Below are 72,089 nucleotides of genomic sequence, written 5' to 3'. Positions count from 1 at the left end.
AAAATAGACATATTTAGTATTGCCGCGTCCGTAAAAACCAGCTCTATAAAAATATCACATGACCTAACCCCTCGGATGAACACCGTAAAAAATAAATAAAAAAAACTGTGTCAAAACAAGCAATTTTTGTCACCTTGCATCACAAAAGGTGCAACACCAAGTGATCAAAAACGCGTATGTCCCACAAAATGGTACCAATAAAACCGTCACCTCATCCCGCAAAAAATGAGCCCCTACATAAGAAAATCTCTCAAAAAATAAAAAAACTATAGCTCTTAGAACATGGAGACACTAAAACATAATTTTTTTGGTTTCAAAAATGCTATTATTGTGTTAAAGTGAAACAAATAAAAAAAAGTATACATATTAGGTATTGCCGCGTCCGTAAAAACCAGCTCTATAAAAATATCACATGACCTAACCCCTCGGGTGAACACCGTAAAAAAAAAAAAAAAAAAAACTGTGTCAAAACAAGCAATTTTTGTCACCTTGCATCACAAAAGGTGCAACACCAAGTGATCAAAAACGCGTATGTCCCACAAAATGGTACCAATAAAACCGTCACCTCATCCCGCAAAAAATGAGCCCCTACATAAGAAAATCTCTCAAAAAATAAAAAAACTATAGCTCTCAGAACATGGACACATTAAAACATAATTTTTTGGTTTCAAAAATGCTATTATTGTGTAAAACTTTAATAAATGAGAAAAAGTATACATATTAGGTATCGCTACGTCCGTAACAATCTGCTCTATAAAAATGTCACTTGACTGAACCCCTAAGGTGAACGCTGTAAAAATAAATAAATAGAAACTGTGCTAAAACAACCAATTTTTTGGTCACCTTGCCCCATAAAGTGTTATATTGAATGATCAAAAAATCATATGTACCCAAAAATAGTACTAATAAAACTGGCACCTTATCCCCTAGTTTCCAAAATGGGGTCACTTCTTGGGAGTTTCTACTGTAAGGGTGCATCAGGGGGCTTCAAATGGGACATGGCATCTAAAAACCATGTGGAGTTCCTTTCCTTCTGCGCCCTGCCGTGTGCCCATACAGCAGTTTACGACCACATGTGGGGTGTTTCTGTAAACCGCAGAATCTGGGTAATAAATATTGAGTTTTGTTTGGCTGTTAACCATCGATGTGTTAGAGAAAAAAATTGATTAAAATGGAAAATCTGCCAAAAAAGTGAAATTTAAAAATTTGATCTCCATTTTCCTTTAATTCTTGTGGAACGCCTAAAGGGTTAACAAAGTTTGTAAAATCGGTTTTGAATACCTTGAGGGGTGTAGTTTCTACAATGGGGTCATTTATGGGGGTATCCACTATGTAGGCCCCACAAAGTGACTTCAGACCTGAACTGGTCCTTATAAAGTGGGTTTTGGCAATTTTCTTAAAATTTGAAGAATTGCTTCTAAACTTCTAAGCCTTCTAACGTCCTAAAAAAATAAAATGACATTTCCAAAATGATGCCAACATAAAGTAGACATATGGGGAATGTTAAATAATAAATATTTTATGAGGTATCACTTTCTGTTTTAAAAGCAGAGAAATTGAAATTTAGAAAATTGCGATTTTTTTTACATTTTTGGGTAAATTTGGGATTTTTTCATAAATAAAGCTGAAATATTTTGACTCAAATTTATGACTATCATGAAGTACAATGTGTCACGAGAAAACAATCTCTGAATGACTTGGATAAATAAAGGCGTTCCAAAGTTATTACCACATAAAGTGAGATATGTCCGTTTTGCAAAATTTGGCCTGGTCAGGAAGGGGGCAAAGGGCCCAGATGGGAAGTGGTTAAAGCAGGCCCAGCATGCATGTGGAACCTACACTCCCTGAATTGTATGGTAGCCGTCATGGCACATAACAGGTAGAATTTAGTGTTAGGAACCCGTCTTACAGAGATCGCCTTGCCAAGCATCTCTAATTTATAAGTATAGCACTAGCAATTATTATGCATTTTTGTACTGTATTTGGTTTGCAGAGAGCTGTTGTATTGCATGTTTTGTTTTACAGTGTTGTTCTCAGCCATAGCAATGTGCCCCTGCGCATTGGGATGTGCTGACTGACCCCCTTTTTCTTTGCATATTTAACAAACACAATGGACTTAATTACTCACAGGCATAAAATACACATTTTTCCCAACCACAGAACACCCCACAACACCACATATCCCCATAAAAGTTACATCCCCTGATAGCCTCGATCTGGGTGAACAACCTATCCAAAAATAACCCAGATTGGTTCAGGGGTTCAGGAATTTCCGGGAAGTCTTATTTGCCCCACCGTGCACATGGTCATATGCCGCAAATAGTTCCAGTAAAAAGTCCACGGGGCAGAAACAGAGCCTTTGAAATCCAATATGCCCAAACAGTGTCCTAGGGGCCATAGTCACAGGGCAAGAGGCTGGCAAGCAGGCCTCTCCAACTCCCAGTGATGAAGGGGCTTTCATAACAGAAGGTATATGGCACCCCTCAATCAGTATTTGGGGGAAACAGGTATATAGCACCCCTCAATCAGTATTTGGTGGAAGAAGGTATATAGCAATAGCACCCTTCAATCAGTATTCAGTGGAAGAAGGTATATGGCACCCCTCAATCAGTATTTGGCGGAAACAGGAATATGGCAACCCTCAATCAGTATTTTGTGGAAGTAGGTGTATTGCACCCCTCAATCAGTATTTGGTGGAAGAAAATAAATATCAATAGCACCCCTCAAACAGTATTTAGTGGAAGAAGGTATATGACCCCCCTCAATCTGTATTTGGCGGAAAATGGTGTATAGCACCCCTCAATCAGTATTTGGCGGAAACTGGTAAATAGCACCCCACAATCAGTATTTGGCGGAAACAGGTATATAGCACCCCTCAATCAGGATTTTGTGGAAGAAGGTATATCACAGCCCTTAACCAGTTTTTGGGGGGCAACAGGTATATCACACCAGTTGCAATTAGTTACTCCAATAGCATTTGTCCCTCTATCTAGCTGCGGTATCGCAGCAGAACCACACACAACTGCTGCACAATACAAATGCACTATAATATACTTTCTATGTTAGAAAGTATATTATAAGTATATCACACCCCTCAGTATATCACACCCCTCTATATCACACCTATCGATAGCACACCTATACCAGTCCTTCAAAGGACTTTTGTGGCCCTATTAGCTAGCGTTCAGTGTCCCTAACAGTCTGTCCCTGCTCCGCACAGCAACCTCTCCCTACACTGGCAAAAAACAGAATGTTAAATGGCTGCAAGGGTTTATTCATAAGGTAGGGGGTATGTCCATGTACTGAAACGTCTCAATTTGCTGTCCTGTCCCACCGGATGGATGTGTTATGGGTGAAAGTTTGGCACTATGCAAAGAAATATGGCGCGTGCGAATATTGCCATATGTTCGCATGTTCGGCGAATCGCGAACGAGCAAAGTTCACCGCGAAACGACCGCCGGGCGAACCGGAAGGCCATCTCTATAAATTGCAAAGGTCCAAGACAAGTGTTTTGTTCAGCAGATTCAAGATGCTCTTTAGACATTTTGCATATAACTTGCCGACTTTTACACCTTTATTACTTATTTCTGTTCTGTAATATCCTCCTTTTTTTAACTTTTTTTGGAAGCTGGGTTTACTATATTCTTCTTCGTTGGATTTCTGCTATGTTCCAGGCAATACCCCTGCCTCCAATGTATATGCAGGTGAGCTCGGCTACTATTTTAATTTTTTCACTCTATTATGTAATATCTTCCTTGTCCCACAACAAATGATGTAAAGCTAGTTGAACACATATGTCAAAGAAGTCTGGCAGTCTGGCAGTTCTCTGGATCCAGCATAGCCAGATGCCGCATGCATGCCTGAGCTGAGCCCATTCACTATAATGGGATGAGGAGGTGATCTAGCCTCAACCCAGCAGGGATTTGGCCTTACAAAAACCATTGCATGCAGCAATTTATGTCCAGCCAAATCCCGGCTCACAGTTTTTTTTGTGGACCCCTCAGAAATGAATGGGCCCGTGTGAAATCCGCAAAAAATGAGGATTGGACTCGGATACAAAATACGGTCATGTGCATGAGGCCTAAGCGAGTATACGATAATCATTGACTGTTCAGACACGTCTACTCATCGTGCCTACCAGCAAAAGGTCACACGATGCACATTTACATTACCACATTTCATTAATAACAAAAGATAGTTTACTTGTTCGCATCAACGATTTCTTGACCATTGAATGAGCATTTTTAGTAAAATCATTTAGTCGCTACATACATTCACATTACACGATTATCGTCCACCATGAATCGCTATCGTTCGAATTGTAACGATTATCTACTCGTCTAAATGAGCCTTATTTTCTCAGCAATTTCACTTAAGGACTTTTTTTAGTTTTTCTGTAATTTTTACACAAAAATTCTAAAATATCTGATCACAAAGTAAAGGCAACTATCTGTCTTGTAATTGTTGCCTTGGCGCTTCTCTGGTTCCCTTTCACAGATTCTTCAGCAGTATACAGGTTATAGACTCCATTATAGTCAATTCGTACAAAGCCCCGCCTATTTTCACTGAACGTCCGGTTTTGTGATGTCATTCTGGTGCACACAGTTGATCTCCAGCCAATCATGAAGACAGGGAGACGAGGGCTGGTCTCTGCTTGCAAGATTTCAGCAAAACTTCTGGCTGTCACAGGACGCCAGCGACGCGCATCCTTCCCCTTGCGCCACCGGCGTCCTGTTCCTCTCCGGCAGCTGCAGGAGGTGCCCTCCCCGCGGAGTGGGGAGCCGCTCGGCATCTCCGCTGCCATGGCAATGGAGGGCTGAGCGCTCCCAGCCGCACGCTCCTTCTATGTGCGGCCGGCGTCCTCTCTTGCCAGGATACCTGTATGGGCTGAGCGCCGAGCTGGACACTTGGCACTCAGCTATCAGTCCTGGGACAGGTCATGTTGCACTGGCCACGTCACATGACCTTAGCCCTTCAGTATATAAACAGGCAACCTGCTGGCGGGGACAGGGGCGTGGGTGGCAGACTAGGACTCTCTCCTTCCGGGGCGGCGTGACACTGGCCGGCTGTTGCAGCTTGCTGAAAATCTTACAGGCGTATCTAAGAGGGGGCAGTTTTATACATGTATTTAATTTTTTTAAATGTGTTTAGAGGTTTAGTGTCCCTTTAATTACACTCGACACAACCTGACAATATACACAAGCAATATAAAAACATGATTTTTGCCACATTTATTAGCCTGTTCCAGACATTCCATATTTCTACAAGCCATCTGACAAGAGGGTGTGGCTTAGCTAAAAGGGCATGGTTTGGCGAGGAAAGAGTCATGGCTTTAATGCGCCCAGATTTTGGTGCAAACTACTGACATGTAGTAAGCCAACTAATAGTTGGTATAAAGTTAGAATAAACAGTCTATAGGTATTTATCATCCAGCATCAGCCACTGTGATAAATCTGGCACGGTTTGAGACACTGTCTTACTTTTGGACAGCAATTAGTAAATGTGGGCCAGTGCGTATGTCAATAATTATTTAATTGTTAACCATTCTAAAGTGATGACAGCTAACATTCAAATGTTAATAAAACCAATACAACTATACTGAGTGAAGAACTATAGGTGCCCATATACCTTCAATAGCTGTCTGACTCATACACATGGGCTTGGGTCGCCTGTATGTGTATTCGGTGGGGAGAGAGTAGAAAGCTGTCATCAAGCACCTCTGGTAGCAACTTATCTACCGGCAGAAAAAAAGGATCAGGTGTTGAAATTCAATAAGTGCACTCCTGACATCATCTGATGTGTATGGGTATCTTATGTCAGGCCAGGACTGACAGTAGGGCAAATATTGGAGTTCTTGTGTATAGCCTTCCTCTGTCATTTTCTTAAATCTTTAAATATAATTGTTTTCTAATCGATCGCTCTATACAATTTAAAAGATATTGGGAGCGCAGGACTTTATAATATCTTGTTAGTATATTTATTCTACAATCCTTCATGGCTTAAGGTTGCTTTTATGGCTCAATACCAACTTCAAATGAATCATACTTTGAATGGCTGCCAGTGTTTTTAAGATTGGATCCAAGAGCTGTTCCTAACCACACAAAGGGAAACTGTATAAACAGCCATCTCTAGTTATGAGAAGTTCATTTCAGGACAGCTCAGGATGTCACGAGGCAAGACTTAGAAGTCAAAGAAGTGGTTGTTTATGCAACGGACGCCTTCCCCAGGGCCCTATATAAAACGCGACCCAGGTGTAGGAATGCCAAGTGGTATAGTGAGGCCTAAAATGTCTCTTTATGTGTGTCACGTTGCTCCTACATGGATACGGCTGGACCCCAGGCTTTGGCTCCGAAGCAATAAATAGAAGCAATAATTGAGGGATAAAAGAATAACTGGGGTCCAGACCTTGAGATGAAGTTCAATGGCAGCTTTACTTTGCATAAACATTCTCCAAAACGGTTTACAGGCTTTGTCTTGGTTCCAGCAGGCTTTAGCATGAAACTGGCAGGCAAACTTCACTCTGCTATATCTGTTTCTCTCTGACTCTGCTGTACTGACAGGCTTTCTGTATAACTTAACTTCTTCTGTATACTGCACTTCACTTTGTAGTCTGACTCTAGGTTATGCCAGGGAACTTTCCTCCTGGCTCCTGAGGCTTCAAGCTTTGGTCTCCATGGCCAGCAGAGCTTAGGGTGCTCTGGCTGGCATGGGCACGTCCAGCAGAGATGTGCCCCTGCACACCCTTCCCCTAGCTGGGGGTAAACTAGACTAACTAGAACTTCTGCCCCACCCTTCCTGCAGAAAGTAGGACTCGCCCACTTCTCTCCAGAGGGGGGGGGGGGGAGGGGGTAAAATGGAATGGAAGGTTCCATTATATATAAATATAGTTCTGCCGTGTTTGCTGCCACCTGCTGGTGAACCAGGCACATTACATGAACAGTTACATAACATTAGAAATGCATAGTGTGGAGGACCTGGAATAAATGCATAAATTGACATGAGGTTAGACCAATAAAGACAGTAGCAAGGTGCAGAAGTGGTAACACCACTCTGGGGTGTTACCTTTGCATAATGCAAAATACGTTACTCTGTAACCTTATAACAAAACAAATTTGTTTATTTTCAATTACTTTGGCTTATCTTTTTTTGCAAATATATTTCACATTGTTTGCATACTTGTCATACTAAACTACCAGCATTTTAAAATATGTGGCAACCTTTTTATGAATAATTTGTCATAATCCCACTCCTACTGCACTAGGCTAATGCACACAGAGGTATTTACGGACCACATCCCGATACAGTGGTAAAACATTTGAGCAGGGGAATGAAGACCGTGACTGCATAAATAAGCACCATACTCCATCAGACAACATTATTCCCTAGAAGTACTGTTTCCAGTCTTTCTAAGAGGGTTTATGGTGCACTATGGAAGGCATAGTGAGGGAGGGCAAGTAGGCGCAGAGGGTTTAGGGGGTGCTGGGGCAGTTGATTTGTGATGGTGAAGAAGAGAGCAGTCTACTTCCTGCTTCACCACTCAGCTCAGGTGCTGCCACTCCCCAGCAGGCCACACATCATGATGCCGTGTTGTGTAGGAGGAGCATGCAGGCCCGGGAATTCTCCTACACAGCTCAGCAGGCGCAATGTGTGACCACATCTTGGCTGCTGGGGAGCACAGGAAGTGCCCCACAGGTGAGTTGTCACGGACGTTCCCGTGGCAAGTACCAGGAGATTGGAGAGACTGCCAACTTGTGGGTTAAATTCACACGTTCACTGTGGATCTTATTGTGTCTGTGTTTTGGTGAATGGCACACCCCTTGCTTCAGGTGTTGCTTGTTGGTAAATTACCTTTCCTATAAGTAGCCGCTTCTCATTCTTGGAAGTGCGGTTTATAGATTTTCTTCCTGCCTTCTAACTAGCTTGTTTGTTGTACTCTGTGGTGCTTCTGGAGTTGCCAGTTTTCCACTTTCAGATAGTCTTGTCTTTTCTTATTGTTTTGTGTTTGTTATATTCCCTGTTGTTTATATCTGGGCCTGAGACAGAGACTTCCATTCGTCCATCTGGGGAGGAATGGGTTGTCTCTGGTCCTTACCTCATTCCAAGGCCTTATAGGGATAAAAGGGCCTAGGCATCCAGCATATGAATATTCCTACCTTCAAGGTCTATTCATATTGATAGGTAGTTAGGGCCCGAATTAGGGTTGTTTAGGAGTTGACCTGTTTCTTCCCTAGTTTCGAGGCCCAGTTACTGTTCCCCTTCCCTCCTGTGTTTAGTGTGGAGTTTTTCCCCCACACTGATCGTGACATTATAAACGCAGAATAACCGTCATTTTGTTGTCTGTATCAGTTCAGCTATGGATGTTATCGCTGCACTAACCGGACAGCTACAGGGGCTGTCTCTGAAGGTGGGTGACCTCCGCACGACCGTATCACAGATGCAGAGACCACTGTTGGCTGATCCTAGTAGTGGTTACCTGACCTGTCCTGAACCTAAAGTTGCTCTCCTGGATAGATTCTCGGGAAGGGGGGGGGAGTGATAATTTTATTTGGTTCAGGGAAGCGTGCGAATGGTACTTTAAGTTGTGTCAACACTCATCTGGGGACGAGAGCCAGAGAGTGGGTGTGATTATTTTGTTGCTTAAAGGGGACGCCCAGTCTTGGGCTTTTTCTCTGCCGACCGGATCACAGTCTCTCCGATCAGTAGATGCATTTTTTGGAGCTTTAGGTCTCATCTATGATGACCCGGACCGAACCTCCCTGGCCAAGACTAAATTACGCGGCCTGCGTCAGGGAGAGAGAGATCTATTGTTCCGAATTTAGGAGGTGGGCTACGGATACTGATTGGAACGATCCAGCTCTCCATAGCCAGTTTTGTCAGGGATTATCTGAGAGGCTGAAGGACGCTTTGGCCTTTCATGAGAATCCCGAGTCTTTGGAAGCCGCTATGTCTTTTGCTATATGTATTGATAGACGCCTGAGAGAGAGATCTAAGGACCCACTCTCTCAGGACGTTCTATTACATAACGTACCGTATTCCTTTGACTCTTTGGGTGAAGAGACTCCTGAGCTTATACCTGGGGATGAACCCATGCAATTAGGGGGAGTGACTCCGGGATCTGCTTGCAAAAGTAGGAGTCGCAAGCAGGGAATATGTTTTTTCTGCAGTCAAAGGGGACATTTTGTCAATATATGTCCAAGCATTCAGCGGCAAAAAGAGAAACAAAAAGGGGCATCTAAATCCCATCTGACTATCGGAGGTGTGAGTGGGGAGTCAAAGAATGTGCATTTGTCCTTTGCTGGTAGTACCCGATTTCTCCTGACTGGTGAGGTGGTGCTAGAGTCAAAAACTGCGGGAATTTAAGTATTTATCGACAGTGGGGCTGGGAAGAACCTGATTGATGCTCAGTTTGTCTGCATGCACGGGTTATCACCAAGTACATAAAAAAAAAATAAGACTATCTTAAAGTAGAAAACTGGCAACTCCAGAAGCACCACAGAGTACAACCGACCAGCTAGTTAGAAGGTAGGAAAAAAATATATATAAACCGCACCTCTAAGAGTGAGAAGCGGCTACTTATGGGAAAGGTAATTTACTAACAAACAACACCTGAAGCAAGGGGTATGCCATTCACCAAAAAACAGACACAATAAGATCCACAGTGAACTTGTCAATTTAACCCACGAGTTGGCAGTCTCTCCAATCTCCTGGTACTTGCCACAGGAATGTCCGTGACATGAGTATTCAGTGATTTTTTCTTTTACTTTATTATGGAGGGGGCACTACTGAAAGGTGCAAAAAGTACAGCTAACTACTGTGAGGGGCCACAACGAGGGCATAACTACTGTGTGAGCTGACTACAGTTAAAAGGGCAAAATGTAGACATAACTACAGTGAGGGGGCACAATGCGATCATTACTACTGTGATGGGGCACAATGTGAACATAACTACTGTGAGGGGGCACAATACGATCATTACTACTGTGACGGGGCACAATGTGGGCTAACTCCAGTGAAAGGGGCAAACTATGGACATACCCACTGTGAGGGGTGACAATGTGGGAATTACTATTGTGACGGGCCACAATGTGGACACTACTACTGTGAAGGGCACAATGTGGACATTACTACTGTGCCAAGGCACTATGTTGGCATTAGTACTGTGAGGGGGCACAATGTGGACATAATTACTGTGAGGGAGCACAGTGTGGACATAACTACTGTGTGGTGGCACTAAGGGGAAAGATTGCCTTGTTATACCACTGGGGTGGGTAGGCCTTACAGGGCCAGCACAGCGCCACCTGCTGGGGATTTAACAGGGACAGTTACCATCCCCTTTTTATGTGTTTTTTTTTTTTACTCTATCACCACAGTGATTTTGTTTCTGTTCCAGCAGATATCACGCACCTTGGATGTGGTAGTTGGTTCTTTCATTTAGCGCAAGGTCCATTGATACGGCCGTGTACCCTATGATAGATTTTATCAGGTGTACATATTAGGGGTCATTTACAAAGACCAGGTATTTATGCAGATCTTTGTTCCCCTTCTGCACTGCCGGTGGAATTAGCAGTCCGTGCACCTGGAGTAAAAACTATTTAGACCCCTGACTGGTATGTTTACTCCACTTTTACGCCTGTTTTCAGGGGTAAAAGACAGTAAATGTGTAAATGACCGGAGTCCAGGCTCCTATAATGCCCTTACTTCTAAAACAGGTATAAAAATATCTATAAGGTTGCATTTTAAGCTATTTACCCATAGCCCTAAGGGGACTGGGTAGGGTTGGGTGAGTATAGTTATGCACTGGGCGGAGTTAGAGGTTTGGCTTAGTATAAAAACATTTGCTGATATTATCCCTTCTAAAGTTAAGAGGTATGCATGGAGGGTCACCCTACTGAATCTTTGCCCCAGGTTCAGGAAAGCCTAGCTACGCCTTTTAAGTGATATACTCAGACTGCAATAACCCTGAAATGTACAAGGCTTTGAATTGCCAGTGTTGTCAAGTCTGTATTTGGGGATATCTTAGTACTCTTGTACATTGTACATTTGTAATAGCCCCTGTACTGTCAGCTAAACCTGCTATTTTTGGCAGGGCTGGGCAATATTCTAGTGTGTATGGGAGACTCCTGATTCTCCCTTATTAGCTGATGTTTAGGGAGAGAATAATTGGGTGTGTTAACCTTCAAAACCCAATCCTTTTTGTTCTCCTGACAGACAAGACACCGCCAGAGGTAGAAGCAGCTTTCTCCTCTCACCCCATTGAAAACACACACACCCAGGCCAGCCGAGCGTGTATGTGTATGGGGCAGTCAGGAGAACTAACTGTTGGATACGTGAGAGTTCGGCTGATAGCTATTGAAGGTGTTTGGGCACTTGAAGGCTGTGTTAACATTGTGATATCAGGTTCCACCTCTCCTTGTAGTGATATTCTTACCATCACAACGATGGAACTAATATTGCTGACCACAGACACAACCCTTACACTGGCACTGCTGTTTATACAGAGTAGACTGAAAGTCCCACACGGACTGAATAGAACTCACTGCATTAAAGTAGAACTCCCACAAAAAAAATTATTCTCTGACCTGTTAGAAAGGTGCATGATATAATCTTCTCATTAGTGACTGTATTTGTGAATTATAACCTCTCTTCTAAGTGTAGCTGTGTCATGTGACCAACTCTCTGATTTCCAACTGACACGGGACAGGAAGTCAGTTACTTCTCTATTCATTCCTATGAGACTGACATTGAGGCTCCCATAGGAATACACAGGGAAACTGACTTCCTGTCCACATATAAGATTCTGTGTCAGTTGGTCTGATTGCTGGTCACATGACCCAGGTGAGAAACATAGAAACATAGAAACATAGAATGTGTCGGCAGATAAGAACCATTTGGCCCATCTAGTCTGCCCAATATACTGAATACTATGAATAGCCCCTGACCCTATCTTATATGAAGGATGGCCTTATGCCTATCCCATGCATGCTTAAACTCCTTCACTGGAGGACGTATAGTTCACAAATACAGACACTGGTAAGAAAATGCCATTCACTACAGCTTACATCATGTACCTTTCTAGCAGGTCAGAGAAGAATTATTTGTCCACCATAAAGTATCCAGGAGACACTCTCCATTCAGTGGTTCACTTGATTTATTCAAATAAACCACATGGGGTAAGAACAAGGCAGCCATTTCATGTGTTCCTACACTTTCTCAAAACCTTAAAGGGGTATTCTCATGACGCCGTTTAATACTTACCTGCTCCCGGCGCGCTGTCCACTTCCTGGTTTTGGCACTCGGCAGGGGGCGGGCGGGCTCCATCTTGATTGATGTCTTCTAACCGGCCGAGCCGCGCGCTGTACTGAACGCGCACGACGAGACCGCGCATGCGCCCTGGTGACTTCTTCCTGGCAAGTATACTATACTGGCCAGGAAGAAATCACCATAGCGCATGCGTGGTCTCGGCGTGCGCATTCAGTACAGCGCGCGGCCGGCCAGGAGAAGATAAGAAGTCGTCTGCGCACCCGCGGCCACTGCGATTCCTGAGAAGAGCGGTGGCCGTAACCAGGGGAGACGGAAGACAACAGTCAGGTAAGTATAGGTTTATTTTCTTCTAAGGGGTGGGAATTTGTTAATTAAATATATTTAGAAAAATGATCACTGTTAAATCATTAACAGCACAGTGATCATTAAGATGATAATACCCCTTTAATAAAGAGTAGGAACACGCAGAATGGCCATTGGCCACCTTGTCTTTGTCCCATGACGGATAGATAGATAGATAGATAGATAGATAAGTGTTCCCCTATCTGTGGTTCTGGAGCTTCCCAGACCTCTCCTCAGGTGTTGGCAGGTACAGATCTTATTTTATATTAGTGACATCAGGGAAGCCACATCTGAAAGTTGGGGATCTCTGGATTATTTAAATTCATGTTAAATAATATACATTTTTAACAACAACCAAAAAAAACTGATACCTGAAGCAGTTTATTGATAATAGTGTAAGCTTAATGTTACAATATAGTAATATCTCATGAACATACATGTTAAATTACAGGTATCACCACACTATGTCATGAACTGTACAGTACGGTAAGCTGTTTTCTGCTGTGAGTTTGTTTTAATTGCACAGTTGCATGATTTATTGGTTAGACTTCAGAAGGTAAAATAGCTATAAAAATAACTTGCTATCCAAATCAAGTCAGCAGCACCTTAATTTGTGAAACCAGGTGACATGCTGAAACTAGGCAATAAGTGTAGAGTTCAGGAGATGGCACTGGGCTTCCATAATGCTAAATTGTGTTTTATGTTTAAGCCATTAAAACATGGATATAGTTTTAATTTCAATATGATATATTGAAATTCTAGTCACACATATAATGCAGTTAGTAGTAAAGCCAGCCTCTTCACCATTATCCAACCGTGTAGTGGCATTTCCTTGCATGTTTGGAAGAGTTGAAAATCAATAAGGAATCTTGCATCTAGTTTATGTTCTTATTTTTTTGTTGCTTACGGCATGGTTTTCTGAGTGAAATCCATGTTCTTGGGTTCTGCAGACATTGCCATGTGAATTGCTAGTGCTCTGGTGTTCGTGGATGTTGTACTGTAAAGACAAATACTTTATGTAGATGACATCTCAGAAGGTGACATCACTAAAATGAGCAAATTATCATATATGTACCGTATTTTTCGCTGTATAAGACGCACTCCCCCTTCCCCCACAAGTGGGGGGGGAATGGCCGTGTGTCTTATAAAGCGAATACTAGTAGTGAGCACTTCCAAGAGGAGCTGCGGCGCAGGATAGGTAAGAGGAGGTTTTTATTTTAATCTGATCTGAGGTCTGATGGGGTCTAACATTGAGGGCTGATCTGAGGTCTGATGGGCATCGGACATGTGGGCTGATCTGAGGTCTGATGGGGTCTAACATTGAAGGCTAATCTGAGGTCTGATGGGGTCTAACATTGAAGGCTAATCTGAGGTCTGATGGGGTCTAACATTGAGGGCTGATCTGAGGTCTGATGGGGATCTGACATGTGGGCTGATCTGAGGTCTGATGGGGTCTAACATTGAAGGCTAATCTGAGGTCTGATGGGGTCTAACATTGAAGGCTAATCTGAGGTCTGATGGGGGTCTGACAATGTGGGCTGATATAAGGTCTGATGGGGGTCTAACAATGTGGGATGATCTGAGGTCTGATGGGGGTCTGACATGGAGGGCTGATGTGATGGCCTGATCAGATGTCCTGATATGGGGGCATGATCTGATGTCCTTATATTTATGGGGGTCTGATCTGATGTCCTTATATTTATGGGGGTCTGATCTGATGTCCTGATATTTATGGGGGTCTGATCTGATGTCCTGATAGTTATGGGGGTCTGATCTGAGATGCGGTCTGATGAAAAAATTTTTTTTCTTATTCCTCCTCTTAAAACTGGGGTGCGTCTTATCATCAGGTGCGTCTTATAAAGCGAAAAATACGGTACCTCATATAGTACATGACAATTTATTTCTAACATAGCTATAAACAGCCCTGTACCTCACATGGATCCAGAGATTTCTAGTTGCCCTGCTAGTTTATTTTTGAGCTGGCACCTTTGGGTATGTTTTTTCTCAGGGGGCATATCCTATCTCAGGGGGGGCCAGCATTTTCTGCTGCAGCTCTCTCCCTAAAACTGTCATAGCTTGTAACAGAAGATATGGCTGATGGCAGTTGATGGATGGAACTGAGCATGTATGACGATCTTATTAAGTGGTCATGGACATTGCTATACAGATGAAACACCAGGGGGTGCCATTATAATGCAGTTGTTGGTGGCACAACTCCTGAAATAGATTGACAGTTGTGTCACAAGGGGAGCAGGCCACTGCTGCAGCTGATGTTCATCTCAACACAGCAAAGAGTGGAAGAGTCGGCCTGGGAGTGTTAGACACTGAACTCAGCCACGGGGACCAGGTAATGATCTCTGTCTTAGTCTTGGATAACCCCTTTAATGGATTTTTATGACTCTGACCATAAGACTGTCCATAGACCTCTGGCACTGCTTATATCTAGAGAAACAATGGTTAGGAAAGGTTAAAATACTGTCTCTCCTATCCTTCTTTCCCACCATTCCACTCAATAGGTATTTATTGGGCAAGAATCATAAGCATAAGACCGTCCATGTGTCCCACCAAAAACGATATCCCCTAATAAAATTAGGCTACTTTCTCACTAGCGTTTTTTGTGGATCCGTCATGGATCTGCAAAAACACTTCCGTTACAATAATACAACTGCATGCATCCATCATGAACGGATCCGGTTGTATTATGTCTTCTATAGCCATGATGGATACGCCTTGAACACCATTGAAAGTCAATGGGGGACGGATTCGTTTTCTATTGTGCCAGATTGTGTCAGAAAAAACGGATCCGTCCCCATTGACTTACATTGTGTGCCAGGATGGATCCGTTTGGCTCCGCTTCGTCAGGCGGACAGCAAATCGCTGCAGGCAGCCTTTTGGTGTCCGCCTCCAGAGCGGAATGGTGACTGATCAGAGGCAAACTGATGCATTCTGAGCGGATCCATTTCCATTCAGAATGCATTAGGGCAAAACTGATCCGTTTTGGACCGCTTTTGAGAGCCCTGAACGGATCTCACAAACGGAAAGCCAAAACGCTAGTGTGAAAGTAGCCTTACATGTCTATGGAAATATGGTAATGGATAATAACAAATATATAATTGACAAATAACATAATATATATTTAGACATCTATGTCTTATAGCGTAAGTGTGGTAAGCAATTTACTTTTCTTTTGTTTGTTGACTGTCCATTCGCAACGGCTAGCCTTGTTCCATTTGCTTCCTCGAAAGCTGAAGATAAACAAGTAAACCGATGCTTTTGTCAATGTTTGAAATAGTACACAAGGTCATATAATTATAATTATAGTGAGCGATAAAGTATTATCTGTTGCAACAGTGGTTCATAAATATTAGAGCTTGAAGCAAATTCTACAAGACAGGAACTTTCTTTGAACTTTCTATTTAGTTACTTATATGTAACTTTTAGATGTTGTAATTGGAGGCTTTGGTAGACTGTCGAATAAAGCTGTGTTTCCCAGTGAAGGCTCCCTAGAATTCTGTTTGATCTTCAGCCCATTGGAAAAACACATGACATGTAGACAGGGGCATACACAGGATTTTGTGAAAGGGGAGGTTTGTAGACGTGGTTATGTAGGAGTTATTTGGATAATAAAGTTCAAAAGTTCACAAAAAGTCACAAAAAGTCAAAAGAAGGACACAAAAAGTCAGTACATCACATAAAGTCTGGCAAACAGTATAGCAAACCCATACATGGTACATCTAAGAGTGCTGCTCTATTGTACAACTAAACAGTTGTACCCTACTGAATAAATAAAAGCATTTTCCATATAGTAACCTACAAAGTTCTTATACTGTGCTAATATCAACAAACATTTCTGATGTTTTTTAATGTTTTATTTAAACATACAATTCACACACTGGAGACATGCCGCACATACACATATGCTCACACAGTGGACACATCCTGTGGCACACAACTCAAACAGTGGACACATGCACACAGCTCACACTGTGGACACATGCTGCACACATACACACACAACAGGCCCTGAATAAATTCAGACCTCAGACCAAAATGTATCCAAAGCCCAACCAGATCTCTAAATAAAACCAGTTAAACCAAAATTAGACCAGACTCTTGAATTAATCAGATCCTAAACCAGACTCTTAAAGGGATTGTTCCATGAAACATATTCTACATTTTTCAAACCACCACCTCTATCTAAATACTTTTGTAATTGCAAATAATTAAAAATGTTGTACTATTAAAGTAGTAAAAACTACTAGTAGCTATGGTTATTCATAAAATCTGTCTGTATAGCTTTACTGCTGTTCGTTCTTTTCCTCATCTCTCTGTCCACTTCACTAAGGTGGTTGCACATACTCAGTTTAAATCTTTAACAGAACCAGAATATGCCCCCTGAGCTGCCAGCTTGAAATAAATCTAGCAGAGCAATTGGAGCAATAAATTGGGGGAGCTCTGGATCCATGTGTGGTACAGGGCTGGTTCTAGGTTTGATAGAAAGAGATTTTTATGTAGTATATGAAATCTGAGTTATTTTTTTTCCCATTAATCATGGGATAACCCCTTTAAGGTAATCAGGCCCCAGACCAGACCCAAACTTTAGACCAGAGAAATGAAATTCAGACTCTAGACCTCTTTTCGCCTCCTAATCCTCTTCAGCTTCAGACACTACTGCACACTACTGTCACGGTGGGGAGTGGGGGGAAACTCCACACCGTACAATGTCTATATAGACCATGCCTCTAGGCCTGGAAGCCAGGATAAGGGAGCAGGTCAATTCCTATGCATCCCTAAATACAATCCCTGATCTCCTGACTGTATGAACCAACCCTGATGGTGGCAGGGCTCATACCCGGAACCTAGTACCCTAATAACCCTAGAGATCCCTGGTAATAATGTCAGGGCTAGGAAACGACCTGTTCATCTACGACACGGATGAACCGGAGTCTCCAGCAGGCCTAGCAACAAGGAAAGGGACAGAGAGCAAGCATAAACACAAAACGGCAGGTAAGAGCCCAGCGCAAACGACATGCACTGGAACAACCACCACTTACCTAGCAAAACGACTGGGTGGAACAACTACAGTTTGCTGACTTGGAACCCACTTCCGCAGGCACAGACAGAAGGGGAAATGTCATACAACCATGCTGGACTACAAACACCAAATAGACCAGACATGGAACACCAAATGACATGACAAAGACCCTGTACATAAACCCACACCAAACATCATAAACAGGTGAGGAAGGGTAAGGGGACACGGTGAAACATCGGGATGACATTGCCAAAGACCTTGATGTTCCACAAGGAGGCCCTCACGGACAAAGCTCCTACTCATACAAAGGCAGACATACAACTCACCTCAAGCTCACAACTCCAGTATAAAAAGAGCCATGAGGCCACACCCATCTTCACCTTGCACACACCTTTAACCCTAAACAAACCAAAATGGGAAGGAACACCAGCCTTAAAGAGGAAGTGTAAAATCATGCTAACACGTTGCCACCGGCAACAAGCATGCACGGCAAAAGTGTCACAGTCCACTACCACCAGACCATGACAGCCATGACAACTACATCCTGATGCTGGTAAGTGTCAGGATCCAATGCTGTGGTGCCTGGAGTTCAAGAGAACCAGGCCTCATATGCCAAGGTGTGGTTTTGCTGGTGGTTTAACTGTGTAACAGTCCCTTGCGTACACTCCTTCACAGACAGACAAAACCTCAAGACAGTCTTCACCACCCAAGTGTCTTCAAACAGACTAGGATAAATGATTTGTCCCAATGTTATATGTTTTATCAATATGATCAGGTGTTCCATGTTGGATTGTTTTCCTTGCAATGGAAAGAATTCTTTGTCTTGAACTTTAAATACTAAAAGTGTGTAACCATTAGTCCTCTTTCACACGAACGTAAGGGCTCCGTGCCTGTGCTGCGGACCGCAAATTCACTTCAATGTTCTCCTCCATCCATCCGTTCCGCAAAAAGATAGAGCAAGTTCTATCTTTTTGAGGAATGGAAGCACGGAACCGAACACCACAGAAGCACTCCATAGTGCTTCTGTGGGGTTCCATGCTTCCGTTCCGTTCAGCACCGCATCTCCGGATTTGCGGACCCATTCAAATGATGCGGAATGCACACGGCTGGTGACCCATGTATTGCGGAACCGCTGCATGCGGCACAGAGCCCTTACGTTCGTGTGAATAAGCCCTTAGGCAGTTGTGGATTATGTTTGTACTCAGAACTATTATCAAATTAACGTTTGTAGGCTTGAAGGAACAATAGCAGGAAAACAAAATTGAATAATAGGTTGTTATACAGAATCAAAAAGTACGTAATGGTTTTGATATTTTTGAAAGATCTTATTAAAAACACGATACATTAAATTAATGTATTCTACTAAACTAACCACATTTTTTACCCTATAAGACTCAGTTTTCACCCCAAAACTGCATCTTATAGGGTAAATACTGATCAGTGCTTCCATTATTGTACAGTAGGACTGGGGAGCAGTGAATACAGCACTCCTTGTGCTGGCAGTACTCAGTGCTCCATGGTATTCTTCTGCTAGCACAGCACACTGTGCTGTGACCTGCACACAGCATGAGGACGTAGGCACGCTCTGTGACCTCACGCTGTGCGACTTCGGGTCAAAGCACAGCAAGAAGAATGCTAGATCTCAGGGAGTAATGACCGAAACAGGAGAGGTGAGTTGATTATTATTTTTTTGTCTGATCTGAGATCTGATTTGGGATCTGATCTGAGGTCTGATTGGGTGTTTGAGTTGCTGTCTAATTAACATTAGGGGTTTGATCTGATGTCTGATTGGGTGTCTGAGATGGTGTCTAATTAACATTGGTGGTCTGATTGGCGGTCTGAGCTGGGGTCTTATTAACATTGGAGGTCTGATCTGAGGTCTAATTGGGGATCTGATAACATTGTTGTCTGATCTGAGGTATAATTAGGCGTCTGAGCTGAGATCCAATTTACCTTGGGAGTCTAATCTGAGGTCTGATTGGGAATCTGGGCTGAGGTCTAATTAACAATGGGGGTCTGAGGTGAGGTCTGATTAACATTGGGGGTCTGATTGTAGGTCTGATCTGAGGTCAGATGAAAAATATTTTTTTCGTATTTTCCTCCTCTAAAACCTAGGTGTGTCATTTTGGCAAGTGTACCTTATAGGGTGAAGAATACGGTATATGTGATTGCTTTTTGGCTGATTGCTCATATGCATTTTTAATTATAAGCAATCTACTGAAAAATTATTGAAAATCTCTAACACAGAAAATGCAAAGGCAATCTGTTTAACCTTGCTAATTGCTTATTACTGCACGTACAATATCACTTGTTTTCAAGGCAATATACTTTATCTGTACTGACAAGCATATTAAGAGTGTAGCGATATGAAGAAATCTTACTCTTCATACATTTATAAAGTAGGGAGCTTTAACCATCTAAACATTGTACGTGCATACGTGCATATTGCTTGTCTTGCTGTATCACATGGATAATATGTTTATCGTCTCCATTCTTGACCTATATTTTTGTCTACCTGCGATCTTTTAGTCTTTGTAAAATCTACAAAGTATTCACTGTGTACATAGCATTTACAGTAACTGGTTTATTACAAGGTAGTTTCCTACCAAGCTGCTCTCTGCCTGAACTATCATTTAGTTTGCACATACTATTTCTATGCGGAGTATTAAAAAACACTGATATTACCCAAGGCAAAAACAAATTAAATTTAACCTTTTATAAAATACTGTATATTAGAAGACATTTGCCCAGATTTACTAATCCTATAAATAGAGTAGGCTTAGGCCGGCTTTCTAGACCTCCACCAGATTAATCAGAGGGGTTCAGACTAGATGATAAATCTGGAGCATGGATAGACATTTTTCTCAGATTTTTTACCAGCTATTGGTTGGCTTACTTTGACAGACAGATTTTTATACCAAAATTGTGGTGCAAAATGATACATCTTAGGTCCGCCCACAAGGCCGTAGCCCTTTTACTAAGCCACACCTCTTGTTGAGCATACCGGAAAAAAGTGTGGAAATCTTAGATGTGCTAAATTGCACCTTTTTGTGCCACTTTTTAGACAGACAGTAAATTTGGGCTATTGTGTGGTTATGTGAGCAAATGCATGCTTCATTTTTGATATCTTTATATACTGCACTAGACACAACTTTTCCACCATTTTTGGTCTAATAGTACTTTGCGCCTTCTTTTGTCACTGTATTAGATTTTGTCGCATATTGTGGTAAATAATTATACCAGCGCCATGGTGGTCTAAGAAGTCTAAATAATTCTCAAAGCATTAATGGATTGTGCCGCATCTTCCCAACAGACTGCATTAGAGAAAGTATTAAAAAAGGAAGATCTTCATAATCTTGGGTTAATTTAACCACATATATACCTTTTACCTTTCATTCACAATGTAAAACACATTTAACAAACTATTCATAGACATGGCTCACAACACAAATGATGTAGGCAAAGTATTCTGGCACAAAATACACGATTATTAATACATCCCTTCATTGTTTGTAAGAGGACTGTTACATGAAATTGTCTCCCTAGATATAATTTTGGCTCGACGTAACTTAATATGTCATATGCTTACCAGTAAGTAGCTCATCTATGGCGTCCACCACCATCTTAGCATCCTCCTTTGAAAAGCACATGGGAGGCTTAAATTTAAGAACATTTCTATGTGGTCCATCTGCACTCAGGAGAATTCGTTTTTCTTTCAACCTACAATGTACAATAATTTTTTTTTTTTGCTTTTCATGTCATCAATGCAAAATTATACAAAAATAAAAAAAAAATGGGTCGCAATCAATATTATGAATTATAATAATTTCAAGGTAACACTTATTTAACTTTCTATGTGAGTTATGGTTACAGAGTTAAATGGATGTCTAGTTAAGAAAAACCATTTTCATATCCCCTATTGGGAATTTGAATTAACCTCTTGACCGGTGTGGAGGGCAGTAAAGAGTATTTCTCTCAGGTCCTGTATTACTTAGCCGCCTCATTGATTTGAACGGGCACTGTGTAATGATTAATTTCCTATGTGGTGGCGCTTAAGGGAAATTGAACACTTATTGCCAGTTTTCCCCACAGAATATAGCTGATCACTGGATTGCTGTGATCAACTTATTGTCAAGGGTGCCTTCAAGTATGGATTGTGCACATTCCACAAGTTCATAAATAAATATTCAACTTTCTAAACTGACACTATAGCAACACTAGTTAAAGCAGTTGTCTCATCTAAACATAGAAATCCACTTTTCTCAATATGGTAAGGCTATAGTAAGTGGTGTATATGATATGTACATGCTATGACACAGCTCTAGGCCACAGCTCTGCCCTCAGCATGTTAATGTGTAGCCCTGTCAATCAAAGGGAGGGGGAGTATGCAGAGCACACGGGCGTTACAAAAGCAGTGCTCCAAGGATTTAGCCCTGCCCCCTGGTGCTCCAACTTGCTTACTTTTAAATGAAGATATCTGTGCAGCTATTTAATTAGCATGATCTCTCCTACTAGGCTGTAAGCATGGTTTATTAGCATTTAATAGCATTATTCAGGTAAGCATGTAATTTTTTAAATTTTTACAGCATTTGGGGGCATTACTATAATGTTTTATTATGAGGAGCGGAACTTCTTAAACACATTCAACTCTTGGTTACAAGATTTTAAATGTTCTACAAAGCCATCGAACATGGCTCGTAATTGAGATGGGAGGTGTTACTGGCTTATTGGAATCCCTTTCTGACAGTAAGCAGTTATCTCAGTGTTATGCAATCACTTACTTATATATGACGTGCTGGGCCTCTGCTGTAGCCGGAGTCCTCAGTTGTCTGTCTTTAACTAGATCTACACCAACAAACAGTCCAGAACCTCTGAAAGATTCAGAATGATATTGTGAAGTCATTTTCTTTTCTTTTTAGAGTACATAGCGACAGTATGCACTGCACATACACTGCAATGTACGCTAGAGCAGGTAGTTACAAGAATTTAAAGCAGCAACATGGGGATCATTTTCATTTTCTCATGTGGAAATATAAGAGAAAATATCTGTGCTCTTTTGATAAAATAAAAAATATGTACAGCTCTCTTCCAATCATCAGTCATGAGTAAGGACCGCAATCTGAGTGTCCGAAACATGTAGACCGTGTACTTTTATCCTGTGTCTGGAAAACGTATTTGACTTTTTGGAATAAAGGATTAGATTTTTAGAAGCTGGATTTATTTCTCCTTTGGAAGCTCTCTTCCAATGTATCATATATTTATAAGGCGTTTTTCCATTGCATTCCATTCAAAGAAGCCTCTTAAGCACCTTTGTTAACAGAATATTTTATCTTGGGTATCAGTCACTATTATGAGCTGTCTTTTCTCCAATAAACATAGTTAGTGTGCTGCAACACAGTGTAGAATTCTGATTAAAGGGGTATTCCCATCACATACAATGGGGGCATATCGCTAGGATATGCCCCCATTGTCTGATAGGTGGGGGTCCCACCTCTGGGACCCGCACCTACAAGGAGAACAGAGTAGGGAGAGTGGTGGCTGGAGGACCCCGGGTTAACCGGGGTCCGTCCACCACTAAGCACAGCTCCTGTACAAGTGAATTGGAGCACACTGAGCACGCAGGGCCCCTGCTGCCATTCATTTCTATGGGGCAGACGGAAATAGCCGAGCCAGCGCTTGGCTATTTTCGGCGGCCCCATAGAAATGAATGGAGGGCGGCTGCACATGCATTTCCCCCACTCCGTTCTCGTTGTAGGTCCCAGAGGTGGGACCCGCACCTATCAGACAATGGGGCATATCCTAGCGATATGCCCCCATTGTGATGGGAAAACCCCTTTAACTTTAACAAAGGTATTACTATTTAAAGATGGAAGAACGCACCACTTGCCTATACTGCAAGTGGCTGATCAACTGTATAGCGAATGCAGCCAGCAGGCGCAAGCGGCTGGACGTGTTTTATGTGCAGTTAACTGCACGCACAACAGGTGCAGTCATCACAACTTTGAAAGTGCCAGGTCTGTCTCAGAAGCCTATTTCCACATTGACTTCTATTGGAAAATTAGATGCTGTGGCCGTACTATTATAAGGCAGCCAGATGCTAACATTCATACTGTTTATCCCACTTGTGAGTAAATGAGTTTGTATATAGGAGGAGAAGAGCGGTTGCTATACTTGTGCTGTCAGTCATTATGGAAAGAAAGAAGTGAAATATGGCCCAACAGTGGGACAGCTGGTTGACCTGCAGCAAGGTGATTTGGAGATCTATTTCCCATCCTGTCTGTTTGCTTTCACAAATAGCTGTTACCTGATATCGCCTATTATCTGGTGTTTTTCCTTCTGCTCCTGCAGCAGCTCTACAAGGTAGTTTCCCACTCTGATAGCATTCCCTCGCAAATCTTCTTTTTCAATAATGTCAAGCACAGCCAAGCCAATAGCACAAGACACTGGGTTTCCCCCAAACTGCAAGAATAACAGAGAACAACATGAAAATGACCAGTAGGTTTGAGCACTCAGTGGGGCACAGGATTATTGGAATAACCCATTTTACCAAAGCTAGACATGCACATTGGCTTTGCCGAACCTGCCGATTTCAAAGGACCGGCAAAGAATCGAATGTGTATGGAGTCTCCTAACTGTCCCTATATGGCAGATGTCGGGGAAAACAAGCATTGGACAGCCAGATTTAAAAATGCCTGATCCTTTTGGTAAGATAAGCCACTTCCAGAAGAATGTGGCACAGCCCTTCTCCCCTCTCCCCGATCAGGGCACATGCATGCTTGGCCAAATATGCAAGTGTATGGGGGAGTTGGGAGAGAGAGCTGTCAATAGCTCATTTGGCTGACCATATTCTTATCTGTTGTATGGCTAGGTTTAAAATACCCAAACAAATGTTTTTACAAACAATTTCCTAAACCAGCAACTCCTTTGTGGTGGTTCCTTCTTAACCTTATGTAATATAGACATCTACAAGCATACTATAACATATTTAAATGAGGACCATATCGTTCCAATAGCATTATTTGTCAGTCAACAGTTCGGGCCAGTTGGTTTCTTTGCATACATGTAGAACTTTATAATCCAATTGTTACTTATGATAATAAACACTTGTGCACCTGTATGTCCTTATATCTATCAAGAGACCCTCCTAGCAAATGGGACAACATCAGATGGTGAGTATGGTACACCCTAATCTGTTCAAAACGTATACTCCACAGAAAACAAACACCCACATGTGCGCAAGATACCAAGACTCCATCTGGCAAGATATGCAATGCCCAGGTAAGAATGCACTACTGTCTGTAAAGGTGGAGTAACATGGCTATGGCATTCCTTCAGAGCTGGATAAGTATAGATGTACCATTGTAAATAAGTGGTAAATGGGGCAGATCTAATCTTCTCTTTCTCTGTCTCTGGTATGATTCTGATTAGTCAGTTTAAATGGACAAGGGAGTCCAGGAAAGTCGGCCTTTAGTGAGCAATCTGACCCTGCTTATGAGACCTGATGGGGTGGAAAATGTGCTTTATTGTTCTTTTGTTTATTGTTTAACAATTAGCATTATTATTCTGATTATATTAGGTATCTCAGTATCTCCACATACTTTTCCTATTCTATACAAAACTGTAGTAATTAATCAATAATCTGTAGAAGGACCTATCAATTGCATGCAGAGCTTTCAAATGACTTAATATTTTACACAAATTTACCGTGTTAAAGTATTCCAGGCCTGTCGCCCCAAAGGCTTCTGCAATTTTCCTGGTTGTCACAACACAAGACAGTGGATGTCCATTACCAATAGGCTTTCCCATGGTGACAATGTCTGGTACAAAATCTTCGCCCTGGAGCTGGAAACTCCAGAAATATTTCCCAACTCGTCCAAATCCAACCTGCACTTCATCAGCTATGAATACTCCTCCAGACTTATGTACGTACCTGGAAAGAAAGAAATTCAGCAATCAATCATGGATACAGCAGAGTAACACAATCGCTTTCAGGGTATGTACGCAGGGGGCATTTGGTTCACAAGTTTCTGGCAGTCAGCAAAGCCTGTAGTGATAATTGATTTTATCCTATCAATGTTAATTAATTTTATTTGTAGCAAAATTTATGTTACTGAGCATTTATCTTACTGCCGTACCTAGAAATATTAAGTCTGCATCTCTTTACACTGAAATATGCAGAAGAATCAGTCAAGAATGTTCATTAAAATTTTGGAGCTCAAGGTTAATAAGTGAAGTAACAGCACTGGATTTCAACAGCTAATGATAATGAAGTCAATCAACATTGCTTATTGGGACAACTTCCTGCAGAATTTATTCAAAAATATACGCTTTTTGCCGCATTAAAGGTTATGTGTTTAAGTGAAATAATTGGATATTATAGAAATTTTCCTGGGGCAACAATATTGGTGACACACATCCTTCTTGCAATATCTGTATACACAGTTCACTGTGTGTTTTATGGTAGGTCCAATGAATGAGGATTACTCCAAAAAATTATAATTGCAATATACTTATTTAGTCTCCATGACGTAGTGGAGAATAGCCCCTTGGGGCTGTTCTGAATCTGCCATGATCTACACTGCAAAGCTGAAAATGTGAAATGTCAGTTTCTTTTGTGTCATCTAGATGCTAGTGTGTAAACTGGGATATTTGGGGATTATTTTGTATGAATAATCAAATACTAAAATATATTTAAAAAAACACCAACATTTAAAAAGTCATTTTGTCTTTTTAATGTCATTCTATCTACTCTTTAAGTCTATATTCACATCTTCACCATTCATTTGTGTTGCTCTGCTCTATCATAGGAGTGGAACCACAAAAATAATAGCAGTGTTAGATGTGTCACATGACAGAAACCCGCAGACCATAGTGTAATAGGGTCAGTCAGGTTTTTGTCCTTGTGTCCATCATTTTAATAAACAAAATAGTGCACTTTTTTGCCTATCATTTTTTATGGGACCTGTTCCTAATGTAGTTGTCTCTTTAATTAAACTATATTTACATTTTAGACATGACCCTTTTATAAATTAGATTTTCTTTAATAAGTCTTTTAGTTTTTACCCCCCAAAAAGTCCCTCTTAAACTGGTTACATACTCTGCCACTTTCTTGAAATAGCCAGGCGGTGGAATAACTTGGCCTCCACAGCTTTGCATGGATTCAGCAATGAATGCAGCAATCTATGTAAGAAAAGAGAAGATTAGGGCTATTTTCTAGTAGACTCGTTCTAGAAGACTCTGGATTCTCTTCAATTGTGGGTGTGTAACTTTTCATGAGTGCAAAATAGTTAGCTTAAGATCTGCAAATGTAATACCCCAAACCCACTGGGAAATCACAGTGGTTAGAAGCTTAGTAGAAATGGGCTAGACTGTCATTATTCAGTAATGTCTTCAAGGCCACTTGACATCAGCCAAGAAGACTTTCATTAGATGCCCAAGAAAACTGACAATATGAACTGTTTGTTTAGTCTACTCCTGACTACAATTGTAGTCTGTGTAATAGTTCATTACCAACAACTGATCTTGTTCTACTTCTGGGAAGGGAAAATCAAGGTTATTCAGAATAAAAAAAATCAGGCGTGATTTATAAATTGCAATATTGTTTTTAGATAATTCAGTATTAAGTCTCCAACTGTAAAAAACATGAAAGATAAATTTGTAACTGCCGAAAATAACACTGACACAACATGGTGTGAGTACCTCGAGAATAAAAGGTGAGTAGATGATTTATATATATTTATAGCAGTCTAATTAAGTTACGGTAACTGGTAGGAACCCTATGTGTTCCCTAAGTGCCCACTACACTCATAAGTCTGTAGTCGTTGGAGGCCACTCCATGAGACAACAGGAACCAATCCACAAACCCAGGAAATGAGGAGGTTCACTACTGCTGTTATACTTGGATACTTGTGAATTACCCTGTTCTTTTCATTTGCCCGTCTTTAGTATATTTTTGTCATAGACCAGACTGTATTATCTTTTTGTTGTACTCTACAACAGATTGTCATGTAAAGTATCATCATCACCCATACTTCGGACCAAGAAGCACCAAAAAAACATGAGTGGCCACAAGTGTGACGAACCTTATGGGATATATGATCTATATTTGCAGTCGTCCCTTTCTTAGTAGTGTTTGGATTATCTCTGCAATATTACTATTTTATATCACTTATGTTGTGAATTCATGTGGGATTTATTTTAAAAGATTTGAGTAAAAGTGACGTTTTAAGTAGGTTCATACTTTAGTGAAATAAAGTATCATCATCCATAATCTGAAAACACAACGCTGTGAACAAATAGATATATACACTATACAGCTGAAGAGCGCACTACAACAAGCACGCGCACGCAACATCATGGAGAATTCCAAAGGAGAGATATAAGTCTTTAGCACAACTTGATCAGCAACTGGGTAACGCCACCAACACCTACAATATGTAAAAAGGACAAAAAGGAAAAGAAAAACTGACCATTAGTAACAAAGTTTTGTAAGTTTGAGCCATAAATTCCCTAGTGTAGAAGTATTTTACAGTATTATGTCAGTCTCACAAGATTAGTATGAGTACGAAACTAATATTCTGGGCTTTCAGTGCTTGTGTTTCATAACCATCCTTTTGTTTCACAAATGAATGCAAGTCTTTCTTTCCCTATGACAATGGCCTTTTGTAAGATCTAAAGAATTAAACGGTATATAAGTAATTCTGTTTTCTCCATTTAAACCTATCACTATGTATTTTGTAGCTGAAGATGTTTTTACCGTCTACCAAACTGTTAGCCCCATCAGGTAATTCTATAGTAATCTGAAATGCTACCTATTTTGAATAGTTACAGAATGAGCCAAACATCTGTGACATACATATGGTGCTTGCAATGTGGTTTCATTATCCAGATTTTAGTATCTTTTTTACCTAAAGAGTAACAAACTTTTGATATGTCATAGTCAAAGATTTTGTTCTCTTGGGATTCAGTTGCTGAGACCCTAGCCAATCGCTAAAGCGAGGAGCGCTGCAGGAGACAGACCTCAGGCGGGCTTATAGGCCTTCTGTAGAGTCTGTCTCTAGCAGTGAGGAGATACAGCACTCTCTGTGAGCAATGTCTCCTCATTTTAGCAAAAGGCGAGGGTCTCAGCACTTGGAAACTTTGATATTTTACAATTAATTTTACACAGTAATGAAATAATAGATGTAAAACATAATGGACTACACATTGCTGCATGCATGAATGCTCCAAGGAACAGAGGATTAATACATGCCTTTGGCAGCAGAAAGACCACAGGATATCCTTGTGGTCTTCAGCAGATCTGTAGGAACATTTCCTCAACATTCATGGAAAATTTAAACTCAGCAAAGAATAATTACTCCAGTTCCAATACTGCAGTGCTGGTTAAATATTTTCAGACTGGTAACACCCTGAACTGGGGGCAGGAATATAAAGAAGCCTAAAATTCAAACAAGTTAAACAGCATACCAGTTTCTCATGTATGCCTAAAAGAGAGACAATAAATGAAGGCGTCATATATAGAGCTACCTACACAAACTGTAAGCATCCCCTGCAGGCAATTGATCTGTAGCTGCATTGTTATAATGTATTTTTATCCCTTTAGGTCAGCAGGCTAGACCTGTCATACTGGTAATGAGGCGTACCTGAAATGTCAAGCAAGCCAGTAACAGGAGCAATGAGCTAAAGAACTGCATCTCACATAAGTCACACTGCTACCCTGCAAATGACTACTTCATTCCACAGGGGTCACTAATATATTTAAAAAATAAAAAATGATCATACAGTGAGGTATTTGGACACCCTGCGATTTTGCAAGTTCTCCCACTTAGAAATCATGGAGGGGCAAAATCGCAGGGTGTTCAAATACTTCTGTTCTTTACTGTAGATGACATACATACAGTACACAGCAAGCATCTATGTGAGACTATGATTAAAGACCACACAGGTCTGAAATGCGTTAGCCAGACCATCTTCCTCTGGGGCTAATATTTTCAGTCATTTTGGATTTACTGCTATACTTTTTGGATGGATTTTTATCAAGGATGTGAAATAAAGCACATGGACTCTGAGTTTAAACAGTACTGATTTACCTGTCTATTATTTTGATGAGCCTCATTGATTATGTCATTTACTTCCTCAGCATATGCTGCCCCAGGATCAGGATGGTCTTCTCTGTATTTGCCCCTGTAGGTATCAGGTGATGGAGCCTGGAAAGTAGACACTTTTTTTCAGTGTCATTTTTTTTTGTTTCAAGAAAAAGCAGCAGGATAAAAAAAATCAACAATACCTTTCAGAGAACCAGAATCTTAAAATTGTTATTGTGCTTGTTTTTTTTTTTTTTTAAAAAAAGGACAGCTTCATTGATAATTATTGTTTTTTGTGCACCATGGGGCACATTCATAAAAACTTGAAAACATTTATTTTGGTGTAAGTATGGAGTTTTTAATAGGTGTAAATTTTGGGCAGGAGCAAAGCACAACGGCCACATATTTCTGGTGAATTTATGTTTTGTTTTGTTTTTTCATTAGGCAAACAACATTTTAATTAAATTGTAATTTAAAAAGTCAGCCTTGGCTTCACCCATTTCATCCGCCTTCTATGTCTGTAAAGTTTAACTGGCACTCATTCTGACCACCATAATTCTTAATGTATTCACCACAGATAACTGGTACAAATACATTGATAAATATGTTTCCCATCTATTACAAAGCTGTTTGCCTATAGCCACCACTAGAGGGAGCTCAGTGCATTAGAATTTATGCAGTTACGATTGACTGAAAAGGAAGCTGTAATATCTGTTTGCACTGAGCTCCCCCTAGTAGTGGCACCAGTGGTTTTACATTGGAAAGAGAAGGCGTTCAGTGCTGGGTACCCCTTCCCTGGGCCCTGTAACAGTCACCTGGTCTGCCTTCATTGAAGGTACACCATTGCTTCCTCAGGTCTAATAGTTTTAAAGCTTGAGGGCACAGGCTGATTTGTCACATACAATGAGACTGTCAGTAGCCTACACCAACTGATACAAGGGCTTCTGCCAAGTTTATAAGTTATCCCTTATCCACAGGATAGGCGATAGCAAACTGAATGCTGGGGGTCTGACCACAGGAACCTCCACCAATCATGAGAACTGGGGTCCCATTGCCCATCCTTATGGAATGAATGGACAGAGCTCCATCCATTCTCTATGGGAGCGTCAAAGGAATTAGTTTCACTTTTTTGAGAAAAAAAGCATTATTACACCTTAAAAGGGTTGCCCAGTTTCAGGGTGAAATTGGACAACCTCTGGATCAACCTGCCATAGAGAACAGGTAAGTACTTACTTGTTAAATCACTTGGTGCACCTGAAGACAGCAGTCACATGTTGTTGACGTGATGTCATTGCTGCAGATGGGTAAATAATGCTCAGCCTCGAGAACTGAACCTGCGGTGCGAGATCCTGCAAGTAAGTATTTACCTGTTCTTTTTTGCAGGTTGATCCAGAGAGTTTGATCCTGAAACTGGACAAACCCCTTTAAAGGGTTTCTGTCACCAGAATTAACTCTATTAAACTAGCTGACATTAGCAATGTGAACCTAACTAGCCTATTCCTTCTTTTATCTATGCCCCCGTTACTCCAGAAATATAACTTTTATAATATTCTAATTAGCCTTTAGGTGCAGGGGGGGGGGGGGGGGGGGGGGGCGTTGTTCCTGCTCCTAGAGGCTCCGTTCTCCCACCTCTGTCAATCTAGTGTAGCAGGGCATGGCCAGAGGAGGGAGAACGGAGCCTCTAGGAGCCGGGGCACCTAGAGGCTAATTAGTATATTATAAAAGTTATATTTCTGCAGTAATGGGGGCATAGATAAAAGTAGGAATAGGCTAGTTAGGTTCAGCTGACATTAGCATATCGCTAATGTCATTTAGTTTATTAGGGTTAATTATGGTGACAGAAACCCTTTAAGTAACACCCATTTGGGGTTTTGTCTTAGGGGACTGACTTTTATTGAATTGTTCGCTTATTACAATGAAATCAGATAAAGTTCACCTATCAAAAGGTTATACGTTCTATGATAACTGATTTAATAATTTTTAAAGTTTCCACAGATCCCTGGCTTCTCCTCACACAAGCCATACACATAAATGATATAATTCTGGAATTATTGCCACCACTAGGGGGAGCTTGCTGAAGATTTATCATTCAGATCAATAGGAACTATATAACTTTGTCTTTTAATGAACATGCTTAATAAAAGGTGGTATTTCTAAATGTAAGTATGACACAGAAATAGAAGGGCTAATAAATACTCACCACATGAACAAACTCTTTTTTGGCTTCTTTTCCGAGTTGCTGAAATTTGTATGGACTTATGTCAATCAAAGACGTCACATGTCCATGGTAAGCACTGAAGCAAAAAATGACAAGCATACATTTTCTATGGAATAGGGCTTTGATATAATTTTACTACTACTACTCCTTTTATGCTCATTACCTCTTATAAGTCTAAAGTAAAAGCAGTCGCATGTGAATAGAAATTTATTGACAGTTATCTCTACTGTATTACAGATTTAGCAAGCAAGCAAAAATGAACGCTCTATAGTATAATGACATTTTAAAACCTACTGGTCAAGGGTTATCACATCACTGTGTCCAGAGTACTGTCGAGCCAACCGTAACGCTAGGTCATTTGCTTCTGACCTGGAAGACAAATTCAAACAAATAAGGAGTGGAAACTCTATATATTCTTTATGAGAAAGGGTTTTCAGAAAGAGAATAATGCCTTATATTAAGTTGTCAGGTCAACTGTATATCGTGTATATGACATTGCTGCTTGCTATCACAATACATAGGATGCCTGTTACATACCCGTAGTAGTTGGTAGCATGGTGTACCATGTTTTTACTTTTCATTTTGTATTAAAGGGGTTGTGCAGTGGATTTTTATTGATGACCTATTCTCAGGATAGTTCATCAATTTTCGGAGGGGGTCCAAATCCCAGCACCCCAGCTGATCAGCTATTTGAAGCGGAGGAGGTTCTTATGTGAGCACTGCTTCTTCATCAAGATTAGCACAATAAGGCTACTTTCACACTAGCGTTTGGTGCGGATCCGTCATTAACGAAGCAGCACCCAGGAATAATAGTAAGTGCAGTAAGATCCCTTGGCGCCGCGCTACATATCCTGATAGTTAGTTTACAATGTTTGGACACATGAAAGGTCCTCTTTAAGCTCTGCTGGCCATGGAGGCAGAAGTAAAGTTCCTTGGCTGAAGATAAGTCCGACTAAAAAGTGAAGTGCAGCATAAAGAAGTCAGCTTGTCAGTACAGCAGAGTGAGAGAAAGATATAGCAGAGTTGAGTTTGCCTGCCAGTTTAATGCTAAAGCCTGCTGGAACCAAGACAAAGCTTGTAAAATGTTTGAAGAAACGTTTATTCAAAGTAAAGCTGCTGTTGAACTTCATCTCAAGGTCTGGACTCAAGTTCTTTCCAATCCCTCAATTATTTCCCATTTTTATTGCTTCGGAGCCAAAGCCTGGGGTACAGCGGTATCCAGATAGGAGCACCGTGACACAAAAAGAGACATTTAGGCCTCACTACATCACTCGGCATTACTTACTAAACCTGGGACACGATATAAGAGGGCCCTAGGGGGAGGCGCCCGTTGCACATGAGTTCAGAGTGTCAGTGGTAAGCACACCATGCATGCAGTGTGTCAGTGATGTGTGCGCAACACGTATCCTGTATGTCAGTGGTGTGGTAAGCAGATGTCCAGTATGTCAATTGTGAGTGCTGCTGGTGTCCAGCGTGTCAGTGTGGGTGCCACATGCTTCCAGTGTGTCAGTAGTGTTTGCAGCATGTCTAGTGTGTCAGTGGTGTGTTTAGCTGGCGTCCAGTGTGCCAGTGGTGTGTACCACATGTGTCCAGTGTGTCAGTGGTGCGTCCAGTGTGTCAGTGGTGTTGTGCAGTATTTGTCCATTGCATCACTGGTGTGTGAGCATGTCTCCAGTGTGTCAGTGGTGTGTGATCATGTTTACAGTGTGTCAGTGGTGTGTGATCATGTGTCCAGTGTGTCATTGGGGTGTGTAGTATGTGTCCAGTGTGTGTGTGTCTAGTGTGTCTATGGTGGTCTTGTGTGCTTAAAGATGCCAGGGCTGATTTCAAGTCCCAGTCCGGCCCTGTTCAGGTGTCAACATCTGGTTTGGTAGCTGCTGCAGCCAATCACTGGCTGCAATGGTGAAGCATCCCCTTGCATCCCGAGACCCACTAACGTGACGCAAGTGGGACACATTACTGATGTGGTCAGTAAATGGTTACAGCAGCCGTTAAACATGATATTGACACATAGGGCTGGAGTGCTGAAGTCGGGGAGTGAAAGAGCTGTAACCCAGCAGCGGGGAGCAGGTAGGTATGCTTCCCTACACAGAACTAGCCACATGAGGGGGTTCTGCCCGAAAGGCCCCTGAAGATGGAAAACTCCGGTTAACATAAATAATAAGACATAGCTAGCTTCTAACTAAATTTTAACTTATATCTTAAAATATATTGCACAGAGAACAAGAGATATTACTTGCAAACATACCCTGAGTTCACAAAGTAGCAAACAGAAAGCTCCTCAGGCAGTGTAGCTGTTAGGCTCTCAGCATACTGGACGAGGTTGTCATGCAGGAATCTAGAGTTTGTATTCAGTAACTCCATTTGCTTCACTGCAGCCTTTGTCACCTCTGGATGACTATGTCCAACTACAAGAGAGGAAAACATGCATTATTCATGTCCAAGTGCTGCCAAAGGAACACAATAAACCAATGACATCATAAAAACAGGGCCTCTGGCAGTTGTGCAATCTATCGTGTATATGATGATGGACTTACCATGAGCAACATTATTTATGCAGTCCAGGTACTTTTCTCCTCTTTCATCAAACATGTACTGCCCTTTTGCACATACAATCTTAATTGGATCTTTTTCAAAAAATACTTTGCAGGATGGCCTGAAAGGGAATGACAAATTAAGGGATTATTATAATTGGTGCTTATATTAGATCTTAGCTACCAAAAATATTTCCTTAAAAGGGTTTTCTGAGATTTTCATACCGATGACATATCCTCTGGACAGGGCATCAGTATCTGATCGGTATGGTTCCGACATCCAGGACACCACATCATTTTGAGAAGGCTCCTGTGAGAGCTACTGCCTTTTCTCAGCTCACGAAGCACAGCACCGTACATTTTATAGCAGTTGTGCTTTGTATCGCAGCTCAGCCCCATTCGCCTAGGCCACGTGACCAATGAATGTGACGCCCACTTACCTAGGAAAAGCAGAGATAAGGTTGCAAAGCTCACAGGAGCGCTGGTGCCTTCTTGAACAGCTAATCAGCAGAGACCCGGATGTCGGACTCCCACAGATCAGATACTGAAGACCTATCCTGAGGACGTGCTCGAACATCAAGCAGTCTAATAGGCTCCTTAGACTTACTCCAACTATTAGACAGGATTTTCCTGCTTGTGCTTGAGGCTATTCATTATATATGTTATATAATTGTTGTGAGCTCCAGTGTTAAGGAGCCATACACATTCAACAGCTGACAGCTATCTCTCATGTATGTTCAGCTGGGCCGAACGTATATGTGTCTTCTATGGGGAAAACAGAGAGCCACTGCGGTAGCTTATCTCTAGAGATGAGCGAATCGAAGCTGACAAAATGGAATTAGTTTAGAATTTCAGGAAAAATTTGATTCGCAACTAATGCGAATTTTCTTGCACTTTGTGGTAACGAATTGCAATTTTCCTAAAATGGCGGCTACACGTGTGAGGACTGAGGACATGGAACTCTGGGAAGGCTGGATCACCCAGATTGACATGCCTGCATGCAGCCAATTAGCAGCCAGCCAGACCTGAAAAAATATACATAAACGATTTATAAGTGCAGGGAAAGGATAGGGAGGAATCATTTTACAGCATCTTAGTGCAGGGAGATACGTCAGAAGGCGCTAGGGACATTGATAGGAAAGTGATTTACAAGTGCAGGGAACAATTATTTGGGGATCCAAATAGTCATTAGACAGCTCTGTCATTCCAGCTTTTTGTTATTGGGCTACAAGTCTTATGTTGAAAAGCCTTTAGTGGCTTATATCTTAGTATCTTATTCAGTACGACAAGAAAAATATATACGCATTTCACTTCTGCAGTTATTTCTGTTGAAAGCGTATAGGGGTGTATTTCAGTAACAAAGAAAAATATATGCGCACTGCACTGTTGCAGTTATTTCTGGTGAAAGCGTATAGGGGCGTATTTCAGTACAACAAGAAATATATATATAAGTACTGCACTGTTGCAGTCATTTCAGGTGAAAGCGTATAGGGGCGTATTTCAGTACTGCAAGAAATATATATAAGCACTTCACTCATTTTTTTTCTGGTCAAAGCATATAGTAAGACAAAAACACAGAAATATAGTGGCAATACTGGAGGAGCGGCTCAACCCCTAACACTGTAGCGTGTTTTACATTGGGGGAGCAGCCCCACCGCATGTGGACCGCAGCAAACGACTATCCCCAGCAAAAAATGCATACGGTGGAGGATGTCGGCGCGGTCCACATGCACCACAAGGGCATCCTACACAAAGCGGAGCATTGTGCGGATGTAAATACAATCATATAAATCACAGAAAAAATGCACCAAACGGATATGCCACTGACTATACTGGCTAGTCATAAATGCAGATATTAAAAGCTGAGACTTTCGCCAATATATTCCTGTCAGGAAAATATCGGAGCCCATCATTGCACCACGTCACGGTCACTCAGCATGGCAAAGGGTCCTACCACTACGCTACCTATGGTGTGAACACGGTCTGAAGGTGATGTAATCCAGCTCGCAGCCAGGCTTCCACACAAACGCCTAGCAGGACAACTAGTGCAATGTGAACAAAGCCAAGACTGCATTTACATCCGCACAATGCTCCGTTTTGTGTAGGATGCCCTTGTGGTGCATGTGGACCGCGCCGACATCCTCCACCGTATGCATTTTTTGCTGGGGATAGTCGTTTGCTGCGGTCCACATGCGGTGGGGCTGCTCCCCCAATGTAAAACACGCTACAGTGTTAGGGGTTGAGCCGCTCCTCCAGTATTGCCACTATATTTCTGTGTTTTTGTCTTGTTTTATATGTAGTGTATGTGCCGTTACCTGGCATTCAAACACTCTTTTGCACCTGGTGACCTCCATCACAGGGTCTGATATGGGCGTGGCTTGCAGTCTTGGCTTTGTTCACATTGCACTAGTTGTCCTGCTAGGCGTTTGTGTGGAAGCCTGGCTGCGAGCTGGATTACATCACCTTCAGACCGTGTTCACACCATAGGTAGCGTAGTGGTAGGACCCTTTGCCATGCTGAGTGACCGTGACGTGGTGCAATGATGGGCTCCGATATTTTCCTGACAGGAATATATTGGCGAAAGTCTCAGCTTTTAATATCTGCATTTATGACTAGCCAGTATAGTCAGTGGCATATCCGTTTGGTGCATTTTTTCTGTGATTTATATGATTGTATTTACATCCGCACAATGCTCCGCTTTGTGTAGGATGCCCTTGTGGTGCATGTGGACCGCGCCGACATCCTCCACCGTATGCATTTTTTGCTGGGGATAGTCGTTTGCTGCGGTCCACATGCGGTGGGGCTGCTCCCCCAATGTAAAACACGCTACAGTGTTAGAGGTTGAGCCGCTCCTCCAGTATTGCCACTATATTTCTGTGTTTTTGTCTTGTTTTATATGTAGTGTATGTGCCGTTACCTGGCATTCAAACACTCTTTTGCACCTGGTGACCTCCATCACAGGGTCTGATATGGGCGTGGCTTGCAGTCTTGGCTTTTTTCACATTGCACTAGTTGTCCTGCTAGGCGTTTGTGTGGAAGCCTGGCTGCGAGCTGGATTACATCACCTTCAGACCGTGTTCACACCATAGGTAGCGTAGTGGTAGGACCCTTTGCCATGCTGAGTGACCGTGACGTGGTGCAATGATGGGCTCCGATATTTTCCTGACAGGAATATATTGGCGAAAGTCTTAGCTTTTAATATCTGCATTTATGACTAGCCAGTATAGTCAGTGGCATATCCGTTTGGTGCATTTTTTCTGTGAAAGCATATAGTGGCCTAATTCAGTCCAACAAGAAATATTTATTCTGAGTGCACTGCTGCAGTGATTTCTGGTGAAAGCGTATAGGGGCGCATTTCATAAAAAAAATAAAAATATATACTCACTGCACTGTTGCAGTTATTTCTGTTGAAAGCGTATTGGGGTGTTTTTCAGTAAAAAAAAGACAAATATATACGCACTGAGCTGTTGCAGTTATTTATGGTGAAAGCGTATAGGGGCGTATTTCGGTACTACCAGAAACATATATACGCACTTCAATCTTTAATTTTTTTCTGGTCAGAGTAGATAGGGTCGTATTTTAGTACAACAAGAAAAATATATTCTCAGTGGATTTCCGCAGTTAATTGTGGTGAAAGTGTTTAGTGGTCTATTTCAGTATTTAATTGTTTTCTGGTTAAAGCATATAGTGGCCTATTTCACTCTAACAAGAAATATATATTCTCAGGTCACTTCTGCAGTTATTTCTGGTGAAAGCATACAAGGGCGTATTTCAGTACTGCAAGAAATATATATAAGCACTTCAATCTTTAATTTTTTTCTGGTCAGAGTAGATAGGGTCGTATTTTAGTACAACAAGAAAAATATATTCTCAGTGCATTTCCGCAGTTAATTGTGGTGAAAGTGTTTAGTGGTCTATTTCAGTACAAAAAGAAAAATATATTCGTCGCTTTTAGGGGTATTTTAATTTTCGTTTCATTGGTTTAGTTCAACTACAAGTATGTCAGGAAGCGAAGTGCCAGGCTGACATTATGACCTTCTCTGATCACGCTATGCTCCATGTTTCTCTGAGAATCCCTCTTTCATCATCCAAGTCCTGGCTGTGGCGATTGAATGAGTTTCTAATACAGGATCTGGTAACCTCTCAAGACATCCACAGGGTTCTCTCCAGTTACTTCGAGGAAAACCAGGTGGATAACAATTCCCCCATTACAGTATGGGCAGCTCATAAATGTGTGATCAGGGTGGCACTCATTGAGCATGGATCCAGGCGAAAAAAAGAAAGAGCAGAGGAAATCTCCCAACTTCTTGCGGAGCTCTCCCGCCTAGAGCTTGTTCACAAACAATCTCATGTCCAGACGGCTAAGGCAGCCCTATTGATAGCTTGTGGGAAGCTAAAAGAAAAATTAGATATACGCACCAAAACCATGTTAACCAAAGGTAGAAGGCACTTATTTGAATACGCTAATAAATGTAGCAGGACCTTAGTTCGGTCTTTGCAGGGACAGAGAGCGAGAAAATATGTCCCCCTAATCGCCAATCCAAAGGGCCCTAACCTAAATGACCCAGATAAAATAACTGAGGCTTTTGCCCAATACTACAAGTCTCTGTATAACATCCCTTGCCCCAACTCGACTAGGGCCCCCTTAACACTCACTATGCGCAAGTACCTATCTCAATCGGGTCTTCCGAAAATCCCACAAGAGGCACTTTTGGATTTAGGTAAGCCCATTTCGGAATAAAAACATTCGTAAGCCTTAAAAACCATGCAACCTAGCAAAGCCCCTGGATGGACTACCCGCATTTTATTATAAGAAGTACTTACCTCTACTGCAGACTCCACTCACTAAGGCCCTGAACATGGTAGCAACAGGAACTCCCCTTCCCAGAGACATGACTCATGCACACATCACAGTTATACATAAAGAGGGGAAGGATACAGCAGCCTGCGCAAGTTATCGCCCAATCTCATTACTTAATGTTGACCTCAAGCTGTTTGCCAAAATCTTAGCCACGCACCTGGTTCCCCTATTATCAAGTCTGATTCACTCTAACCAAGTGGACTTCATCCAATCCAGAAAAGCCTGAGACAATACCACTAAAGTACAGAATCTGATTCACCAAGCTAAACTTCAGCATACACCTTTCTGCCTTTTGTCCACAGACGCCAAAATGCTTTTAATAGGGTGAGCTGGCAGTGGATATTTGAAGTCCTAAACCATGTAGGCATAGATGGCTCAATGATGGCCTGGATCCGTTCCCTATATACCTACCCCTCTGCAGCGACGTAGTTGAATGGGGTTTTATCACCCACGTTTGAAATACAAAACGGGACCAGACAGGGTTGCCCTTGATTTTCTTGCTCTTAGAGCCTTTACTCCGAAAGATCTGGTTGAACCCTAATATCACAGGTCTTTCAGTAGGAGGGGCAGGAATATAAAATTGCGGCATACGCTGATGACCTGATGTTTACAATCACACGGCCTATGACATCTTTCCAGAATCTGTGGTCTCCTCCTGCTGCTGTCATATCCACACTATGTCACCTTGCCACTCTGTGGTCTCCTCCTGCTGCCGCCATATCCACACTATGTCACCTTGCCACTCTGTGGTCTCCTCCTGCTGCTGCCATATCTACACCACGTCACCTTGCCACTCTGTGGTTTCCGGATGCCGACGCCACCTCTAAACTATGTCACCTTGCCACTCTGTGGTCTCCTCCTGCTGCTGCCATCTCCACATTATGTCACCTTGCCACTCTGTGGTGTCCTCATGCTGCTGCCATCTCCACACCATGTCACCTTGCCACTCTGTGGTCTCCTTGCAGCGTCCCACATATGTGTGTAAATGGGACACTTTAAACATCTGAATATATATAGGTATTTATTTGCATTGTACGGTATTTCCTATTATCAGGCTCGCAATGTCATTTCACCCATCCGCCCCAGCTGGTGCTGTCACCACATAATATATATAGCTTGGGGTGTGTTAATAAAGTTAGTTGAAGTTAGTAGTTAGTGAGAGGAGAAGCACGTTTATGGAGGAGAGAAACAGGCATCGTCCACCATGTAGTCTGCTATTTCTACCCCTTGGTCATGGCCAGGCTAAGGGAGTACAGCTAACAGTGGCATACCGCCAATATAGGCAGACCACGCCGTTGCTATGGGGCCCGCGGCACAGGGGGGCCCGGAGCGCACGGAAGGCCCTTCCCCTCCGTTTGCTCTGCACACTTAGTTAATGAGTTAATATGCGGCGCAGCGGCTCTTGTGTGTTCTTCCGAACTGCCTCCACCGTCCCCCCCCCCCCCGCCGTCGGAGCTACTGGCCAATCATTGACCTGAAGGATCGGGACTCCGGGCTGCAGGCGTGCTGCATTTCACACTGGCCAATCAGCGCAAGACAGCGCAAAGAGGCAGCTGCTGATTGGCCAGTGTATAGCTGGGATGGCACAGGCAGCAGGAGCGGGCGCCGCAAACTACACACAGAGCAGCTACTCAGGGAGCGTATTATCATTGCTCGCCGCCTGCATGGCTGAAGACTGGTCATCTGCCCTGCCGACAGCAAGTGCAGTGGCACTAGTGAGTGCAGCCCCCAGCCCAGACTAAAGGACCGCGGTCCGCTCCTGACCGGACAGGGAGGGGGGGCTCATAGAGGACAATCTGCTTTCCTCCTACTCTGTCCTTTATGAGACTCCCCCCCTGAGTCCTTTATGAGTCCCCCCCAACCCCTAATGCACCCCAAAATGCCCAGGGGGGGGAATAGGAGGATAACACACTGTCCTCTATAAGCCCCCCCAGGTCCACTATGAGCCCCCCAACCCCTAATGTCCCCCAAAATGCCTGGGGGGGGGGGGTAGGAGTAAAGCACGCTGTCCTCTATGAGCCTCCCCCCCCCCCCCCAGTCCTCTATGAGCCCCCCCCCAAATCCTAAAGCCCCCCCATTCCCCCAAAATCCGGGGTGGGGGGGGGGGAAGTAGGAGGAAAGCACGCTGTCCTCTATGAGCCTCCCCCGAGTCCTCTATGAGTCCCCCAACCCCTAATGCCCCCACCCCAAATGCCCAGTGGGGGGAGGAGTAGGAGGAAAGCACACTGTCCTGAGCATTTTTTTGTGTCACCATCACAATGCCCACAGTGTTCCTATGTCTTGACGCATCTGCCCTGCCGACAGCAAGTGCAGTGGCACTAGTGAGTGCAGCCCCCAGCCCAGACTAAAGGACCGCGGTCCGCTCCTGACCGGACAGGGAGGGGGGGGCTCATAGAGGACAATCTGCTTTCCTCCTACTCTGTCCTTTATGAGACTCCCCCCCTGAGTCCTTTATGAGTCCCCCCAACCCCTAATGCACCCCAAAATGCCCAGGGGGGGGGAATAGGAGGATAACACACTGTCCTCTATAAGCCCCCCCAGGTCCTCTATGAGCCCCCCAACCCCTAATGTCCCCCAAAATGCCTGGGGGGGAGGAGTAGGAGGAAAGCACACTATCCTCTATGAGCCTCCCCCCCCCCCCCCGAGTCCTCTATGAGCCCCCCCCAACCCTTAAAGCCCCCCCATTCCCCCAAAATCCGGGGGGGGGGAGTAGGAGGAAAGCACGCTGTCCTCTATGAGCCTCCCCCGAGTCCTCTATGAGCCCCCCAACCCCTAATGCCCCCACCCCAAATGCCCAGTGGGGGGAGGAGTAGGAGGAAAGCACACTGTCCTGAGCATTTGTTTGTGTCACCATCACCATGCCCACAGTGTTCCTATGTCTTGACGCAGCTGCATCAGGACGTTCTGTGCGGGCAAGATAAAGAAGATGGAAGAGGAGGCAGAGACGCCAGCATTGAGTCCATGTGAGAAGCACAGGGAGGCACACTAAGTACACAGGTAACACTACCACATGGTCTACACTAGTGTTATCTGTGGTTTTACATAGAACTGCAGGTAACACTACCACATTATCAGCACTAGTGCTATCTGTGGTTTTACATAGGACTGCAGGTAACACTACTACATTTTCGGTAATCAGAGAGCCATCACTGTGTTATCTGTATTCAGAGAGTTATCACTGTGTTATTTGTGGTGTTACATAGGACTACAGGTGACATCTACTACATTATCTGTACTCAGAGAGTTATCACTGTGTTATTTGTAATGTTACATAGGACTGCAGATAAAACCTTTATGGAATATCCACAGGAGTTCCATAGACTCAGATACCACAGGGCTTTGTTCCTACGGCATTCCCTTTGCCGCAAAACTGACATGTGCCCTTCATTCCCTGGGTCAGTACGAATACGTACGAACGTATGTATACATTTCTTTATTGGCAAATGGGGGTGTGGTGGGGGAGGGGCCAGAACAGAAGGTGGGATGGGCCAGGGATGGGTAGTGGTCGGGGTTAGGGGCCCAATTCAGATTTTTGCTATGGGGCCCAGTGATTTCTATGTACGCCCCTGACAGCTAACATTTATCTACAGCAGCCAAGCACCAGACAGTAAGTCTATGTCTGGATATGGGGAGAGACTAGTGAGGGTTACAGCTGAATCTAGCTTATGGACCTCATCATCACCAGTGCCTGAGAGCAAGTGCCGGGACACGAATCGATAATTGATCTGCAGAATTGTCCATATTCACTAGAAGCCTTCCGGGACATAGTGAAAACCTAAAAACCTAATTACTTCAGGAGAGCATCCTGCAAATAATGTAGCAGAAGACTGATGCCTGCCACAAGGGAGAACGCCCTTATTGGATAGCTCAAGATAAGTAGAAGACAGCATATTTAGTACCAGAGTGCTATAGTTTGGACTTAGAATAATTACAGAAGTCTTGCCTGTAAAGTGTCAACCTTAAAGAGAACTCCTCAACTGACAATTACCTAAAGCTGATAAGTGGAATACAATTGGACTTATTTCTGAGTCATCACTTATATCATACAAATGAACTGTATCTGTACTGACTACCTGAAGACAATTGATTCAGTAAATGTTCAACTGTTTGATCACAACCGACTCCTCATCATTTCTACTACTACGCTCAACATTTGCACCTTACGGTGCTGGCATCACGAACCAGGGGCCCAGCCACCAAAGCACCTTAACCACCAATTACCATCAAGGGCACCTCAACCAACATCTGGCTGGTGTTCCCTGCAACAGAGAGTGCCCCGGAGGATTTAGTGCTGTCTTCCCATCCACTGCACTGCCGGCCCAGGGAGGCATCTGCTAACCGTCAGTACAAACAACTACCACCCCTATCAGCCCACCGTAGCCTCACGTGTCTCCCATGTGGTTTGGTACGTCACATCCTTTTGCTGCTTCCATCTCACCACTATGTCATAGGTACACTGTGTGGCCTTCTCATGCTGTTCCCACCCTCCTCACTTCATGACTGGTCCACTATTTTGGCTTTCGGCCTGGCTGACATCATCATTTATTTGACCTTTATTTGATCCTGTCTGTGAAGCAGCTGTAAGGCCTGTATGGTCCCATCAGAACTGGCTTATGATTTTTCTCAGGTACATGGTGTATGCATAAAATGGTGCTATCCATGTGCTATCACATGGTGCCCTAAAGTTTCTAGTGGAGAATTTCATTGTAACGCATATAAAATTGGAAGTACATTATGATCCTGTAGTAGTATATAGCATCATATCACAGATCCATACAACACGGATGCATATTAGCCACAGCCTTATAGACAGCCGACTAGTTTTACCCTGATAGGCTATAATGCTTTGGTATAATGAGTATAATAAATGTGAATTAATAGGTTTCATGTACCCCAAAATGATACCAATGAAAACGACATTGTGTCCTACAAAAAATAAGCCCAAACAAGGCTACCTAGAAGGGAAAATAGAAAAGTTTTGTCTCTTGGAATGTGGCAACATTAAAAACTACTTTTTGCATGAGACATGACAATAATGTGTAAAAGTAGTAAGCCATAAAAAACTATACATACAGTGTATTTCGTAATCTGTAGTTGTACAAATCATTAGAATAAAAAAAATGTAGAAACAGTTATAAATGTCTGAATGCGGCAACGCAAAAAAATACAAAAAATTCCTGTGGGCTTTCACATTAAAATAGGCTTGTCGGAATTTGTAGTGGGGGTTACCTTCAAATAAAATCTATCCTGTTTAGCATCAATATAAGTGCCAAAAGCCAAGCTATCAGCTTAACTAATGGAGCTGAAGCATGAAGTAGTCACAGTACATGAAGCTTCTGCTCTTGTGTGGCTTTTACACACTTTTAGGATATGACCACATGGTCAGGTTTAATGATGCAATTGTGGAAGCCAAAATGAGGAGTGGATCAGAAAAAGAGAGAAAGTATAAAGGACGGATGCAGCGTCTGTTTTTTAAATTCACTCCTGGTTTTCCTAAACAGCATGCAGAAACCCGAGCGTCTGGCCGTACCCTTAGCTGTTTATCCTGATGTGTGGAAAACCAGTTCAGACCGGCTGCAGTGTACGAAATAACTACAGTCAGCTGTCACTGAAGATAATGAGTAGACAAACAGTCTTTAAGGGCGCTGCCACAGGGTAGGGTTTCCTCATGCAGTTTTGGAAGGCAATGGAGGAGAGAAAGTATAAATGGCAGATACGACTTCTCTTCTTAGTTATTCACTCCTGATTTTGGCTTCCAAAACTGCATCAGAAAACTTGACCGAGTGACAGCAACCTAAAATAACAGGACATTTGCCAGGCGCTAGTTCAGAAAAGTTTTAACTCAAGCCTTCTCTCTCATCCTGGCAGGACAGACGTGTTCTATTCCATAAACAACTAATCATGAAGAAATGCAAATCAATGAAACACTTTCAAGTTCATCCCCGTTTCCATGTATGTTGTATATTACATGTTGTTTTAGTTTTCTTATGTTCTGGACACTGGCCTTTCAAGAGCTGGGAAATGTGCATGTGCATCATATGGAAGACAGGTAGCGGCCTCCAACCTAAGGGTCCATTCACACGTCCGCAATTTCGTTCCGCATTTTGCGGAACGGAATTGCGGACCCATTCATTTCTATGGGGCAGAACGATGTGCTGCCCGGATCCGCACTTCCGGGTCCGTTCCCGAAAAAAATAGAACATGTCCTATTCTTGTCTGCAATTGCGGACAAGAATAGGCATTTTCTATTAAGTGCCGGCGATGTGCGGTCCGCAAAATGCGGAACACACATCGCCGATGTCCGTGTTTTGCGGATCTACGAATCCGTGGATCCGCAAAACACACACGGACGTGTGAATGGACCCTTATACACAGGAGTATGGTGGCTGTTCCTGCTATAGAAAGGCACAGGAGCTAGCGGGGACCAGGCTGCCAGGATAGGATAGGAGAGTGCAGTATGGGCACAGAGCACCGCCCTGACAGGGGAACATAATGTATCTGTTTTTTTAAAGCTAAATGTCAGACACCCCTAGCGGAAGTGTGAACAACACAGACATATATATATATACTGTATAGTGAGACAACGCCTTTAAGTCTTCTTCATGGTTATGGCATCTACTTAATTGGTAGTCACTCATCAAGTATGTCACCCGCCTAGGACTGTTCAATATGCTTTATAATGTACACATGTACGCGGAGCAAACTTAGACTGGGACATATGGAATATCCTTGAGTAACTACCGTAATATAGTATTCTCTTACATTCGTCATGTGAGACTACAAGCTACTGCTCTGTAAAATGAAGTGAGTGCATGTTGCTACGGCTGAAAATGCAAAAGTAAAATCAAACCGACTTCCGGTGAGCACCATCGCCTCCTTCTCGCAAACTTACCAAGCACCAATCATTGGATAGCAGATGTGCTTGGTATTGCTATGAGATACTGATGACCTGAGGATAGGTCATGAGTTTTAAAGACTTGGACGGCCCCTTTAAGGTTTCCAGGACTTTAGATATTATAGAAATAGGTCCAGCAGATCCTCCTGGAATTGCTTTGGCTTTTCCACGAGTTATAAAATGATTTACTAAGCAACAAGTATGTTTACTGGCTGGGAGAGTTTGAATCACGAAGCGCAACGGAAATGATTACGATCTGTGGGTCTCGGCTTAGATAAAAAACAGTTGTCTGGCGTTAAACAGAGAACAGACTGTATATAGCCAGAGGAGCTCTGCTTACTGGAGGCGACAGCAGGGCACTGATGTTTTCACTTCACTATCTTCTACTTATTTCATTTTTTTCTAGTGAAATGTGGGATTTTCAATCTTAATCAACCAAGTGAGCTGAGCTGATGTTTGTGCTTATGCCCACAATTCCTCCTGGCAATTGTGCCCACAAAGCAGATGCATAGAGAAGACCACTATAGGAAAGCTTGTAATCTCCCATCACCGTGGAGTCTCGAAGACAAGAGAGCACAACCTTTTCTTATTGGGGGCCACATTGTCAGACTCAACCAGTCCCAAGGGCCGAAAATAAAACGTAAAGAAGTCTTACCAAGTGAATTATTTATGGCATATTGAACATTTATGTCATAAATGTTTGGATACATTTCCAGGACTGGCTATGAGCTGAGCGCTGCGATTTTTAAAAAAATTATTTTTTTATTTTTTTATTTAACTCACCTCATCCACTTCGCGCAGCCCAGCTTCTCTTCTGTCTTCTTCTTTGATGCCCAGTCACATGATCCATCACGCTAGTGATAGATCATGTGACGGACCATGTGATGAGCGCAGTGACGTCACCACAGGTCCTTTTCCTCCTGAGCATCAAAGAAGAAGACAGAAGAGATGCCGGCTGCGTGAACAAGTGGATGAGGTGAGTTAAATTATTTTTAATTTTTCTTTAACCCTTCCATCCCTATTTTACTAAGCATTCTGTGCTAAGAATGCTATAATTTCCCCTTATAACCATGTTATAAGGGAAAATAATAATGAACGGGTCCCCATCCCGATCGTCTCCTAGCAACCATGCATGAAAATCGCACCGCATCTGCACTTGCTTGCAGATGCTTGCGATTTTCACGCACCCCATTCACTTCTATGGGGCCTGTGTTGCGTGAAAAACGCAAAATATAGCGCATGCTGCGATTTTCACGCAACGCACAAGTGATGCGTGAAAATCACCGCTCATGTGCACAGCCCCATAGAAATTAATAGGTCTGGATTCAGTGCGGGTGCAATGCGTTCACCTCACGCATTGCACCCGCGCGGAAAACTTGCCCGTGTGAAAGAGGCCTAACTCAGGTTTAAATGCCTAGCTCTAATAAACTAGCAAATAAAAATAAATGACAGTTACCATTTAAACTTTTACAATATGTGTAATGCATTTAAAGTTTCGTTAGTTCAGCTTCTTCTTTTCTTAAACATTAGGATATACTGCATGTGTTTCTACCCAGAAATGTGAGGCCTCCTTCCTTTTATAATGACCACAGTGATCTGTCGTGTTTGTTCTTGTAGGAAATTCCTCGCTTTTGGTTCCTCTGCTGCTGCTTGCTACTTTCCCCACTTTTCCCTGTTCCTGACATATGTAAATGTTTAACTCTTATGTAGCAGTTATATCAGGCTGATATGACAAGTACAGATGTATGCCAGGATCTGTTTTATTTCCCCCGGATTGCCAGATTCTAGGATTCATTTTGGGTACACTGGCATTCAATGACTGCGCTCATCATATGGCGCTCATCACATGGCCCATCACCATAGTGATGGACCATGTGACGGACCATGTGATGAGCGCAGTGACGTTACCAAAGGTACTTTTCCTCCCAGGTCCTTAAAGAAGAAGAAAGAACATAAGCCGGGCTGCGTGAACAAGTGGATGAGGTGAGTTTAATTATTTTGTTTTATTTTTTAACCCCTCCATCCCTAATTTACTTAGCATTCTGTATTAAGAATGCTATTATTTTCCCTTATAACCATGTTATAAGGGAAAATAATAAAATCTACACAATACCTAACCCTAACCCAAACCCGAACTTCTGTGAAGAAGTCCGGGTTCGGGTCTGGGTACCAAACATGCTGATTATTCTCATGTGCGTGCAAAACGCATTAAAATGCTTTGCACTCACGTGGAAAAATCGCACATTTTCCCGCAACGCACTCGCATCCTATCCGGCCCTCACACGCGACGCCCGTGTGAAAGAGGCCTTAGGGTACTTTCACACTTGCGGCAGAGGATTCCGACAAGCAGTCTGATCCGTCTGACAAATGCATTGAATTGCCGGATTAGTCTCTCCGGTGTCATCCGGAAAAACGGATCCGGCATTAATTTTTTTTCACATTTTTTGTGGTCTGAGCATGCGCAGACCGCAATGCTGGATCAGTTTTGCCGAACACTCGGGCCGGATCATGCATTTCAATGGGAAAAAATGCCGGATCCGGCATTCCGGCAAGTGTTCCGGAATTTTGGACGGAGATAAAACCGCAGCATGCTGTGGTATTTTCTCTGTCCTGAAAAGGCAAAAAGACTGAACTGAAGACATCCTGATGCATCCTGAACGGATTGCTCTCCATTCAGAATGCATTAGGATAAAACTGATCAGTTCTTTTCCGGCATTGAGCCCTTTTGACGGAACTCAATGCCGGAAAAGAATAACACTAGTGTGAAAGTACCCTTAGGCTCTTCATGATGCTCGCCATCCTAACGCAGTCACCATCAAAGGTAAAGAAGGGAACACTGACATTATTGCCTGGGTTTGTTACAACCTGAAGATCGGTTGTGCATTAACTCATATTACATGTCCTAGCACCTAGTAACATATTGTATAATGCCAAAAAAAACTCAACTTCTCAGGGTGAAGACGTTGTCCGCATTGTGAAATCTTCACAGCAAAACAATGTAGCTGAAGCTGCAGATATTATAGCAATGCCCCCTAAGTGTACTGTTAATATTCCATATGCTTGATAGCAGCTGTGCTTACCCTATGTACTTTTTCCTCATTTCAATGGTTTTCTCCTTGGAGTATGGCTCACACATCTCTGCTCCAGTCAGTCTTCTCTTGGCTCAGAACTTCAGGTCTGCTGGGCTCAGGACAGTTGTATGACCGCAGACTGTGAGGTAAGAGCTGCTCGCTCACTCTATTTATAAGCTTGCTGAGCTTTCTGAGGGCACAGCCTCCTCCACTCCCTCTAACGCCCCAGCCTGACATTAACTCCTCTCCTCCAATGATGAGGGGCTAGAAAATGGTTAACTTTCCAAATGTTTGCTCTACTTAACGTAATGCATACATGCTACTATGTAGATAATGTACTTACTGTATACATTCATTTGTATGGGGTAAGACTAATTATAGTTATCTGACAGACTTTGAAACATTATTGTTTTCTTCTTTCTGTTTTATACTCTAGAGACTACACTTCACCCTGATATTGACTGCTTTTTTCCAGTCTTCCTGATATGTACTTGTCTGTGCATTCTGTCATGTTTTTATGGGTTTTTAGTTCATAGTATTTGGGTTGGCTTTAACCTGCCCCGGAGGTTTTTATCCTTTCTACATTTTCGTTTTCCACTCTTTGCCTTTCCAGGGCCATAACTTTTTTATTATTCCATTCACATAGCTGTAGAGGGCTTGTTTTTTGCGAGACAAGTTGCACTTTCTAATTCCACCATTTAATATTGCATATGGCGTAGTGGAGAGGTGAAAAGAAATTCCAAATGAAAAGAAACCCAATATGGGTTATATTTTTGTATCTATATGGTAAAACTGACCTGTTACTTTAATTCTCTAGGTCAGTACGATTATGGTTATAGCACATATATAAAGTTTTTCTTGCATTTTAATACTGAAAAAATATTAAAACCTTGAATTTTTTTTTATTTTTTTTACCTTCGTCACCATATTCTGACCCCTATAACTTTTTTGTAGTTATGTGTATGGGGCTGTGTGAAGGCTCATTTTTTGCAAGACAATCTGTACTTTTGATACCACATTGGAATGTGTTTGACTTTTTGATCAATTTTTATTACATTTTTTGTGGGAGGTGAAGCAACCAAAATACAGCGAATTGGCCATTTTGACATTTTTTTTCCATTTCGTTTGCCATATCGGATAAATTTTGTAATATTTTAATAGTATGGGCGTTTTCACATGCCACGATGCCCATGATGTTTATTTCTTATTGTTTATATGCTTTTATTTTCATTTTGGAGCCATCTAATGTTCCTTAACCACTTCCCGCCACGCTAACGCCGAAAGGCGTCATTTCTGCGGCGCTCCCAGGTCACACTAACGCCAATAGGCGTCATCTCGCGTGAGCCGAGATTTCCTGTGAACGCGCGCACACAGGCGCGCGCGTTCACAGGAACGGAAGGTAAGAGAGTTGATCTCCAGCCTGCCAGCGGCGATCGTTCGCTGGCAGGCTGGAGATGTGTTTTTTTTAACCCCTAACAGGTATATTAGACGCTGTTTTGATAACAGCGTCTAATATACCTGCTACCTGGTCCTCTGGTGGTCCCATTTGTTTGGATCGACCACCAGAGGACACAGGTAGCTCAGTAAAGTAGCACCAAGCACCACTACACTACACTACACCCCCCCCCCGTCACTTATTAACCCCTTATTAGCCCCTGATCACCCCATATAGACTCCCTGATTACCCCCCTGTCATTGATTACCCCCCTGTCATTGATTACCCCCCTGTAAAGCTCCATTCAGACGTCCGCATGATTTTTACGGATCCACTGATAGATGGATCGGATCCGCAAAACGCATCCGGACGTCTGAATGAAGCCTTACAGGGGCGTGATCAATGACTGTGGTGATCACCCCATATAGACTCCCTGATCACCCCCCTGTCATTGATTACACCCCTGTCATTGATCACCCCCCTGTAAAGCTCCATTCAGACGTCCGCATGATTTTTACGGATGCACTGATAGATGGATCCGATCCGCAAAACGCATCCGGACGTCTGAATGAAGCCTTACAGGGGCATGATCAATGACTGTGGTGATCACCCCATATAGACTCCCTGATCACCCCCCTGTAAAGCTCCATTCAGATGTCCGCATGATTTTTACGGATGCACTGATAGATGGATCGGATCCGCAAAACGCATCCGGACGTCTGAATGAAGCCTTACAGGGGCATGATCAATGACTGTGGTGATTACCCCCCTGTAAAGCTCCATTCAGATGTCCGCATGATTTTTACGGATGCACTGATAGATGGATCGGATCCGCAAAACGCATCCGGACGTCTGAATGAAGCCTTACAGGGGCGTGATCAATGACTGTGGTGATCACCCCATATAGACTCCCTGATCACCCCCCTGTCATTGATTACCCCCCTGTCATTGATTACCCCCCTGTAAAGCTCCATTCAGACGTCCGCATGATTTTTACGGATCCACTGATAGATGGATCGGATCCGCAAAACGCATCCGGACGTCTGAATGAAGCCTTACAGGGGCATGATCAATGACTGTGGTGATCACACCATATAGACTCCCTGATCACCCCCCTGTCATTGATTACCCCCCTGTAAAGCTCCATTCAGATGTCCGCATGATTTTTACGGATGCACTGATAGATGGATCGGATCCGCAAAACGCATCCGGACGTCTGAATGAAGCCTTACAGGGGCGTGATCAATGACTGTGGTGATCACCCCATATAGACTCCCTGATCACCCCCCTGTCATTGATTACCCCCCTGTCATTGATTACCCCCCTGTAAGGCTCCATTCAGATGTCCGCATGATTTTTACGGATCCACTGATAGATGGATCGGATCCGCAAAACGCATCCGGACGTCTGAATGAAGCCTTACAGGGGCATGATCAATGACTGTGGTTATCACCCCATATAGACTCCCTGATCACCCCCCTGTCATTGATTACCCCCCTGTAAAGCTCCATTCAGATGTCCGCATGATTTTTACGGATGCACTGATAGATGGATCGGATCCGCAAAACGCATCCGGACGTCTGAATGAAGCCTTACAGGGGCGTGATCAATGACTGTGGTGATCACCCCATATAGACTCCCTGATCACCCCCCTGTCATTGATCACCCCCCCTGTCATTGATCACCCCCCTGTCATTGATCACCCCCCTGTCATTGATCACCACCCCTGTCATTGATCACCCCCCCTGTCATTGATCACCCCCCTGTCATTGATCACCCCCCCTGTCATTGATCACCCCCCTGTAAGGCTCCATTCAGACATTTTTTTGGCCCAAGTTAGCGGAATTATTATTATTTTTTTCTTACAAAGTCTCATATTCCACTAACTTGTGTCAAAAAATAAAATCTCACATGAACTCACCATACCCCTCACGGAAACCAAATGCGTAAATTTTTTTAGACATTTATATTCCAGACTTCTTCTCACGCTTTAGGGCCCCTAGAATGCCAGGGCAGTATAAATACCCCACATGTGACCCCATTTCGGAAAGAAGACACCCCCAGGTATTCCGTGAGGGGCATATTGAGTCCATGAAAGATTGAAATTTTTGTCCCAAGTTAGCGGAACGGGAGACTTTGTGAGAAAAAAATTAAAAATATCAATTTCCGCTAACTTGTGCCAAAAAAAAAAAATTTCTATGAACTCGCCATGCCCCTCATTAAATACCTTGGGGTGTCTTCTTTCCAAAATGGGGTCACATGTGGGGTATTTATACTGCCCTGGCATTCTAGGGGCCCCAAAGCGTGAGAAGAAGTCTGGTATCCAAATGTCTAAAAATGCCCTCCTAAAAGGAATTTGGGCACCTTTGCGCATCTAGGCTACAAAAAAGTGTCACACATCTGGTATCGCCGTACTCAGGAGAAGTTGGGGAATGTGTTTTGGGGTGTCATTTTACATATACCCATGCTGGGTGAGAGAAATATCTTGGTCAAATGCCAACTTTGTAAAAAAAATGGGAAAAGTTGTCTTTTGCCAAGATATTTCTCTCACCCAGCATGGGTATATGTAAAATGACACCCCAAAACACATTCCCCAACTTCTCCTGAATACGGCGATACCACATGTGTGACACTTTTTTGCAGCCTAGGTGGGCAAAGGGGCCCACATTCCAAAGAGCACCTTTAGGATTTCACAGGTCATTTACCTACTTACCACACATTAGGGCCCCTGGAAAATGCCAGGGCAGTATAACTACCCAACAAGTGACCCCATTTTGGAAAGAAGACACCCCAAGGTATTCCGTGAGGGGCATGGCGAGTTCCTAGAATTTTTTATTTTTTGTCACAAGTTAGTGGAAAATGATGATTTTTTTTTTTTTTTTTTTTTTCATACAAAGTCTCATATTCCACTAACTTGTGACAAAAAATAAAAACTTCCATGAACTCACTATGCCCATCAGCGAATACCTTGGGGTCTCTTCTTTCCAAAATGGGGTCACTTGTGGGGTAGTTATACTGCCCTGGCATTCTAGGGGCCCAAATGTGTGGTAAGGAGTTTGAAATCAAATTCTGTAAAAAATGACCTGTGAAATCCGAAAGGTGCTCTTTGGAATATGGGCCCCTTTGCCCACCTAGGCTGCAAAAACGTGTCACACATCTGGTATCCCCGTACTCGGGAGAAGGTGGGGAATGTGTTTTGGGGTGTCATTTTACATATACCCATGCTGGGTGAGAGAAATATCTTGGCAAAAGACAACTTTTCCCATTTTTTTTATACAAAGTTGGCATTTGACCAAGATATTTATCTCACCCAGCATGGGTATATGTAAAAAGACACCCCAAAACACATTCCTCAACTTCTCCTGAATACAGAGATACCAGATGTGTGACACGTTTTTGCAGCCTAGGTGGGCAAAGGGGCCCATATTCCAAAGAGCACCTTTCGGATTTCACTGGTCATTTTTTGCAGAATTTGATTTCAAACTCCTTACCACACATTCGGGCCCCTAGAATGCCAGGGCAGTATAACTACCCCACAAGTGACCCCATTTTGGAAAGAAGAGACCCCAAGGTATTCGCTGATGGGCATAGTGAGTTCATGGAAGTTTTTATTTTTTGTCACAAGTTAGTGGAATATGAGACTTTGTATGAAAAAAAAAAAAAAAAAAAAAATCATCATTTTCCACTAACTTGTGACAAAAAATAAAAAATTCTAGGAACTTGCCATGCCCCTCACGGAATACCTTGGGGTGTCTTCTTTCCAAAATGGGGTCACTTGTGGGGTAGTTATACTGCCCTGGCATTCTAGGGGCCCGAATGTGTGGTAAGGAGTTTGAAATCAAATTCTGTAACAAATGACCTGTGAAATCCGAAAGGTGCTCTTTGGAATATGGGCCCCTTTGCCCACCTAGGCTGCAAAAAAGTGTCACACATCTGGTATTGCCGTACTCAGGAGAAGGTGGGGAATGTGTTTTGGGGTGTCATTTTACATATACCCATGCTGGGTGAGAGAAATATCTTGGCAAAAGACAACTTTTCCCATTTTTTTATACAAAGTTGGCATTTGACCAAGATATTTATCCCACCCAGCATGGGTATATGTAAAAAGACACCCCAAAACACATTCCTCAACTTCTCCTGAATACAGAGATACCAGATGTGTGACACTTTTTTGCAGCCTAGGTGGGCAAAGGGGCCCATATTCCAAAGAGCACCTTTCGGATTTCACAGGTCATTTTTTACAGAATTTGATTTCAAACTCCTTACCACACATTTGGGCCCCTAGAATGCCAGGGCAGTATAACTACCCCACAAGTGACCCCATTTTGGAAAGAAGAGACCCCAAGGTATTTCGTGATGGGCATAGTGAGTTCATAGAAGTTTTTATTTTTTGTCACAAGTTAGTGGAATATGAGACTTTGTAAGAAAAAAAAAAAAAAAAAAAAAATCATTTTTCCGCTAACTTGTGACAAAAAATAAAAAGTTCTATGAACTCACTATGCCCATCAGCGAATACCTTAGGGTGTGTACTTTCCGAAATGGGGTCATTTGTGGGGTGTTTGTACTGTCTGGCCATTGTAGAACCTCAGGAAACATGACAGGTGCTCAGAAAGTCAGAGCTGCTTCAAAAAGCGGAAATTCACATTTTTGTACCATAGTTTGTAAACGCTATAACTTTTACCCAAACCATTTTTTTTTTACCCAAACATTTTTTTTTTATCAAAGACATGTAGAACTATAAATTTAGAGCAAAATTTCTATATGGATCTCGTTTTTTTTGCAAAATTTTACAACTGAAAGTGAAAAATGTCATTTTTTTGCAAAAAAATCGTTAAATTTCGATTAATAACAAAAAAAGTAAAAATGTCAGCAGCAATGAAATACCACCAAATGAAAGCTCTATTAGTGAGAAGAAAAGGAGGTAAAATTCATTTGGGTGGTAAGTTGCATGACCGAGCAATAAACGGTGAAAGTAGTGTAGTGCCGATTTGTAAAAAAGGGCCTGGTCTTTAGGGGGGTATAAACCTGTGGTCCTTAAGTGGTTAAACACTGCACGTGTATTGCGAATGCCAGGTAAAACTCCTGGAGTATGCTCAAAGTGGTCCATTTTGCGGTACGCAAATTGTGGATCCACAAAATACAGATAATGACCCTGTACATGCCACATTTTTCTACTCAAACTGGCTATTCTTTTCTTCAAAACAGACAAGAATAGGACATGTAGTATAATTTGCAGAATGCCCACATGGATTTTTTGTGAACCCATAGAAATGACCAAAACTATGTTCATGAGGCCTTAGTGTTACATATTTTGGGGTATATGAGTATCTGTTGGAGGTAGAGATACAGTGTGGGGCCCTGTATACAGTCAGGTCCATAAATATTGGGACATTGACACAATTGTAACATTTTTGGCTCTATACACCACCACATTGGATTTGAAGTGAAAGGAACAAGATGTGCTTTAACTGCAGACTGTCAGCTTTAATTTGAGGGTATTTTCATCCAAATCAGGAGAATGGTGTAAGAATTACAACAGTTTGCATATGTGCCTTCCAATTGTTAACGAACCAAAAGTAATGGGACAATTGGCTTCTCAGCTGTTCCATGGCCAGGTGTGTGTTATTCCCTCATTATCCCAATTACAATGAGCAGATAAAAGGTCCAGAGTTCATTTCAAGTGTGCTATTTGTATTTGGAATCTGTTGCTGTCAACTCTCAAGATGATATCCAAAGAGCTGTCACTATCAGTGAAGCAAGCCATCATTAGGCTGAAAAAAACACAACAAACCCATCAGAGAGATAGCAAAAACATTAGGTGTGGCCAAAACAACTGTTTGGAACATCCTTAAAAAGAAGGAACGCACCGGTGAGCTCAGCAACACCAAAAGACCCGGACGACCACGGAAAACAACTGTAGTGGATGACCGAAGAATTCTTTCCCTGGTGAAGAAAACACCCTTCACAACAGTTGGCCAGATCAAGAACACTCTCCAGGAGGTAGGTGTATGTGTGTCAAAGTCAACAATCAAGAGAAGACTTCACCAGAGTGAATACAGAGGGTTCACCACAAGATGTAAACCATTGGTGAGCCTCAAAAATAGGAAGGCTAGATTAGAGTTTGCCAAACGACATGTAAAAAAGCCTTCACAGTTCTGGAACAACATCCTATGGACAGATGAGACCAAGATCAACTTGTACCAGAGTGATGGGAAGAGAAGAGTATGGAGAAGGAAAGGAACTGCCCATGATCCTAAGCATACCACCTCATCAGTGAACCATAGTGTTATGGCGTGGGCATGTATGGCTGCCAATGGAACTGGTTCTCTTGTATTTATTGATGATGTGACTGCTGACAAAAGCAGCAGGATGAATTCTGAAGTGTTTCGGACAATATTATCTGCTCATATTCAGCTAAATGCTTCAGAACTCATTGGAGGGCGCTTCACAGTGCAGATGGACAATGACCCAAAGGATACTGCAAAAGCAACCAAAGAGTTTTTTTAAGGGAAAGAAGTGGAATGTTATGCATCGCCAAGTCAATCACCTGACCAGAATCCAATTGAGCATGCATTTCACTTGCTGAAGACAAAACTGAAGGGAAAATGCCCCAAGAACAAGCAGGAACTGAAGACAGTTGCAGTAGAGGCCTGGCAGAGCATCACCAGGGATGAAACCCAGCGTCTGGTGATATCTATGCGTTCCAGACTTCAGGCTGTAATTGACTGCAAAGGATTTGCAACCAAGTATTAAAAAGTGAAAGTTTGATTTATGATTATTATTCTGTCCCATTACTTTTGGTCCCTTAACAAGTGGGAGGCACATATGCAAACTGTTGTAATTCCTACACCGTTCACCTGATCTGGATGTAAATACCCTCACATTAAAGCTGACAGTCTGCAGTTAAAGCACATCTTGTTTGTTTCATTTCAAATCCATTGTGGTGGTGTATAGAGGCAAAAATGTTAGAATTGTGTCAATGTCCCAATATTTATGGACCTGACTGTATGTAAGGGTATTTGCAGAATGGCATTTTATAATATGTATGTATATTGCTGTAATTCCTTCAAACTGGCTGTTTACACTTTGCATGTAGACACACGTAGTCCCCTGTAGGTGGTGCTGGTACTACAGATGTATATATTGAACAGGGTGTAGGAAGTGCAAGGGAGTGGAGTTTAGCTCAGGAAGAGCAATGTCAGTCTAGACTAGAACACTGAAATATAGTCAGAGAAAGTTTAGTCTGCAGCCAAGGTAAGCTAAACCTAAGTCAGACACCTCAGCCAGACCGCAGAGTCAGACAAGGTAATAGGCCAACCAAAGCTAAGGCTGGACTCACTGAACCCTTCAGAAGCCAAGTAAGCTGACAATTAGCTACCCCTCTGAGTTGTGCGCAGGCAAAGGGTAGGCCCCAAGAGAGGAATAGCAGAAACCCAGAGTGTTGAGGAGTATAAGGAGAGACTGGTGGAGATGAGAGTGTTACCTCAGCCTATGGACTCCTTTAGCATCCAATGTGAGACAGGGGTTAGCATATGGTGTCTGTTCACAGTCTACAGTGAAGTACAAGCTGTATTTGGAACCACATTCCTCTAAGGACAATGTAATTTGTTTTTGGAAATTGTGATTAAGCCAGGAAGGCAAGATATATGTACCAGCCGTGTAGAACTATTGATGTATACACCACACTTGGAAGATAGACAGTCAGCCAGAAGTTACAGTACAATAGCTTGAGTGTGACCAGAGTCAATACCCCACAAAGAGTCTCTTACTAGGATTACAGATACAACTAACTTGTGATGTCACCAGTACAGGAAAAATACATGTCACCAGTACATACTGAATGGTAAAACACTGGGTAACACTGACATGGAAAAGGACCTAGGAATTTTAGTGAACAGCAAACTAAGCTGCAGAAACCAGTGTCAGGCAGCTGCTGCCAAGGCCAGTAAGATAATGGGTTGCATCAAAAGGGGCATAGATGCCCGTGATGAGAACACTTTACAAATCATTAGTCAGACCACACATGGAGTACTGTGTACAGTTCTGGGCTCCTATGAACAAGGCAGACATAGCAGAGCTGGAGAAGGTCCAGAGGAGGGCAACTAAAGTGATAACTGGGATGGGTGGACTACAGTACCCTGAAAGATTATCAAAATTAGGGTTATTCACTTTAGAAAAAAGACGGCTGAGGGGAGATCTAATAACTATGTATAAATATATCAGGGGTCAGTACAGAGATCTCTCCCATCATCTATTTATCCTGTTGTGGAAATTTTATTAGGATGTGTTTCTAATATATTGTGTATTGTCATCATGTCTCTCAGTGTCAGGGTAAACCATTGGAGTGGATATCTTCCTGTGTATGTCCTGTCACAGCTGCTGGGCGCAGAGGTCTCCGTCGGCGAATGGTCCATTTGCTAACCACTGGGCTGTGGGCCGGGGAAAACTGATGTGTTCAGCAGAGCAGTGTTTTGTTGGCTGATGTATGGACGCCAGCTAGGGCCCCCGCGCAAGACGCAGATTTATTGGCTTGGCGTGGATGCATTTGTTAAGAGTACAATATATGAAAGGAACGTGCGTTTGTTGTCTCTAGCGCGCCTGATCAGCCGCTGGAGATAATGACGTTGTCCTGTAAATAAACATGCATGAGGATCATAGTAACTTTATCTGGCATTGATCACTGAGCAAGGCTGGATAAAGTTCGCTCCAGTGGTTATAGGATACATGTGTTTGTGAGCTGGCTATGTTATACTAAATAATGGTGTCTTGTCTTCCTATGTCATCACTTCCTGTATGTCATCGCTTCCTGTATGTCATCACTTCCTGCATCCTTGTTACATGAAGTAAGTGGTCGGGTGATGGTCCGGCCCCTTTTCTATTGTTACACCTTTTGTGAGTAAACAATCAAAGTGTACAGACTGGGCGGGAGTGGGGCAGTTGCTCAGCAGAACTGAACATGAAAACACCTTTGTCTGATTGCGGTTGAGAGATTTGCCTGTCCTTACACAAAGTCTGATGAGAGCGGATTTCTACTATTAATATTTCTACAACAGATGGCGAGCTTGGAAGGATTCAACTGATTTTTTTCTCTGCACAGCAGGTAAAATGGGAGAGAAAAGTAAATTGTAGCTTTGTCTGCTGCGTCAAAGAAAATTTCTGCTTGTTAAAAGAAAGTTTTTCGCTCTATTTGTGTAAGGATAAGGTAAGGGCTTTTCCGTTGTGTAGTTTTTAGTGGATCTGAGTATGTGTGTGCTGAGCAGTACATTAGAGACAGCATTTAAAGAGTATTTTTATATTGTTAACCTGTAAATCACCCGCAGAGTAGAGGTTTGCTCTGGTTTCGGGGGTGGAGAACAGGGAATATAGAAACTGTTTTGTTTAGTTTGGTTTTCCTATTGCTGGATATTGTAGATACTATCTTGTCTTCCTTTGTGTGAAGGCCATGTGGTTTTGTCGGCCATTTTATTTTCCTTTGTGTATGTCAAGCCATGTAGTTTTGTCGGCCATATTTAATTTCCTTTGTGTGGTGTGAAGACCATGTGCTTTGGCAGACATCTTGGTGAGTTTGGTGCTGCAGGTTTTACCAAGGAATTCATTTAGTTTTGGTTTCTATGGAAAGCGATTTGGTTGTTTTTGCCTCAAATGTCAGTTTTGTCCAGAATAGTTATTTTGTCTTTCTGTAACCTTTCTATGTACAGTTTGATTTTGTTTTGGTAAGTTTTGTGCTGGATATCAGTTAAGTGTTCGGTTATGGTATAGCTCAGTGACCAGTCTGATACAGGAATCATTGTGTGAGCATTAGTGGCAGTTTAGCGGTGAAATTGTCCTATAGTTGATGATTCTGCTTAATGTTTGTATATCTGTGGCTGTTACACTGAATTGTAGACTTGTTTGGCATAATTAATACGGGTACTACAGTGTAGAAAGGAGGTGCTTGTAGTTCTGTGCCAAAAATATTGGGACAACTCCTAGAAATTGGTACCAGTGTTTTGTTTTCTTGTGCAATGGAAAGCATTTTTAAAAGAAGCTGCAAAGTTGAAGGACACGGCGGCCATTCTTCAAGCTATGCAGGGATCTACTGATCCATGGCTGCAGGCACAGAATTGTGTAGCAAACCTGATCGGTACCAAAAAATGGCGCAAAAGGAAAGGCAAGTATGCTCTGATTTTTGCTGCTGGGTGGATAGCGGATAAATATCAGGAGTCTTGTAGGCTGAAGCTGAGTTTGGAATTAGAAGTGGAAATTGTTAAATTGAGAACTCTTGTCCAGCAGGCAGCTGAAGCTAGCGCTAATTATGAATGTACTGTGAGGTGTAATACTGAGCTGCGCAAAGAGAATGAATGGTTATCTGAAAGCCTGACACACGCACAGGGTGCTGTAAGGGAATTGTCTGCTCTCTGCAGGAGGACAGAGGATGAACATTCTCGGTGCTTAGTGCAGCCGGAGTCATTGAGACAACCGTTAGAGAGTAATGTGTCTAGGATTAGAGGAAATGTATGGTCTGTAAGCATGGAGAAGTCTGAGGACTGTGGGTCACATAGTGGATCCGACTCAGGGATGGAGATGGACAATGTGTCTGACCCTGGAGTTGGAAGTGTTAACACAATGCCACAAGATTCCTCAAATGAGTCCGTGGTAAGTGGACTCAATACTCAGTAGTAGTGTGGGATCTTGTCATGCTAGGATGATTAATGTTGTGCACCAAGTCAAATCACCATGTGCCCAGACAAGGTATTGTGCAGGGAGACAAGCTATTCGTTGTTTTGCATGCAGGAAAATTGGGCACATTGCACAATATTGTGACGTTGCTAATGGTAACAGACACAGGTATGTTAAGTACCCCAGAACCACAACTAGAAAAAAAGTGGTTTATTCAGCAAGGTGGGGTAATGGTCCCAGACATGGTTCTTTGCAAAGGCAGAGAACCCAGGGACAGCCAAGGTCTTTGAAATTTTAAATCTCAATATGAACGGTTAAAATGTGAAAAGGTGAAGCTCAGAGAGGAAAGAGATCGGTTCCTGGAATTCAGTAGAGTTTCTAATTTTTGTGTGCCAGAGAAGGGTAAATTAAGGTCTTTATAAACCATTTTAACTCTAAGACCTAATTTAAATAGATTTTTCCCTTCCCCTAAAAAAAAACGGTTTTGGGACCTTGTAATGTTATATCCTGTTTCTTTGGTAAAATGAATCTGAAGCTGGTTTGGGGCTGGGCAAATTAACATTTCAATGACTGGGTGGGTAGAAATTCTCCTGCTCACGGTTTCAGGTGAACCCTCCAAGACATTGGGCCAGATTTATCATTACTCTGACAGCTCACTCCACTTTAACATATGGCTAAAGTCAGTTTTAGCCAAGTCAGATTTATGATCGGCTCTTTAAGACTGTAATAAATGTGGTTTGACGGTAGCAGTTTATCCGTCAGTAAGCAGCTTTACAAAAGTCCCACATCTTTACGAAAAAGTCGCACGTTTTTATGAAAAAGTCGCATGTTCTATTAAAAAGTCTCATAAGATAAGCATGGTCCTCACTGGAGTGAAATTGCAACTTTTTTGCGACTTTTTAAATAGTCCCAATAGTAAATCTTTCTAGAGATTCATTTACATAAGAAAACACGCCCACTTTCAGAAAACTGGCGAGCATAGTGCAGAGCAGAAAAAATTCGCAAATTTGTGCGCAGTTTTAGCGTTTGGGACTTTTTTGGGGACTTTTTCACTCCATTATTCTGACCTGAGCTAATGATAAATCTGGCCCATTGATTTGTTAATTCAGTCCTATACAGTTGTATGTTTTCCAAAGGTTTTTTTTTTTGTATGTGAGGTTTGGTTTTAAGTTAACATTTACTGAATCTCAATGTAAATAGCAAGACTTCCTGTAACTGAAGTTTTCTATGTTTTCTTTTACTAACCCATTTTTATTTTTTAGGTTTTTATTGATGTAATCAAGTTTTTTTTCAGTTTTTCCTTTTTACTAACCCATTTTTATTTTTAGTCTATTATTCAGTTTTTCCTTTTTCATATTTTGGCGCTTTTCTCTTTCTTTTTCTCTTTCTCTTTCTCTCCCTCTCTCCCTCTCTCTCTCTTTCCCTCTCTCTTTCCCTCTCTCTTCTCTGTAGATTTGGTTGGGAGTACTAGAGGTCTCGTGATATTGTGTGGGAACTACTGTCTGAATTCAAGGGTTGCTGCTGAGCAAGAGGTTTTTGATCAGTCACTGCAAAAAGGGCTTTGTGTGCTGTTCAGCTTGACTATATAGAATAATATAGGCAAAGGAAAGTGAGTTGATGAGCTTTTTTTAAGGAGACAAGGGTCACTGTCACTAGTGGAGTACCTCAGGGGTCAGTATTGGGCCCTATTCTCTTCAATATATTTATTAATGATCTTGTAGAAGGCTTGCATAGTAAAATATCAATTTTCGCAGATGACACTAAACTGTGTAAAATAATTAACACTGAAGAGGACAGTATACTACTACAGAGGGATTTGGATAGATTGCAGGCTTGGGCAGATAAGTGGCAGATGAGGTTTAACACTGACAAATGTAAAGTTATGCACATGGGAAGGAATAATGCAAGTCACCCGTACATACTAAATGGTAAAACACTCGGTAACACTGACATGGAAAAGGATCTAGGAATTTTAATAAACAGCAAACTAAGCTGCAAAAAACAGTGTCAGGCAGCTGCTGCCAAGGCCAATAAGATAATGGGTTGCATCAAAAGGGGCATAGATGCCCGTGATGAGAACATATTCCTACTACTTTACAAATCATTAGTCAGACCACACATGGAGTACTGTGTACAGTTCTGGGCTCCAGTGAACAAGGCAGACATAGCAGAGCTGCAGAGGGTCCAGAGGAGGGCAACTAAAGTAATAACTGGAATGGGGTAACTACAGTACCCTGAAAGATTATCAAAATTAGGGTTATTCACGTTAGAAAAAAGACGACTGAGGGGATCTAATTACTATGTATAAATATATCAGTGGTCAGTATAGAGATCTATCCCATCATCTATTTATCCCCAGGACTGTGACTGTGACGAGGGGACATCCTCTGCGTTTGGAGGAAAGAAGGTTTGTAGACAAACATAGAAAAGGATTCTTTACGGTAAGAGCAGTGAGACTATGGAACTCTCTGCCTGAGGAGGTGGTGATGGTGAGTACAATAAAGGAATTAAAGAGGGGCCTGGATATATTTCTGGAGCGTAATAATATTACAGGATATAGCTACTAGAGAGGGGTCGGTGATCCAGGGAGATATTCTGATTGCCTGATTGGAGTCGGGAAGGAATTTTTTATTCCCCTAAAGTGAGGAAAATTGGCTTCTACCTCACAGGGTTTTTTTTTGCCTTCCTCTGGATCAACTTGCAGGATGACAGGGGGAACTGGATGGACAAATGTCTTTTTTCGGCCTTATGTATGTACTATGTACTATATACTATGTACTATATATATCACCCGGGCATACCAATAGCTGTGTGAGTAACCCCTTTCCCCACAGGAGTACTGTGTGTTTCCTGTGCGCACATTCCACTCCAGGTCAATTGGAAACCCTATCCTGTGGTCTGGTCACTATTCAGAGCCAAAACCGAGGCTGGTATATCTCATTAGGACACTCAGAGGGCCGCCGTGTGTCGGCGAGAGCCCTTTTCCTCACACTGCTACTCCTTTTCCTGAGGTCTAACTAGGGTGAACAGAGTCCGTGTGTCAGTGCCAGAAATCCTAGGGCAATGAAGGGGAGTAGCAGCCGTCCAGGCGTGTGTCGCGGGACAGTCCAGGCATGTGTCGCGGGACACTGTAGGTGGATGCACCTACTTTTAGAAGGCTCGAGCATGGGTGTAGGTAAATCTAGGGACAGAAGGGTACCACTTCTGAGTATAGGATAGCCAAGCAGTACATGAAATCCATCTATGGAGGAGGAGTTGTTAAGCCCCTCAAAGATTGGCACCAATGGACTGTAGGTACAGCGTGAACCATCCCCAAAGAAGGGACCTTTGAGGTCTGGATTGGGAAAAAGTTTGTCCGTGAATTCCCCACTAGATTCCAAAGCCATGGTTCCCTCCAGAAAGCAGAACTGTGGCTGCACGAATCCATCGATCTCCAGCAACAGGGCATTCAAAAGTCCCAGACAGTGCGAACTAACACTGTCATGTACTCCCGTCCAGCTAAAGCTACAGAGTCCAAGAGAAGCGCTTTTCTCTTTCTCTTTCTCCCTCTCTATCTCTCTCTCATCCCTCCCTCATCCCTCCCTCATCTCTCTATCTAACTTTGAGACGATGCACCATGTTGAATCCAGCTTTTCTTCATCCTGGTGTTAAGGACGATGAGAAGGGGGTGAAAGTGGTGCAGAAAACAACAATCTTCAAACTTTTTACTAACCATTCTAACCTCTCAACTGTCAATCAATTTTCTAACCTAGTAGGGAATTACGTTGAGAACCATCACGACTGCCTTTTCTTTGACGGTACTTGGGTCAGATTTTTGCAAAGAAGGTAAAAATCAAGGCCGATCCATGGCCTGAATGTTTTGCTATAACCCTTATTCCATCAGGGATGCCCCCAGGCAGCCCCACGGGTTATCACCTGATGTCCACCACCGGGTTCGGGAGTCTCTCCCGGACCCAGACGCAATAACCAATGTTCATTCTAGTCAACCAGGTGATTGGTTTGTGCTAAAGAAACATCCGAGGACGGGACTAGAGCCGAGATATCTTGGGCCATTCCAGGTGCTGCTGATGACGCCAACCTCTCTGAAGTTAAAGGGACGAGGCAACTGGATCCACAACGGCCACTGCAAGAAGCTGCTCAACTTAGTCAAAGAATAAAGAGTATCACTTTTGTTTATTTGTTTAGTTTAATTTTTAGGGAGGGAAACGCACATCAAACTAGCCAGGGCCACAAGGAGACATTTTTGATAGCACTGATTTTCCATTTCTAGAGGGTAATATCAGCTATAGGTTTAATAATAGCTCTGGCTCCTGCTCCTCGCTTGTTAATCCTGTATGGGTGTCTGGGCAGCTAGGCGACCCATAGATGTGTTAAAGGTCATAATTTTATGGGATCCTCCAGTTGTGAGGAAGGTATAATGGTCAACCTTACTAATGAAACCCCCGATCTCTTTAATAACACCCATAGACCAGATTATATCTGCTGGAAAGAAGGGTGTGACGTTCAGACTCAGCGAGCGATCCCTCAGTCTATTCAGTTATTACTGGAAGCCCATGACCGTCAGAAGTTCTTGTGTGGAGTTGACGGGTCCATACTATTTCCTATGCGGGTTAGCCGCTTATAAGGTAATTCCCCCTAATGCCAGAGGTTCATGTGTCCTGGTGAAGCTTGTTCCTGTATCTTACGTTGCAGCCGATTGGGAGAAACTAAAGGTGTGGAAGGAGGTAAGAAGGGCAGGGAGAGCTGGAAGGGATTTGTTTTCTGGCTGGACGGGATGGGGAGTTGGACTTATGAAGCGATTGAACAATTTCTCGTCCATAGTGGATGAGATGTTCAGAGAAACATCAGTAGAGCGTCTAGAGGAGGATTTCTGTGAATTAGATGACGGTTATGCCTGGCTAGCAGACACCATTGACAAGGGTCAGGCCCATACTGACAGAAGCAGGGCAGAGGCGGAGCTATGACTAGTGAGGGTTGGAATCCTTTTTAAAGCTTCGGGAGGTCTTGGGGCTCACTGGTTTTCCATTGGATCCGGGCGAAAGGAAATAGGACATGTACTTATGTTTTTTTGTTTCCATTCCATCTATACGCCGGAGTGAGATGTTCCTGATGTCTAATCGACTGAGTTACCGAACCCCGAACAGACAAGATGCCCTGAAGACCAAACCATGGACCAGATGCAGAGGATTCCAAACCAGCCGGCGACCAGCGCGAAACACCACCTCCTGAGTCAGCTCCCGAAGAAAAGAATCTCCGAGTCAAGATTAGTTTTTGAGCTACGTGTCAATTATGGATGGATTCAGGACTTTTCGTAGACAAGATGTTTTTTTTTTTTTTTTTTTTCAAAGAAGAAGATCGAAATTCGTCCAGGGACACTGGGGAGCATATGACAAAGAGGAGGGACTGTTGTGGAAATTTTATTAGGATGTGTTTCTAATATATTGTGTATTGTCATCATGTCTCTCAGTGTCAGGGTAAACCATTGGAGTGGATATCTTCCTGTGTATGTCCTGTCACAGCTGCTGGGCGCAGAGGTCTCCGTCGGCGAATAGTCCATGTGCTAAGCACTGGGCTGTGGGCCGGGGGAGACTGATGTGTTCAGCAGAGCAGTGTTTTGTTGGCTGATGTATGGACGCCGTCTAGGGCCCCCGCGCAAGACGCGGATTTATTGGCTTGGCATGGATGCATTTGTTAAGAGAACAATATATGAAAGGATCAGCCGCTGGAGATAATGACGTTGTCCTGTAAATAAACATGCACGAGGATCATAGTAACTTTATCTGGCGTTGATCACTGAGCAAGGCTGGATAAAGTTAACTCCAGTGGTTATAGGATACATGTGTTTGTTAGCTGGCTATGTTATTCTAAATCAGGGATGCTCAACCTGCGGCCCTCCAGCTGTTGTAAAACTACAACTCCCACAATGCCCTTCTGCAGGCTGACAGCTGTAGGCTGTTCGGGCATGCTGGGAGTTGTAGTTTTGCAACCGCTGGAGGGCGGCAGGTTGAGCATGCCTGTTCTAAATGATGGTGTCTTGTCTTCCTATGTCATCACTTCCTGCATCCTTGTTACATGAAGTAAGTGGTCGGGTGATGGGCCGGCCCCTTTCCTATTGCTACACCTTTTGTGAGTAAACAATTAAAGTGTACAGACTGGGCGGGAGCGGGACAGTTGCTCAGCAGAACTGAACATGAAAACACCTTTGCGGTTGATAGATTTGCCTGTCCTTACACAAAGTCTGATGATAGCGGATTTCTACTATTAATATTTCTACAACAATCCCCAGGACTGTGACTGTGACGAGGGGACATCCTCTGCGTCTGGAGGAAAGAAGGTTTGTACACAAACATAGAAAATGATTCTTTACGGTAAGAGCAGTGAGACTATGGAACTCTCTGCCTGAGGAGGTGGTGATGGTGAGTTCACTAAAGAGTTCAAGAGGGGCCTGGATGTATTTCTGGAGTGTAATAATATTACAGGCTATAGCTACTAGCAGGGGCGTAGATAAAGGGTTATGGGCCCTTGTGCAAGAGTTCAGCTTGGGCCGCCCTTCTCTCAGTGCTTTGTGGCCAGGGGCAGGGAAGCACATTGCCTTCTTGCTGCCAGATGCAGAAATTGAAATGGCACCCCCGCCCCATGCCAAATACTTGACCTAACCTCTTCCCTCCAGTCAGAGGTCTAACTTGCACAACATGCACTTTCTATAATACTGGTGTCTTCATATGCGGCACAAGGGTCATTGGCCCCCCTCAGGCTCCTGGGCCCGGTAGCGACTGCTACCTCTGCACCCCCTATAGCTACGCCCCTGGCTACTAGAGAGGGGTCGTTGATCCAGGGAGTTATTCTGATTGCCTGATTGGAGTCAGAATTTTTTCCCCCTAAAGTGAGGAAAATTGGTTTCTACCTTACAAGGCTTTTTTGCCTTCCTCTGGATCAACTTGCAGGATAAGAGGCTGAACTGGATGGACGGATGTCTTTTTTCAGCCTTATAAACTATGTTACTATGTTACCGCTTTTCATTGCAGTAATCTGTACATGTACCTCTAGGCAAGTGATTCTCAGTAAATGTTCTATTTCTTTATTCAAACGTACTCCTCTTTATTTTACCACCTCAATTGCACCCAAGGGTGCTGGGGTCACAACATCAAGGACCCTGCCTTCCCTTCCCTGCACCTTAAACCCTATACCATCAAGGGCACCTCAACCAACATCCGGCAGGAGATCCCTCAACACCAGAGTGTGCCCCGAAGGAATTCAGTGCCTTCCTTCCCGTCACTGCACGCTGTCTGAGCGAGCTCTGGTAAACCTTGAGTACCAACTACTACCCCCATCTGGCCACCACACTCACGCGTGCCCCTGTGGCCCAGTCACTGCAGATAGCAGGGGTCGGTGTTGTGTATATTGCAGTGGAGAGTGATTGAGGAGAACACCGGAAGAAATGGTAATAGGGTGCAGGAAGATATAGAGGGTAGTTAGCAAGGTTTGGGATTGAATGATTTACAGTTTAGATTAATAAGAGGGTGTTAGAATATAGGGGAAAGCGGTTATTGGGGCATATTGGGGTGTAGGAATATAATAAGGGGATGATGGCTAATAGAGGTATGGTGAAATATGGGTTAGTAGAGAATAAGGATAGGTCCTGAGTATATTGGGATATAAGATACAAGATATGATAGTGGGTTGAGGCATAGGAATATCCTGAGTTGAGATGTAGTGGTGATTTGGAAGGTTGGGGAGTATAAAATCATTTTGATCCATTAAGGGATAGGGTGTTAGGGGAAAAAGCATTGGGGGCAGTGAATGCACTATATAGTATAGTGCAGACCAGCAGGAACTGCAGGTATCAGGGTCAGAAACAGATTAAGGTGGTCTAGAGAGGTTTAGAGGGCGACGTCCTAAAGAAGAGCTGAAAAATGTGCAGCCAGTGTGGATATTGAGACACAGCGGTTGAGACTTTGGGTATCTGTGGCAGCGGGTTGCACTGACCTATACTGCTTCTCCCTGCCTGCTCCTGGAGAACATTCCAGCGTACTTGTCCTGTGCGCACAGCTCCTGCCAGCAGGGAAGATGTTCCAGTGGCGACAGCCAGCACCATACGCCGGGCAGGACTGAGCTCCTGGATGCACTGAAAGCAGATGGTGAGTGGTGAGACTGGATGGAGGCACAGTGAATTAGCTCAGAGGCAGGCAGGTGTCAGGCAAGTATCATAGCAGCTGTTCTGTCCTGCTACCTCTTTGGCTGGCTGGTGGGAGAAGAATCACGCTTCTCACTCCTCCTCTCCTTTCTGCCTAGTTAACTTCCAGCCGCTGCCGGTCCCCTGGTTGGAATGTTAACAAAAAGAAAGAAAGAAAAGAACTACTTTGTTAGCACCCCCTGTTGGGGGCGACCTAGGCACTGGCCCTTGAGTGACTAACTGAAAATACGGCCCTGGCTGGAGCTACTCCGAAACAGCTGATTGGTAAAGGTGTAGAATGCTGGATCCCCACCAACAAAGCCACCATCTAACATTTATGGGCCCTATACAAAGAAATTGGCAAATCAGTCTGGATCCCCTCCCCATTCAGCTTAAAGAGCTGAATGTCAGTCAGGGTACAATGAACAGAACCTCAGCATCCAGGAAGCTAGTGATCAGTGGCACAGTCACCTGTTTCCTGATTGATGCTGCCCATGTTTTTAACAGATCTCTGAGGGGTAATCCGTGTTTGGGCTGTTTTTTTTTTATTTTGTCCTCATTTGCACATGGCAGTGGTTGCAGGGTGTTTGTTCTCTGATGTTTCTCACCTGACACGCCAACGTCCAAACGTTTGATGAAGCAGAAGACCTGACCCATTGAGGAAGGCAACCCTTTGTTAATCAGCAGAGGTCCAATTCTGATACTGGGGCAAAAATTCAAGCCTTTTGCGCCGATGCAACTTTGTTAGCAGAAGTGCGGTGACCATCCATCTGCTTCAGAGCCCCATACGCAATAAGGTTCGCCGAACTGTTGTTTAAGACACGTCTGGTAGCCCCTGGTTTATTTTGGTGGTGAGCTGCTCCACTGTAGCGTGTTGGTCTGCCCTTACTCATCTTCTTAGCTGATGTTTGCCTCTCACATCAATGGCATATGGTGCTCTGCAGTTTCCACGACACTTATTTGCAAAGATGCCATTTGTGAAATCAAGATACACTTTCACCACACCAGCACTCGAAAATTTCACAAACTGTGTACTTTCAAAATACTGCTACTAGAGATGAGAGAAAATCAAAGCTGACGAAGTGGAATTCTATCCGAATTTCAGAAAAATTTGATGCGCACCGAAGCCGAATTTCCTTGCGCTTCGTGATAACGAATCGCATTTTTTCCTAAAATGTCTGCTGCATATGTGAGGACATGGAGAAAGGAACTCTGGGAAGGCGGGATCACCCATAATGCCATGCAGTGATGGCCAGTTCGCAGTGTTTGCCGACGAACACATGCGATCTGCCATCTTTATTCCCAAGTCCGGCGATGCAGAGGTAAGTCCTTACCTGTGCCTGCGCCGCGAGCTGCTCTGAAACACATGCGGTCACCGGGAGCAGGCAGTTCCGAGAACAGCCTTCAGTGGTAAATCTGGCTGGTCAGGGAGCTGGAGACGTGGCGCCTAGATCTCACGGCCACTTGAACCCTGTGGAGGCTGAACTGGAGGAGGAGGAAATTGGGGCACAAACAATGTGTAGTGAAATGGGTGGTTTTTCTACACAGGTGACAGGAGAGGAGGAGCATGAGCAGGTAGAGGAGCTACAGGGCGATGAGGAAGACGAGGCAGAGGACCCAGACACACCGTAGCAGTATGCAGTGGAGATGGAGGCGGGAGTCCCTCCGCAGTCCCACTTGCGCAAATGGCCCGCTGCATGCACACTTGCTTGGGCAGTGACAGCCGAATTGTCACCATTTGGCAGAGGGATGACTTCTTGCTCTCCACCTTGTTGGACTCTCGCTACCGGTCCAAAATGGGGGCCTTTTTTACACCCGCTGAGAGGGAGGACAAACTGAAATACTATAGAGACATCTTATGTCGTCAGTTGGCCGCTGCCTATTTGCGCCATCGTCCATCCTCACCCAGTGAAGGCGGATGCTCCACAGACAGGATCTGTTTTTTGTGGGTTATTGTTCTGACGGATCAGAGAAAGGGCAAAATATTCAATGACGTCAACACAAACTTACTGCTGACACCCTCTCCACTGTCGGGTGGCTCTACTTGTATAAGTGTTTAATAGAACAGGTTCTGTTGACATCTATGTGGAATCAGCTGACGACGGTGTGAAAGGAGTGCGCTACTTCTTTACACTAACATCGACCTGTAAGGCTGAGTTCATACTTGAGTTATTTGGTCAGTTTTGGCCCCGTGCCAAAATAAATGAAATGTGCAGTTATTCTAAGAGCGACGCCTGTCATCTGCATGTCACAGTATTATTTCACTACCAAAGCAAACTCCCTATGCGCGTTACTGCAAGGCATAGTGTTCGACACCACTATAAAGGCTCTCTGCAGCCAGGAAATAGCAGTTTTTTAACAAAATTTGCCGCGAATATATTCGGATCAAACCAAATTTTTCCAAAGAAATTCGGCGAACTGGTGAATCGAATTTTTTAAAAATTCGCTCATCTCTAACTGCTACCCATGGTCCGAAAGTCAAAAATCATTCCTTTTTACAAATCTAATAAATCACCCCTTTT

The 72,089-nt window shown here is 43.0% G+C and overlaps 1 protein-coding gene across 1 annotated transcript; it reads right to left on the bottom strand.

Moving 5' to 3' along the window:
• Positions 1-12,963: 12,963 nt before the first annotated feature.
• On the bottom strand, positions 12,964-49,461 carry ETNPPL (ethanolamine-phosphate phospho-lyase). Its single transcript, XM_040418380.1, has 13 exons — positions 49,310-49,461; positions 34,477-34,595; positions 34,188-34,347; positions 32,234-32,308; positions 31,922-32,015; positions 29,728-29,844; positions 26,736-26,818; positions 25,343-25,568; positions 23,943-24,097; positions 22,420-22,509; positions 21,228-21,358; positions 15,784-15,848; positions 12,964-13,600 (listed from the first exon to the last, which is right to left on the bottom strand). The coding sequence occupies exons 1-13, from the start codon at positions 49,363-49,365 to the stop codon at positions 13,484-13,486; spliced, it is 1,488 nt and encodes a 495-aa protein (XP_040274314.1). The 5' UTR covers positions 49,366-49,461; the 3' UTR covers positions 12,964-13,483.
• Positions 49,462-72,089: the final 22,628 nt, after the last annotated feature.

The sequence above is a fragment of the Bufo bufo genome, chromosome 2, assembly GCF_905171765.1.
Source record: "Bufo bufo chromosome 2, aBufBuf1.1, whole genome shotgun sequence".
NCBI classification, from domain to species: domain Eukaryota; kingdom Metazoa; phylum Chordata; class Amphibia; order Anura; family Bufonidae; genus Bufo; species Bufo bufo.
Note: the sequence above shows the minus strand (reverse complement) of the source record. Positions and strands in the feature narration are given on the sequence as shown.

Excerpts from the sequence above, each read along its gene's own strand:
- ETNPPL (XM_040418380.1), bottom strand. The coding sequence starts at position 49,365 with ATGTGTGAGCCATACTCCAAGGAGAAAACCATTGAAATGAGGAAAAAG. Across the intron at positions 34,348-34,476 it reads CATAAATAATGTTGCTCATG|TTGGACATAGTCATCCAGAG; the intron begins GTAAGTCCATCA and ends CCTCTCTTGTAG. Across the intron at positions 24,098-25,342 it reads GCCTGGAATACTTTAACACG|TTTGGGGGAAACCCAGTGTC; the intron begins GTAAATTTGTGT and ends TTATTCTTGCAG.